The sequence below is a fragment of the Gymnoscopelus microlampas genome (assembly GCF_963454915.1).
Source record: "Gymnoscopelus microlampas genome assembly, chromosome: 24".
Classification (NCBI taxonomy): Eukaryota; Metazoa; Chordata; class Actinopteri; order Myctophiformes; family Myctophidae; genus Gymnoscopelus; species Gymnoscopelus microlampas.
Window position 1 is genome coordinate 33,165,294 of NC_139961.1, and position 72,089 is coordinate 33,237,382.

General features: G+C 42.3%; 1 protein-coding gene across 1 annotated transcript; it reads left to right on the forward strand.

The window, feature by feature from the left end:
• Window positions 1-6,233: 6,233 nt before the first annotated feature.
• LOC311040656 (NALCN channel auxiliary factor 1-like) lies at window positions 6,234-47,820 on the forward strand (the record flags this gene model as incomplete). The annotated part of the gene is made up of 3 exons (XM_084050985.1): window positions 6,234-6,953; window positions 44,336-44,507; window positions 47,483-47,820. The coding sequence occupies 3 exons, from the start codon at window positions 6,234-6,236 to the stop codon at window positions 47,818-47,820; spliced, it is 1,230 nt and encodes a 409-aa protein (XP_083907111.1).
• Window positions 47,821-72,089: the final 24,269 nt, after the last annotated feature.

The following is a 72,089-nucleotide window of genomic DNA, read 5'->3' on the forward strand; positions in this document are numbered from 1 at the left end:
CAACAAAAATATTGCACAACAGGAGTCTTCAGCAGCATATATATAGGAGAAAGGTTAGGGGATATTGCACTTGCACAGGACAATTTAACGTTTTAGAGAAACAAACTCTTGCAAAATCTAGTTGTTTTGCTCCTGATGCTGTGGTACCTTTTGCCACAACAGAGTGAACAGTCCATGATGTGGGTGCAGGGTCAGTCATGATGTTATTGGCCCTATAGTCAGACAGTGGTTGTGAGCAATGTCCTTGATGGAGGGCAGTGAAGTCCCGATGATCTTCTCCGCTGTCCTCACCACTGTCTACACAGATTTCCTTTCCAGTCTGATGCATTGCAGCTTCCAGACAGAGATGCAGTTGGTCAGGATGCTCTCTATAGTGCCCCTGTAGAATGTAGTGAGGATGGGAGGGGGGAGTTGGGCTCTTCTCATCCGGCGTAGAAAGAATAGACGTTTCTGTGCTCTCTTTACAAGAGAGGCCGTATTTGAGAACCATGTCAGACTGTCCGTGACCTGTCCGCTACTCACTACCTCCACTGCAGTGTCATTTATGAGGAGTGGCTGTGCTGGTTCTGTCTGAAGTCAACAATGATCACCTTTGTCTTATTGACATTCAGGACCAGATTGTGTGTGTTGCACCAGCCAGCTGTCTAATGTTGGCGTTCTCGTTGTCGTCCCTGATGAGGCCCATGACTGTCGTGTCGTCCGCGTATTTCTCCATGCGGTTGGTATTGAACCTAGCACAGCAGTCATGGGTCACCAGGGTGAACAGCAGTGGACTCAGAACACAGCCCTGGGGAGATCCAGTGCTCAGGGAGATGACGTTGGGAGTTATTGTGTCCGACCCGCACAGATTGCGTGCGTGCGTGCGTGCGTGCGTGCGTGCGTGTTAATAAAATAAGAAAACATGCACCATGTACAACATGCAATGTACAGGTCAAACATGTTAGTGAAAATATTATCCAAACACAAAATCATGCAAAAGTATTACAATGAGCTTGTCATTTAATTGTATGCACAGCCGCTGTGCATGCAATTAAATGACAAGCTCATTTTAATACTCAATGTTTCCAAAAAATAGCAGATCTACAAGTAATTTTCGCGTGTCGAAAGTTATTTTCGACGCGCAACACCGGCACACAACCAAGTATAATTCAGGCTTTAATGAGTGCATACTAAACTAGTGAACTTGTAAAGCGCGGCGGCAGGGTGCACACGACGCACATGATGTGTTTTGTTGCTGTCACCGTGGCCCCTGAAAAGGAATCCACAGCTGAGCACTTAAAAGAGCAGATAATGAGTCATAAGAATCTAGCGACAGCTTTGCTAATAGTCATTGAAAGCTAGCATTGCAGAAATGCCATTTCCTAATGGGATAAATGCCCTAATTAGACTGGTCTGGGTCAGTGGAGGGACTAGACCGTTGCAGAGGCACACACAACAGACAGAAACAAATGGTTTGGGAACAGACAGTGGCCAGTAGTCAGTGGTAGAAAAAGTACTTATTTCTTTTACTTATTTAAAAGTATCATTACTGCAATGTAGTAATACTCTGGAAGTCTGGAATTCAAAATTTCTAAATTTACTTGAGTAAAAGTACAACAATATTGGTATGAAAATGTACTTAAAGTACCAAAAGTATAAAGTACTCATTATGCAGTATGTCCCATTTCACAAGTTTTCAAATGTATAAAAAACGTTTGAAAATAGCAGATCTACAAGCTCACAGTGCGTCACATCACGATGCATCACGTCGCATCACAATGCATTGTTGCACTATTTTTAAATGGCCGAAATATATATATATAGGGCTGATGTATGGGTAATGTTTTGTAATAATAATCTAAATCTACAAAGCAACTAGTAACTAAAGTTTTCATATAGTTGTAGTGGAGTAAAGGTACAATATTTTCCTCTGAGATGTAGTGGAGTAGAAGTAAAAGTACAGAAAATTGGAAATACTCCAGTAAAGTAAAAATACCTCAAAATTGTACTTCAGGAGGCAAGTAAAGGCAATGCTCGTGGACAGTACAGTGCAGTGCATAGAGGAGATCTTTGTGAATCTGCTGCCTTCTCCTGTTCAATGACTTCTTTGGTGGGCAAGACGTTTTTCTTTTGCGGCTCAGTCTTCTTCAACTGGGCCTTGTCAAATCCAGAGATCTCCTTCATGTCTGGTTTATCAGCCATGTTTGCAGGTTATGAGTGGGTGGTCGGCATGTATAAAGTCTTGATGTTGCAGATGCACAGAGATTCTCACAGTACTTGAATACATGTACTTAGTTACTGCCAGTAGTGGACAAAGTACCAAACCCAAGTGTTTGAGTCAAAGTATAAACCAGATCAGAAATGTTGAAATGTTTGTAAACAAATGGATATTAAGCAGGTAGAATGTATATGGATGTTTTCACATCATAAAATACAATGTCCAGAACATTACCTTTGTCTAGTTGGTCAACCTGTGGATATTTATAACAAAATAATATATTTATAATAGTCAGTATTATAGCATCAGTGTCGTGTTCTTCCAGAAATAAAGTTAATCAAATAATACTGCTCCAATGTAATGCTACCAGCGTTACCTACCCGGAAATACATTTCTGGGTGTGGTGATGTCATGATGATCGGTCTATAGAATCAAAACTATATATAGATACCCCTCCTGATCAATTATTACTCAACTGCAGGTGAAAGTTGTTGACTTATTTGTACTTGAGTTAAAGTACTGGAATATTCAAAAGTACATTTTTTTTAATACCAATGCAGCATAGCTGTATTGACATTTTGAGGTTTTCCAGATTAAACAAAATCGTGAAAATAGCAGATCTTTATAGGGCTTAAGTGGTTAATTCATAATATCCCTTTCCCTTCCTAGAAATGTAGTGGAGTCAAAAGTACTATATTGGTCTTTGAAATGTAGTGGAGTGAAAGTCAAGTAGTCCAAAAATACCAACACTCAAGTGAAATAAACGAAAAGCCCCAGTTTTAGAACTGCAGGATCTATTCATTAGGGAGCAAATTAGCACAACCAAACCTCGATGAATGAATGGAATCAGAATCAACCATATATCTAATCCAGTGGTTCTCAAAGTGGGGTCTAGGAACTGTCTGGGTTCCTTGAGGGCGTTCCAAATGGACCCTTTACAGGTCTGTAACTCTGAGAGTTATGGGGGTCCTTGAAATTGAAAAGTTTGAGAACCTGTGATGTAATCCTCTTCAGCACCACTCCGACCTGGTCTGACTCTGCAGCTTATAAAACCCTAGTCCTTGTGGCTCAGCATTGGCTTGAAATGGGTACTATTAGTTAAAGGCACAGTAAGCAATTTTATTTTGTTAAAATAAGTGTTAAATAGCTCTATATTATGATAATAATCAATAATTATTGCTATAGAGTGTTTGTTCAGAAACAGGGGTCTCCCCGTCTCTCCAGCTCTTAAGTAAACAGAAAACGCATGAAAAGGTCAGGATACCAATTTCAACCAATTTCTGTCTTTCAAACCAAGAGAGAACTCATACAGTATACGGGATGAACAAGTGAAATTGGAAGTGATGACGCAAAGAAATAAGCACACAACATTTGAACTGGAACACTATATAAACAATGAAGCTGATAAATAGGTACTCCCTCCCGATTGGACGAAACTGGTAACCCACCTGAAGAATTATTTTCTGTATAGAGACCTGGAGAGTGGAGACCCCAGTTACTGAACGTTAACAAACACTCTATAGCGATGATTACTATCAGAATATGGAGCTTTCACCTTTTCACCCAAAAAAATAAAAAATCACTTTCACTACCTTTAATTTCTGGTAAATAATGGTCGTACACTATAATAGGTTCTGAATGATGTCAATTGATCCCATTTTACTGTTATTCTGTTTTTTTTTTTTTTCGTGTCATTGCTTTTCATTGCCCAGTACCCTGTACTCCTGGTTTGAAAGTTGCATATTTTATAAATAAAGATTTACCTCTACCTTACCTTCATTCAGTTTTTTCCTATAATAAAAACACATTACAAATTAAATTGGCTGCTGGTGACCTTTTGAATCTATCAAGCCACCGTGTGCCAGTTGATAAGAAAAGTTACGTTTATGACCTGGTCACAGCTAATAGATTACATTTTACAGCACTTTTTTTTATGTGCGCGAGCACGCACGCACGCACGCACGCACGCACAGGTTTGCATTACTATACTTGTCGGGGCATATACATTTTAGGAAGCCATTGGAAAATAGCAACATCAACATGATGTACAGCTTGTTGATCGGCTATTTTTTGTTGTAAGACATTATAAAATAGGGATAACTGTACTCCTAACATTAACTACATCTAAAAAGTAGCCTATTAATTTTGTGAGGACCAGGAAAATGGTCCTCACATGTTCTGTTTCGCACGCACGCACGCACGCACACACACACACACACACACACACACACACACACACACACACACACACACACACACACACACACACACACACACACACACACACACACACACACACACACACACACACACACACACACACACACACACACAATGAGGTAGTATTGGTATTTTACTTTCAGCACCATGGACAGCTCAGATCGACTCACTCAATTCTGCGTCAACAAGACGGAAGATTAAATATTTGAAATAAGCTGTCTGACCAACCATGAACCATTGAGGACTGATTATTTTGAATAATAATAATATATTTTTTTTTACAGAATCAGAAAATATAATTAGCCTACATCGGAATAGCAGCAGATTATGGACTTACAACAGAAAATACAGGAATAGGGCCTACAGCTTATTTTACTTTCGTCTGCTTCTGATAATTTCCATAGACGAAATCAGGTGTGTGTGTGTGTGTGTGTGTGTGTGTGTGTGTGTGTGTGTGTGTGTGTGTGTGTGTGTGTGTGTGTGTGTGTGTGTGTGTGTGTGTGCACGCGCGCACGCGCGTGTGCATGAGGCTGACGCGCACAGTGTGTGAGCCGGAATACCAAAACGCTCGCCCCAAAACACAGTCACCCCGGGGCAAATCCGGCGATCTCGGAACGATCGCATGCACCTGCTATTCCTAAACGTAACCTCAGTAAACTATATGCCTAAAACCTAACCTTATTCCTAAACGTAACCTCAGTAAACTATATGCCTAAAACCTAACCTTATTCCTAAACGTAACCTCAAACTATATGCATAAAACCTACCTTATTCCTAAATGTAACCTCAGTAAACTATATGCCTAAAACTTAACCTTATTCCTAAACGTAACCTCAGTAAACTATATGCCTAAAACCTAACCTTATTCCTAAATGTAACCTCAGTAAACTATATGCCTAAAACCTAACCTTATTCCTAAATGTAACCTCAGTAAACTATATGCCTGAACCTAACTTTATTCCTAAAGGTAACCTCAGTAAAACGGTGCCAAAACCTAACCTTAGCTTATTCCTTAACTTAACCTCAGTAAAACTATGCCTCTCCCTAAACCTATTTCTAACCTTATCCTCAGTAAAACAAATACAAGAATACAAGAACCGCTGGGGGCGAGCGTGTTTTGGGGCGAGACTTCCGGTTACCGTCACGGCGATACAGCTGACGCTGCGCGGCGCGCACGGCGCAACAAGCTCCTGCACAGACCCGCGCGTCTCCGGGCGACGAACATGGCGTCGGCAGCAACTTGATCCGGGAGCAGCCAGGATGATGATGACAGTGTGGGCATAAAAAAAAAAAAAAAAAAACACACACACACACACACACACACCACATCCCAGGCCATCTGCCGTGCGAAACCTCAGCCATGTTGAAGAAACACGTCCGGGCCCAGATCATCGTCCCACCACCAGCGCGACCGGAGCCGGGGAAAATGTAAATGCACAGTGTGGTGGAGTGTGTGTGCGAAATATACGCAGAGGAGCAGCTGCACGGGGCTGAAGAAGAGAGAGGAGGCTATAGAGGAGGTGCTGCTACAAGGAGGCGAGACTATGTTGCTAAAGAATAGCATCTTCAGCACCGGAGGAGAGCCATGGAGGAGGATGCGGCCCGTGATGGTTTGCGGCATATGATGATTTCTCCACCGGCACATTAATTTAATGGGAATCGCCGATCGTCGCGGAGGTACGCCAGGACAACCCCCAGCCCGGTGTTTAAGAGGAGAACAACGCAAAGTGGACCTCCTCACGTCAATGACCGTTGTGGCATCAGGAGAGGAGCCCCCGCGGTGGAGTCGGCCGGCGAAGCCCCTTCCCCCCAAAATATGACCAGGGCTGTTTGGACGTGTTGGCAACAGCAAGACGACGGCGGCTTCCAGATCTGGCTCGAACCCCGCGAGAACGAGAAGCCATTCACCGACTCGGAGAGGACCCAGAGATGGCGACTGTCCTTGGCGTCGCTCCTGTTCCTCACCATCCTCCTCTCTGATCACCTGTGGTTCTGCGCCGAGGCCAAGCACCACCGCGACAAGTTCTCATCCTCCTCCAGCGACACCATGGGCATCCATCCAGCATCACCCCCCCAAACCCGTTCAGCACACAGCAGCCTCAGAGGAAATGATATTTTTATAGGAAATTCTACCAAACATTTATGGCGACTTGAAACTTGTCATCACCACGATAGTTTATCTAAAGACTGCTTTACTTTTGGAGACGCCGACACTTTGTGCAAGGGCCTTTCCAGAGACAGAGACGAGGGGCCGCGGACCACTGTAAATATGAGTGATTTGTACCTTTCCTTTTGTAACTCCTACTCGCTACTGGATTTGTTTAACGGCTCGACGAGTCCGGACAATCTGAACTGCAGCCTGGACGTGCTGGTCGGCGGCGACACGGGCGACGACATGAGCCGGTGCAGCCTGTGCGTGCAGGCGTACCAGCGGTACGACACGCACGCCCAGGAGAAATATGAGGACTTTGAGCTCATGACTCTGAAATACGAGACGGACGCGTATTCGGTGAGGACGTGCATGGAGCAGTGCAAGGTAAGAATAAAATGGCTTTTTTTCTTTTTTTCTTCTTTTTTTTTAAAGCCGGGGGATCTTCTCTCCATCTGTTGATTTGGGCCAGAATAGATGCTCTTCCTCCTCCTGTCGCCATGGAGACGGGATGACAGATTCAAGGAGACTCCAGGCTCCAGGCAGAGAGGCCTCATGTTCATTCATCTCCACATTGTGCTTATAGGCCCCTGCAGGAGCCTATTCTAATGAATACCAAAACGCTCGCCCCAAAACACAGTCGCCCCGGGGCAAATCCAGCAACCTCTGAACGGTCGCCACCTGGTATTCCTAAACGTAACCTCAGTAAACTATACCTAAACCTAACCGTATTTCTAAATGTAACCTCAGTAAACTATACCTAAACCTAACCGTATTCCTAAATGTAACCTCAGTAAACTATACCTAACTAAACCTAACCTTGTTCCTAAACGTTACCTCAGTAAAACTATGCCTAAACCTAAACTTATTCCTAATCTTACCTTCAGTAAAACTATGCCTAAACCTAACCTTATTCTTAATCTTACCTTCAGTAAAACTATGCCTAACCCTAAACTTATTTCTAACCTTATCCTTAGTAAATACAAAGAATACAAGAACCGCTGGGGGCGAGCGGTCCGTGGAAAAAATGGGGGCGAGCGTGTTTTGGGGCGAGCCTTCTGGCAACCATTCTGATGTGGACATGGAAGCGACAGCTATTGGCTTTCAAAGCCCTCGACTGTGTAGCCTATAGGTGACGGGGCGTCCCGTATATCCTTTGACATTGACAGGCCTATAGCTATATGAAAATGTATAGGCCCCTAGGTCCACTCTGCATAGCTATCGATAACCCAATTACACCCAGAACGCATAAGAATCCTAATGATGCCCACGGTGTAGGAGGAGGAACAATAAGCAGCACCAGGCTGTTATCAGTAATTGCATACAACTTTCGAGCCACGTTCATACGTCAGCGTGCCTTGTCGCAGGTGTTCGACATGGCCGCAGCACTTCACGTCGAGTGCATTTCATTAAAGTGGAGAGGTGCTTTCCCTGCCTAATGTGCTGGAAAGCTCTTTTTCCCCCCATGTGTTTGCTCATTACAGCCTGTGTGTAGGCCTTCCACAGCCATGCCTCGTTGTTGTCCAGATGCTTACAGCAGTATTGGGCTATACTTCAGACAAAGAATTAAAGTGCAGGCACAGCCGTTCTTTTTCTATCATGCTACCATACAGGTCTTGTAATGCGTACCCACTTCAACCCCAGCATCCTTATTGTGGGGAAGGCTTTTGTTGAAAATAGCAGATCGACAAGCTCGTTGTGAGCTTGTCGATCTTCTGTTTTCAACGACAGCTTTGCCAACAATAACGGAAAATACACTAGTATAGAGCCCTGAGGGACTCTGGTCAACCGTGTCATTATAGAACATTCCCAAATGTTTTCAAAAATAGCAGATCTACAAGATCACAGTCAGTAGCACTGCGACACGTTGTGAACTTGTAGATTGGCTATATTGAACATTTCTGAATTGGGCTTAAGGGGTTAACTGACAACCTACAATAGCCTTGTGATTTAATAATCGTGGCATGATCTCAGTTTGTTTCCAAATTGTGTTATAAACATGGGGCATATTAATGGATTCTTACACTAAAGAACGTTCTATTGTCTAGTTTATTTCGTTAGTGAGAACGTCTTTATGGAAGCGTTTAGACCTAGAGCTGTCCGTGGTGCTGAAATCAAGCTCCATTCACAGATGCCTTGGCCAATCCCAGATGGGGACCATTCACCAACCAGTTACAGGGAAGAACAGTCATACATGGAGGTGTCAGAACATGAATCGAAATAGGCCATCTGCGTTCTTATACAGAATAGAACATAATGACACGCACAGAAGGCACAGAGACCATTTGCCATGTCTATATCCTTCGTTTCGACATGCAGAAAGGCTTTCGCTTTTGACCGTTTACCTCAAACGGCTATACTTTCTTCTTTCATTGCTGTGGCTTGGCCCTGACAAAGGCCTGGGCCTTTAAAATATTCATCCTTTGGCTGCAGAAGTCACATCACCATTAACACGCGTGCGCGCGCACACACACACACACACACACACACACACACACACACACACACACACACACACACACACACACACACACACACACACACACACACACACACACACACACACACACACACACACACACACACATACTGTACACACACACACACACACACACACACACACACACACACACACACACACACACACACACACACACACACACACACACACACACACACACACACACACACACACACACACACACACACGCACACTCGTTGCTAGTATACTGACATGGAATTATAGTTGTTGTATGGCTGTGATAATTGTTTGCCGGGATAATTATACAGTCCAGTCATAAATTCTTGTGTGGGCAACATGCATAATTTTGCAGTCTGTATGAGCATACTTTGCATATGCAACATTCCAAAGCAATTACAATGTATGACGTTGCCAAATAATTACTGCATGAGGAGCAGTATTTTAACATGGTACTATCTTTCTCTGCTGTTTGCATTATATCTTGTTTGTCAAATCTTCTCGTCCATGCAAAAGAAAAGATTGCTTATGTTCATTATGTTACATAGATAGAAGATGGTGATATGAGAGTGAATGAAAGCCAGTGAAAAAGAGACAATGATCCAAGTCTGACTACAGTCACAGAATGATTATGATTTAGAGTCAGCATTGAGGAATTCACCATCTGAAGTAAATTGAATGTGCTACATTGTCTGCATCGCTTCATTTCACAACATATTTAAGCTTAATTTATATTCCATCAACACAAAGGAGTATAGCTGCTGCTCCTGATACTGAAATGTATTGTGTATCATCTGTAGCACCATTTGCAACACAAAGCAAACATAAACAAAACAATATACATACATCTAACATATCACATAATACACAATAAGCCCCTTCAACATACACTTGGTGTGTAATGATTTCGCTTTACTCATCAAAAATCTAATCTGCACACTCATATTCTGGCTTCACGATGACACATTTTGTTTGTGTGTGTGTATGTTTTATCCTGAGCTAGCTTCACAACGCGTCGCCTTGCTCGTCTATCTTTACAAAGTGTTCAGTCCAGAATACGGCTGCTTGGGTTCATATGGTTAAACACAGTCACAAACACAAACAGGTCAAGACATGCATATGTTCGTAGGCTGCCTCTTGGCATTTGGAGCGAAAACAGTCATTTAGTCAAGCAGCTAATTTCCCCCACAACGACCCTTCTACAGCATATCACCTTCTCGATTATAGGTTTGGACAAGTCCTGTATGGTGCTCTAGCGGCACTACAGAGATAACGGAAGCGAAACGATAACGTTGACTCCCTGTTGAGATAATGGCTACCTGCCTTTTGAAAGCCTGGAAAAGTTGGAATGTGTGTGTGTGTGTGTGTGTGTGTGTGTGTGTGTGTGTGTGTGTGTGTGTGTGTGTGTGTGTGTGTGTGTGTGTGTGTGTGTGTGTGTGTGCATGTGCGTGCGTGCGTGCGTGCGTGTGTTTGTTTGTGTGTGTGTGTGTGTGTGTAGCGTGTGCGTGTGCGTGTACTGTACATGTGCATGCATGTGTTTTGGCCCCAGCTTAAGTAGTTATCTGTAAATAATTTATGGCTAGTCTACAGTACACACAAAACCAACAAGTCACAGAACAAAGATGTCAACAATAAAAATAAAGTTGGTCTCTAAAACAAGGAGGTACACTGGCAGCTGACCGGACAGCACATCTACACCTATAATCACAATGTCCACGATATCAATTCCTAGGCTATATGTGTGCTGCCCCAGAGAGTGATAGAAAGGTCTTTGACATTTTCGCGCTCAAGGTTTGACATGGAGGGTAGCCTTTGTTGTGCGGGAGAGACCTTTGTGGTCCCCAGGTGGTGCTTTGATCTCCCTATAGCCTGAGGTGAAACAGCACGCGTTCAACATGGACATTATTGCTGTTTCTCCATACCGGGGCCCAGGCCAGCCATCCCTCTGGCGCTCTGTGAACTCAGCCTGCCTCACACATGATCGCTGGCCCCGGGCCAGGACAAGTGAACCCAGGTCACCAGTGGTGGACAGTAACGAAGTACTTTGTACATTTACTTGGATACTGTACTTAAGTACATTTTTCTGAGTATCTGGAAAATGTGTAAATGTGAATACAGCAATGCATTAATATTAAAAAAGAAAATGCACTTTGTAATGGGTACTTTTTAATACTTACCTGAGTTCTGGAGTACTTACTTTTAAAAGCAAGTACTCCCGAACTCAAGTACAAATTTGACTGAGCAATATTCGACCAGGAGTATCTATTGACTCAAGACAAGAAATTCTAGTCATCTTTAACACTTAAACCCTCTATACTTAGTAAACCTGACCCGAGTTGGCTCTATACTTGTTCTGCTCTTTTTTCCCTCTACACCAGTGGTCCTCAAACCTAATTTCAAGGACCCCCATAACTCTAAGAGTTCGGACCTGTTAAAGGTCCATTTGGAGGGTCCCTGGACCCCACTTTGAGAACCACGGCTCTACACCAAATCTATTAGCCCCAAAATAGCATAGATTTATGTGTTTTGGCAAATGTTCCCCTCCAGAATAAGGATGATAGGGTTTAAGTGGTTAAGGATAATTGGTTGACTAAATGGTTTCTATATATAGTATAGGACATTAGCTTTATTTGCTTTATATTGGACAGGAGAATTTCCTGTTCTCCTGTCCAATATAAATGTTGACTGGCAGGAAACAGAGAATGATGTGACACACGTCATGAGCCAGATGTGACCGCTACCCAACCCCAATGGCACTGATAGATGTGCATACATATGAAAAGCTATTTACCAGTAGCAAAGGTTTCAAAATCAAAACTGAGCCAAGGCATCATGAATGTAGCTTTCTCAAAAGCATCTTAGTGATTATATTTAGTGGTCTACTTATATTACACTCTGAGTCACAGAGGAGTAAACATGACGTCCTAAACCAGTCCTCAAACAGTTTCAAGGACCCACTTTTGAAATATTGAAAATGAACAAAAAATTAAATAGAGACTAACCCAGCAAGACCTGAGGCCGATACTACAAATGCATTCTAAATCAGTAGTTCTTTAACTTTTTCGTAATTCAAAATTATTCAAAAACTTTCAAGATTTTTCAAAAATGTTCAAAAATAGAATAGCTCGCAGCGCGGCACTAAGTGACACGCTGTGAGCTTGTATATCTGCTATTTTTGAATAGCCAACGCAAAAATCTAAAATGACACAGATCCTTTCCCTGTTTTAATTTGGGGGTGGAACGATACGAGTAACTCACGATACGATACAGTGAAGATATTTGGCCCTCCACAACAATGATATCACAATACACAATATCTGCGATGATCGATATATTGCAGGAAATGTCTTATCTGTTTAACTGAAGAAGAACAAATACCCCTAAAAAGGTAGAAAGCAGGATTTTGTATTTATTCACAGAATTGACATGAAACCGTATCAGATTCTTCATTGGGCATCACAAACTGGCCAATCATACATGAAAAAATGTAAAACAAATTGCATAGTGCCGGAATGTTAATGGTTAACCGCTAAACTAGTAACCGTTAAGAAATGTGTAGCTGGTTATAACTACGCTTAAGCAGTTTAAGCAATGTATTATTATCAAGGTACTTTTTTGACACCTGCAGTGAAACCAAGAGGCAGCCACCACATTACAAAGCTGCAAGCTTTATGATTGCTGCCCATGGTGCAGCCTAACAAAAGTAAAAACGGGGAAGAACAGACAGAGTTGGACTTGGTGCTTGGTGCGACAATATCACAGTATCATGTTCCATTTATCATGATCTTAGATCACAATCCAAATCATAATGGAGCGCAGAGCAACATTATGGTGAGCACGCATAATTATTACAAGAACGGAGATGCAAGGAAATGGAAAGGAGGCCGCAAGGATTGTAATTAATCCATGCCAGTCTGTCGGTTCCCCATCTTTTTCTGCTGTGTTTATCTTATTAAAATAGTGCAGGATGTTTGCAACTACCTGACTGAAAGAAGGGTCAGTAGCTGTGTGCTGCTCTCATGCAGTGTTCTTGTGTCGCGAGTCCAGGCATATCCATAACATAGAACAACTGTGTGTTGTAATATTAATACTTGGTTGCGATTGGTCTACTTTTGTGGTGACTGTGATTGGTGTATAGCAGCATCAGCTGAAATGTTTAGTTAGATTGGTCTACCTTTGTTGGGATATACAGATGGTCTACTGAGAGGTAGGGCTGTCACAATCATGACATTTTACTTGACACACAAATAATTGTGATTAACGACGTAACTACCTATTGGGGATAATATTTGTAATAATATTATAACATTTGAAAAAAGTAAAGAGCATTGAGTAATACATTACTTTCTTGAGTAACTGTACAGCACAGCGACTTAATCAAACTCTGCTTTTAGTGCTGTAGTGTATAATATGTATACATTACACACTGAAAAGGCTCTGCCCATACTGTAGTTTACTATTGCTGCTACCCATGCCAATTGAATCCCTAATCTTAGCTAATGTTGATCCTTGTCAACCGCACACATCTGCATTGATCTCTGCTCCTCTCGCCCTGAAACATGGGTGGCAGTGATACCAGGATCCCTATTGATTTGTAGCAAGACCTCCTTGTTCACATGTCCTTCGTTTGATAGTGGGCAGCTTCTGAACAATGCAGGTGAATGCACTGCTCAGTACAGTGATGACAACACGCTGGCATTATTATTTGGACCTCCTGTGATGATGATGATTATGATTATGTGAGAGATGTCATAAGTGTGAACATGGTGATTTGAGGGAGGCTATGCGATAAGCACCCTGCTACCAAATAGCCAAATACAATGCTCCTGTCCATCTCGCTTATGGGATGTCACGGGGCTAGCCAATTGCAGAAGTTGAAGTTCGCTGGCCTGGTGCAAGCTGACATGATATCATCACCAATTAGTTTATAAACATGAACCCCCCCGCCAAAAAAAGAAAGAAAAAAAGAGTCTCAATGTCCTTGCACAGTGTGAGACAAGACAAGTTTAAAATTGTATCTACTGTATCATTGTAGTTATTATCACTATGAGGAAAAGTACAGTAGTAGTCTAAACACAACAGACTCGACTGTTGATATAGGAACCATGTCTTCCACAACATAATTGAAATCAGGCTATTTAGTTCTGCCTGGCTCATAGACTGGAGCAGACAGTGGTAGAAAGCTCATGCTTGAACTTGCGATTGTGTGTGTGTTTCCCCTGAATCAAAAAGCTTTTCAGTAGCAAAGCTCTTTAATTGAGGTGTGTGGTAGTGTCTGCACAGGCTAAGCGCAGCGGAGCTTTCTGCTGTGTTGTGAAATGAAACCGCTATAGGTCCTTACACACCGGGGGCGATTTTTTCATGCGAATAATACGTTTTTTTAAACCTTATAAAGTCAATGCAAGCTTCCACATCAGTTTCGCGGAGCGAAAAAGCGTCTTTTATTTATTCGGACCGAGTCCGAATTTTGCGTATATTCGCATAATCGCCGGTGTGTAATGACCTTAAGGGTCAGAAAGTGATGCCACCGCTATGGACCTGTACTGTATGTGTAGTGGACAGAAGCACATCAGTATGACGGTGACTGTACCAGTCCTTGGGCTTGCCAAATTGTTTTGGAGTTGTGAGAGCAGAGAGCAAAGCTTATTGTTTGATAAACATTTGAACTGAATATGGCTGACTATTTGTCTGTTTGAGATTGAAATTGACTTGGAATTAAGTGGTTCAATGTTGGACAAAAATAGTGTAGATGTAGTAAACTATGTTTCTGTAGCTTAGCTTGCTGCATTTATCTGGAGGGTAATTTCGGGTAGCTTAGCTCACTACATTACCCCAACTGGTAGAGACCAAGTATAACTGGTAATCTCATGCTGCGCTACTCTTTCAGAGTCTTAACCACATGAACCCTAGCGTCCCTATTCTGGGCATGTTATAAAAGGCAAACATTCGGTAATTCGCCAGGATCTAGATCGGCTATTTCTGTGAAGAGATGTGGTGTAGAGGGGAAAAAAGGAGGGTAGAACCAAGTATAGACCCCTGAGGTTAGTGTCTGCACACATTCAACTCAGTCTGAGCTGTCTGAAGTCAGAGAGAGGTATTAGGGCAAAAGGCCTGGAGATTTGAACTCTATTCAATGCACCATTAGTATAAGCACATCTCCATTGTCAAGAGTAGCAGTAGCTGCCAGTAGATGCCCCTGCGAAAACAAATATGTAACGAATATTTCAAATAGATACAGTATACTTTATTAGCCAGCTCTTCACACAGTCGAAGAATGAATAAGACTGAATATTTTGCTCCCAGGTTCCACTCCCCTGACGATCATGTTGCTGCGTACGGTACAGAGTAATTTTGTGCTATATCTAGGGCACCCTGCTGGGTCAGCCAGCTACACATAATGTAATCTCAATGTCTTGGGTTTTAGTCCGACTCATGATCTGTGCCACATTTCAACCTGACCCTTCACTGTCTCTGTCCAGAGCACAGTGTCTACTGTAATGAAACCAGAAATGCCTTACAATATCTTTTCCCAGTTGAACCCCGCCATCCATAATTCTGGGGGGAACATAGCCCAAAATAGCTATCTACAAGCTCACAACGCTAGAGAGATTTGGTGTAGACGGAGAGCAAAGTACAGTGCCACTGCCAACTCAGGTGCAGCTTACTAAGTCGAGAGGATTTAAGAGCTTAAGTCATACATACCGTATCATCACAACAACAAACACCTTCCCAAATAGTTTGAACTCAGATGAAGGGTTCTATGGCCTAATTGGTTTCTGTTTGTAGGTCCTAGGAGTGGAAAAGTTCAGGAAACTGAAGCACAGCCCACATAGAAATATATGAACACGGACGCTTCATGCTACTACTGAAGATCGATTTCACACGTTCTGGAATCCGTCACTGGAAAATCGCAATGCAATGCAGGCACGACATGACAGAATGAAGCCGTCTCCTTTGACTTGTGCTCTCTTCTGCTTTCTCTTTCATAATATAGAAGGCTACAGTTTCAAATGTAACTCTAAGCGGGTTTATTAACTCCACCGGCGCATGTATGTTCTGCATGTTCACTGGGGACACACGCTTGTGCCCGGCCGCGCAAGGCGTTCGCGTACTTGTGAAGTGAAGGTATCCCCATAATCCCTCTCGCTAAGTCTAAAGAAATGATGCAGTATGTTATTAGATGTCTGGGACATTGTAAACTGCCACTTGGGCACACTCTTATTATTTTTTCATTTACTATTGCCTGCCCAAGATGAAATTGAACATGCTTTATTTATGCACAAGTTCATTTTGCAGTGCACCTTTCCAGTGAGCAATCTATCTAGGATGCATCTGTTTATACAGTATATCATTATACATACATTTTCGCTTTGTGGTTATTTCAAAAATATTTGTTATGGTCTGTTGACAATGTATATGATTATGTTTTTGTCTATACCCTGAGGCAAAATACAAAATCGAGTATTCAGATGTGGTTCTGTACTGTGCAAGCAAGGCGTGTACCCTTTTTGTAATGGAGGGCTCGCAACACTTATTGAATGCAACACATTTGTTCAGCACATTCAATAAGAGTTTAGAGCCCTCCGTTAAATTGAACTTATTTGTATGCTACAGTTTGGCTCCGCAGCACCAAACAAAGGGGATCTGCTATACGCTAACTCTAAATGTACACAGTATACCATATATTTGCTGCTTGGCTCCGTCTTTCTACACCTATACAGTACTTTTATAAGTTCCAATTTTGTAAATGATTCAGATTTGGAATGGGTTTTTGGCAACAGCTCTAGTGCTGCCGGCAGTTATTCTAGTCACCACCTCTGTAATGATGTAGTGGAATTGGCTGCCATACTGGTATTGTGCTAGGTTGGATTCATTCCCTCTTCCTCTCTTTTGCCTTTTATTTGCAACTCACATTAGAGCGGTGTGTGAGTGTGTGCGCCGTCTCACTGGGCATCCGTGTTATTAGCGAACCACAGATCTCTGCAGCACGTCGTGCATCGCCAGGGATACGTGGACGTGTGGATTGTACACGTAAGAATTGGTGCAACGGTAGGGCTGTTACCAATATGGAACTTTCACTTGACGATTAATTGTGACTCAAATAATTGCGATTAACGATTTTATTGTGTTTCTGGCATTGAACACTGGCGTTTTAGCCTTCGTAAACAAAGGTTGCACAGGGCAGATATGACAAATAACACATACTTTAATTACTTTAGGCCTATACTTAAAAATAAACATTAATAGTGCATTTTAGTTTTAGCTTAATGTTTTTGTCTTTGCTCAATTCTTAGCCATTTAAATATTTCTCTCCTATTAAAGTTGTTTCTTTTGATTTGTTTTGTAAAGCGACTTTGGTACTATGAAAAGCGCTATATAAGTTTGATGTTTTATTATTTTTTAATTATTCAATAGTGAAAATAATAAATAATGACGATTATGCAAAAGATATTGCGATTATCCCAAATAATTGCGATTAGGCATTTATGTCATAATTGTGACAGGCCTATGCAAAAGTTAATCAAACTAATCAATTATACAAAATAATACTATAAAATAATAAAGGGGGGGGGGTTGGAAAATAAAATTCAAACATATGAAATTAAGGCTTAATTGCTTTAAGATTTTTTTTATTAAAAGATAATCGATAGAATAATCGCTAATAAAATCATCAATAGTTGCAGCCCTACACGTGAGCCGTACATCGTGAATGGAAACGGGCTCACGCGCACATAATCCTGCCTTGGGGTGTTTGTGCAGTGCACGTGGAGGCTGACCTTGGAGAGGGAAGCCTAGCCCACTCCAGGACGACAGCCTTTTATGAATGGACAGTGGTCTATTAGGCATACTAGGATAGGATAGGATAGAGCAGTGGGGTCCAGGGACCCTCAGGGTTCCTCGAGGGGGTTGCAAATGGACCCACGCAGGTCTGTAACTCTGTAAAGAGTTATGGGGGTCCTTGAAATTAAAACGTTGGAGAAGCACTAACAGACTTGATTATCTCGAGGGGAAATTTGTTATGGGCACATACAGTATCTGCTGCTAAAAGCACAATGACATAGTACATACATATACAGTAGGCTACGTACAGATAACATGCAGTACAACAGAGTGCAAACAAATTGCACACAGCCCAATGAAAGACACTTTCTACAATATTAAACGTGGACATAAACACTGTGTGAGTGCACTCCATGGCGCTAATTATACATGGAAACCAAAACAACCAGAGATTTCCTTCGTATACAATCATGAGCCAACCACAACATCATAATCAAAAAGCTAATTACGGCAAAAATATTCATCGCTTGGGATTCCTAAACAGAGGGAAGGGGTTTGTTTTCTGTCTCACACAAAGCTCAGACAAATACAGCACTCTGAAAACTGACATCATGTTGGTGCAATACGGCAACAATTCCCTGTAGGAATGTGTATGTTTTTTTTTATAGCACAAAAGTAAAATGGTTAATTTAACCATTTATAACTCAGTGAGTGTGCAAATGTAGTTAAATGTGCTGTAAGAGAAATGTTTTTTTGCTGTTGTTGTTCAAATAAGTGCTATATTCCCATAGCAATCGTTGCTATAGTGTTTGTTCAGTAACAGGGGTCTCCCCATATCTCTCCAGCTCTTTAGTAAACAGAAAATACATTTTCAGAAACAAAACAAATGAGCCGAAAAATTGGAACTGGAACACAAGCTGATAAATGAGCTTTGTTGGGTTTTCTCTCCTGATTGGAGGAAATTGGTGAGCCGCCTGTTTTTTTTCCTATTTACTAAAGACCTGGGCAGACACCATGCATGTTTGTTATTGTTACTGAACAAACATGCATGCATTCAAATATGAATAGAGCTTTCACTTTTAACAATAAACATTTTGTTTTAACCATAAAATACCACTTACAGCTGCTTTTAAATTAACAGCAGATGCTACCACGGTGATATGCATTGTGTACAACTTCGTACGACAACACTGCATTAGCATGTAGCTAACGTTGGCCTGTCCTCTCGGGACAGTACACATCTACATTTTGTACATTTTGCAACTTGACAGTACAGGTCACTGCTGACACCTGAGATCCTATACGAACAACCCTTCAACTCCCAGAGCAATGGGACATCAACCTCCCCCCTTGCTGATGAAGGGGATTCACCGTCCCTCCGGGCATACCTGACACTGTTTGAGGCTTCTCATACCGGGAGAGACACTGCACCGTGTTGGATCCACAGGGTAGCACTGTGCTCCTCATGTGAATAGATGCGTTTCTACGCGTCACAAAAAAGTTCAACACAATTCAAATCTTGACGTGGGCGTGTGTGTATGAGACGAGCACGAATGTGACAATTTCATGGGATTGCGCCCCCTTGTCGCTACGCCTGTCAGATTGCCCAATGTCACCCTACCTGAGTACTCGCCTCTCATTGGAATATTTATTTCTAGCGCCAGTCGCTTCCCCTGTGAAAAATCCCTTTATGTTGTTTAGCTGACTCCATTGTTCTTAAAGAAACGTGTCAGCTATTTTCAACCATATCTTCATATAATTGGTCTTGACTAATGCTATTATGAGATGGTACCGTTTCTGTCTACTTGCTCTGTGTGTCAGAGGTGGGCAGTGGATAGTTCAGACATTTGCCTGCTAATGACAACATTGCTGGGTATTCCAAGCCAATGGAAACTAGAGTCTTTCTCTTCTTGGAAGGTTAGCACAAAAATCATTAGTGTTGCATGAAAAACTTGGAAATCTTGTTTGAAATTACTACAGTTGTCATCGGTTGGCAATTTTGGAACTCCACAATCCACCTCTGAAACAGAGAGGGGAATGTCCAATGTTGAGCGTTACTGAGGACAAATATATGGAAATTATGTTGAAAAAAGGTGCGATTTTCCTTTATGTAATGTATATTTTCTTGCGATGTCACCCAGCTCTTTAAAACCCTTACCACAGCAGGTGGACATACGTACAATACATACATGTGGACTAATAGATAACAGGTTATGCTGGAGTAGGTTCCGTGTTAAGCCTCACGCCCCCCCCATTAGGATGATTGAGGAGGGTGTCTCTCCCTGTATAATGAAATGTCAGTCAGCAGACCTGAGTATTGTCTGTGCAAACATAGAGAGTGATCTGATGCTATGTCCAACAAGCCCATTTGTTCAAAGGGCTATTCTATGTGCAGCTTCTGTCATCGGGTCACTGAGAGGCGTGATGTATCCTGGTGCAGTGAACCCAAGCTGATCAGTACCCCTCTTCACCACACCCCTGTGTTGTGCATATTAATTGACTAGAAGCGTGCAATCCTTATTTTTACTTTTTTTGTATTTCTCATAGGCTATTAGAAGTGTCTTGCACACCTGTAACAAATCTCTGTGAAGTGCGTTGGTGGAGTAGACACATAATACTTTGAGGAGAGATACACTGTCTTCACTTGCTCAACAGAGATTTAATAGAGAACATTAGGCATATATGTATTTTAAATATTTATTTATTGTGAAACTGCAAACACTCGAAGTACTGTATGAATAAATAGTCGATGCACCCTGATGAAAGTGTTGGTGCATATTTTTTTTACTTTGATCCATTCTGTCACTGTGTGGCTTTGTACTGGAAACATATTTTGGGTGTGTCTACTGCTGCCACAGTGAGTTTAATGCGGGATTTATGCTTGGTTACGCATCATGTTGCGCACCGGCACACAAGCTTAGCGCACAAGCTTAGCTTGTTTAGATATTGAAAAAGCAGTCATGGTTTGAATCTGGACATTCCTCATGGCCCAGGCAGCAATATTAACGCTTCAACAATGTCCTCCTCACACATTCCTGACGGAATGAAATGCAAATCAAAATGGAAAGAGGCCAAATTATTAATACAAAAGAGCAGGAAGTAGAGGAGAAAAGGCATTCTGTGACTAGGCCTCAATCTGTCCACAAAGAGTAATTTAATGTAACCTGCTATGGTGATTTGGTTTTTGCTCATCTTTGATGGCTATTACCTTTATTTGGCACAACAGACTAAGAATTGAAACTGACTCATGCCCAGGCCTCAAAGTGCAAAGTAAAACACTCTCCTGAGACTGAGAAAGTAATGCTCCATTAAAGCTCCATCCCTATTTTAGTCTTTCTTAAGCCTTAATGCATACTACGCCAGAAGAGGCAAAATTTGTTCCGTTTGGCTGGGTACAGACCACAATATGACGTCATTCAGAGGTTCAGGTGGCCGATCTCAGAACTGATTTCGGGTGTTTCGGTGCCTCACAGATGTTGTGACTCACCGAACTAGTTCGGCTATACTGTGATCGGTGTGACGTTGGTCAGACGTTCCGCATTGTTTCTGCATTCAGCCCAGCATCAAGTTCATTCTGTCAGCAGTGAAGCAAGTGAAAAGCAGCGATAGTTTAGAAGAGACACGAGCGAACTTCCGGGCGGGAGGGGGGGGGGGGGCACAGCCGTAATTCCTGTACTGTTACTGTACTATTAGTGTCTCCAGAAGCCGGCACTCGAAGCTGCATGTATTCCTGTATAGTATATTCTTTTGTTCCTGTAGAAGTGGGTCTAGAAATTGCCGTGCTATTGCTAAAAGGACAGAAGTTACGTTTGATAGAGAATTTGTGTAGATAAGGGTAGATAAAAGCACAGAGATCTTAATTTTAGATTATACACTGTTTATTTAAGATATTTCTCAGCATAAAAAAACATATCTTGTTACTTTTTAATTGGAATCATAACAGATTCCCCTTGAATTCCAACTCCCGAGTACTAGGCGTTTGTGAATACCCACTGCCTGGGGGAGACGAGTGGAAAAGTAATCTCTTTGTAACGTTCAAATCCAGACCAAAATCAGATGCCAAATCTCATGATAAAACAAATGTTGTTCCTTTCTTCATGAACTCAATATTGAGCTTCATTTCACAATTTTGAGGGTGGATGCGGGCGACATATTCAGAAGGTTGACAGGTGACAGCAGCTAAACGAAGGGCACTAACACTAATTAGTGTATAAAGTACAATATGTCACTTCACACTGCAGGGGGCCATTTAATAGAACAAACATACTTGAAATACGTCTTCTAGAAATACAAGAAATAAATGTTTAAAAAGCCAGGGGCTGACAGGCAGCAGATGTCATGAAATGGAGTACAAGTCATGACACCATAGCAAGGTCTATGCTTTTGTGCAACATATGCTAACTCCCAATACAAATATATAGTGTTTCATGTATGTTTTGCAAGAATTGCAAAGAAGAACAATTTCAAAATGTGCTAAACTTGGCCAAGTGATATATATTTGAAAATATATTTTGGACTATTGATTGGGAAAATGGGTAGGCTTGACATATAGTTTTGAAGTAGAATTTTCTAAATCATTATGTTGTGAAAAAATAATGCCTTAGTTTGATCTCCAAAGCTGTCACAACAGAGGTTGGACTTGGCCTAGCTATGGTAATAGGGTAATATGAGGACATGTCAATTATTCTGTGGTTTGGATAATGAAAGACCACCCACGTCTCCAGTGACACGAGGTGACAGGGTAAAACAAGACATGCAGTCAAATAATGGCATGGCCTCCCTGCCTAGTCTTCATCTATTTATAGTTACTCCGTGTGACTGTATGTGTGCATTTACAGCCTGTACAAAGTCACACTATACTATACTATTATTGTGCTTGTCGACTGTGGTGAGTGGTGGTGGTTTAGGCCAATTGGAAATAGCAATATTTATATACTTCACCAATAATAACAAAAAGTGAACAATGTTGGTGTAAGAGATTCGCAGAGAAATGACATGCGTAGATTTTCAACGACGACCAACGCTCTACATGAGTTTTACTTTCACTTCTACTTCATCAGGCACTTCTGGCTTTCATGGCCAAGGGTAGTTCTGTTTTGTGATGTCATGACCATGGCAGCATGAGTTGTGATTGGTCTACTTTTGAGGATACCTATACATACGGTACATACGTACATACGTACATAGACGGACATACAGTCATACAAAAGTGATGGATTTAGCTCGTCTGGCTTATCAGATCACACATTACTGGAGTGCACTTGGTGGTGTGCAGATCACGGAAATTCTTACAATAAAGTAGCGGCGTAGCGCATGGCTTAGCGTGGTCCAATTTGGTTTAACTCCACAGTGTCACAGTATCAAAACCCCCACATGGCATTTTGCTGCATTCGAGTTTCAGTAGCGACATCTCATGGGGTTTTTAGCGGTGCCAACCGCTCTATACGTGGCTTTTGACTTTTGTATGTCCGTCCGTCCGTCCGTCCGGCCGGCCGGCGGTTTCAGCACGGGATGAGCACGGCAAAGAAGCAAACAGCTATAACTTCAGTTTGCAGCATGCCACCAAGTCCAAATTTGGTATGTGGACTTAGACCACCAATAGGGACGAGCATGAATTGATGACGTTATCAAAAAGGGGTCCAGGGACCCCCAGCGCCCGTATGAGCACGGGATGAGCACGGGATTTTAAACAGCTATAACTCCAGTTTGCAGCATGCCACCAAATCCACATTTGGTATGTGGACTTAGACCACCAATAGGCACGAGCATGAATTGATGAAGTTATCAAAGAGGGGTCCAGGGACCCCCCGCGCCCGTATGAGCACGGGATGAGCACGGGATTTTAAACAGCTATAACTCCAGTTTGCAGCATGCCACCAAGTCCACATTTGGTATGTGGACTTAGACCACCAATAGGCACGAGCATGAATTGATGAAGTTATCAAAGAGGGGTCCAGGGACCCCCCGCGCCCGTATGAGCACGGGATGAGCACGGGATTTTAAACAGCTATAACTCCAGTTTGCAGCATGCCACCAAGTCCACATTTGGTATGTGGACTTAGACCACCAATAGGGCCCAGCATGAATTGCTGAAGCCCCGCCCCCTCTGTCTTCCCATTGGCTGGCCTTCAAACAGCCATAACTCAAGTTCGCAGCATGCTATGGAGTACAAATTTTGTACATGGACTAAAGCCAGCAATAGGGACTAACTGTCATTACTTAAGCCCCGCCCCCTCTGTCTGCCCATTGGCTGGGCTTTAAACAGCCATCATTCCAGTTTGCAGCATGCTCCCAAGTACAAATTTGGTAAGTGGACTCAGACCACCAATAGGGACGCATTGAAATGAGTTAAGGCCCGCCCCAAAGGCACCGCTTCCTTCACACAGGGTGTGATTTTTAGTCTATATGTCCTGGTCTTAGGTCAGGCCCCTGCAGTCAGTGGGTATTAAGCCATTAAGCCCGGGAATGCATCTGTGTCATTTTAGATTTCTTTGGGCTTTTCAAAAATAGCAGATATACTTAGCGCGGCACTGATCTGCAATTTTTTGAGGTATCGTGAAATTTGTGCAAATATATATATATAATATATTTTAAAGAGAACATTTTTGGTAACTCAATTTTTTCCTTCTGGGGGGGTCCCTGGAACAAAATATTTTGAGATGGGGGGTCCGCGACCAAATACATCTTTGACATGAAAACGTTTGAGCACCGCCGATATAGCAACATACGTTTTTCAGAAAACTGTTAGGATTTAGAAGACATTTGTAGATGCGTTCCCGGATTGAAGGGGTTAAGACACAGTGGGAAACAGCGAGCCACACTGGCCTATGTAGCAGCTCTCCTTCACTTGTAAATGAATTCCCCTGAACCAGGAAAAGAGGCCTGCAGAGCTGACTCTTGTCCAGTAGCACACAGCTTTTCAAAGTGGAGGCTGCATGTGCAGTTGCGTGGGCATGTCATTATTTTCCCAAAATCTTTTGAAAATAGCAACAGTATCATATCTGGAAGCTCACAACACACCGCAGTGTGACACATTTAGCTTTTCCAGTTTTTTTCTTCTTCTTAAAAGCCCTTTCACAATAGTGGGGGCTGCTGAACGAGGCTATGGGCTATTGGGGGTCCTTGGAATGGAACTGGGAAAAAAATTGGGAACCACTGCAGTAAGAAAACTGAGCTCATAGCGTGGCTCATTCTGTGTGTTATCGAAGCGGGGGCTCGGAAATACCTTCATATTTCCATATTTCAAATCTTTGTTCCTGCCATTTGCATGGCTGCTCACAACAGTGAAACAGGTAATCTAATAAGCCTGTTTTGTAAATCCAACACATTCAGAAGCTGACAACAAACCCTGGCAAACACATCCATGACCATGTTTTCAGGAAACTGTTCAACAGTTTTGCTACTTGTCTGCAACAATGTCGTACGACAAAGTGCAGTATAGTATAGGGTATTCATTTATGAAAAGAAAAGAAAGGAGAAAATGTCCAAAAAAAAGTTAGGTGGGCCACGACAAGCCTGGGATCCAGCCTGTTTGCTACGTTCGCCGTTTTTTTTTCACTCACTTCGCTTCACAGTCTGGAAAGCCTCCTATCTCCGTGCCCTAACGGGAGAAAACAGCCCGTGGCTTCTGATTGGTCTGTAGGGGGGGGGGGGGGGGGGGGGACCAGTGTCCAATGTAAAAATCGAGTCACTTCCTGACTTGCCTACGTAATGGAAATACAAGTCAAATAGGACCCTGGCCAGACTGAGTAGCGAAGTGAGAAAAAGATGAACGTAGCGAATCAGGCTGGATTCCAGGCTAGGCCGCGATGGCGATACAAGGTTTCTGCCATTCTGATAATAGTACATGCACTGGGTAACGCGTAGCATCCGTTCTTCCATCCATCCATCGGCAACCGCTTGTCTGGAGCCGGGTCGCAGGCAAAGAGCTCCAGACTTCCCTGCCTTTCCCGGGCAACATTAGCCACTTCATCCTGGGGGATCCTGAGGCGTTCCAAGGCCAGCGGGGAGATGCCCCCCCATCTGGTCCTTGGTCTGCCAGGGGTCCTCCTCCCAGTGGGACGTGCAGCGAGGACCAAAGGGAGACGCTCGGGACACATCTTCCACATGAAGGAGCAGCGGCCCTACTCTGAGTCTCTCCCGGGTGACTGAACTTCTTACTCTTTCCCTAAGGCAGGGGTCTTCAACGTTTTCAGGCCAAGGACCCCCTAGCTGAGAGAGAGATGAAGCAGGGACCCCCTCTATATTGTATAAAATTGTGTTTCAGGTCAAATTTTTCTGCTCTTTTTTCCCTCTACACCTATAACTCTTTGCCAAAAATAGACGATCTACAAGCTCACAACGCCGCAAGGCGCGAGGCGTTGTGAGCTTGTAGATCTGCTATTTTTGGCTAAAGTTCTCCTCAGAAAAGGGATGCTAGGGTTCAAGTGGTTCATGTAAAAAAAAAATCCTATCACACAAAGATTTGGCGGACCCCCTGTAGTAACTCTGAGGACCCCCTAGGGGTCCCGGACCCCCTGTTGAAGACCCCTGCCCTAAGGGATATGGTCATGACCCACACTTCATGACCATAGCTACCTCTCCTGCAATAGAGCACCGAAGTCTGACGTCACTGCCGCTAGAGGGCGCTATCCCCCTGGGTCGCGGCGTTATTCTTTTATGTCGAAATCCCCATAGGGGAATCTTAGATCACGTCATACAAGAACTGTGTTCCAAAAATATACAAATCATCTGGGCGTTTCTGTCAGGGGGGTGGCTCTGCATCGTTTATACAAATATTCATATTTGATACAGACTGTTTATGGATAAAAATGTATTGATTCTGCCTTAAAAGTCTTGAAACTACACTTCCGGGTCTGAAATCAGCGAATCACTGTCCCTACAGCAGCCGCGTTCATGGGAAATGTAGTCTTTGGGTCGTTTGACTCGTTTCTAGCGATTATTGTGTGTTATTCTTTGGGTAAATTTGTACATTTCCACCTTCAGTCGATGCTTCATATAAATATGAGTAAAATCGCCGGGGTGGTTTGTTTATTTTTCGAACACAGGGGTTAGGGTCAGGATTAGACATTAGAGATGAGGTTTAAGGGTTGGAGTTACAGTTATGCGTGATTTATACTGAGGTGTCACACACCAAAAATAGCTGATCTACAAGCTTGATGCGTGCAGGTCTGCTATTTAGGGTTAAAAATGGCACATTTCGTTTACAAATGGCATTCATAAAATTGCCGTTTTGATGTCCTCACAAGTATAGTAATACAAGCATGCGGTGTGTGTGTGTGTGTGTGTGTGTGTGTGTGTGTGTGTGTGTGTGTGTGTGTGTGTGTGTGTGTGTGCGCGCGCGCGTGCGTACGTGCACATCACTCAGTGGACCGAATGCAGAAAGGCTGCATTGATGTAAAATAGCCTGATGGGGTGAATCCAGGTAAAGGCTATGATGTCTCATTGATCCCACCAATTACTGTAAATGCACTTCAGTCATTTGTGAGGAGATGGGGATCAAAGAGTAGGGAGAGGTCAAAGAGGAATCATTAAAGCAGTGGTTCCCAACCTGCGGGCCGGGGCCCCACTGGTGGGCCATGAGGATATTGCAAGTGGGCCCCCAAATAAATTGGCAAAACATGAAGATTGTAATGATAACACAACATTAATTAAAATACATTATAATAATACAAAAGAAAAGGTCATGGTACTTTTCTTTAAAACCTTGAAAAGTTTATTTTCATTGTGATAAATAGGAACATACTATGTTAGTTCCAGCCGTATCAAATAACCATTAAGACTGGGGACGCATCTGTGTCTCATTTTAAGATTTATTTGGGCTATTCAAAAATAGCAGATCTACAAGCTCGTAGCGCGGCACCGAGTGCCGCGCTACGAGCTTGTAGATCTGCTATTTTTTTTAAATCTTGAAAAAAAAAAATCCAGATTTTTTTCAAAAAACTGTTGATTTAGATTTTTTTTAAGAATGGCCTCAGGTCTTAATGGGTTATGTGGTCAGATGGGTGGGCCATTCTACATGTCTCCTAAATCTCAACAGTATTCTGAAAAACGTATGTTTCCATATCAGTGGTGCTCAATCTTTTTCATGTCAAGGACCCCCAAAACTATATGTATTTGGCCGCGGACCCCCATCAAAATATTTTGTTCCAGGGCCCCCCATAAGCAAAGATTTGAGTTAAAAATGTTTGCTTTAAAAATATAAGTATTCAAAGATTTGCACACATTTTCACGATTTTTCAAAAATAGCAGATCTACAAGCTCATAGTGCCGCGCTATGACCTTGTATATCTGCTATTTTTGAATAGCCAAAGTGTAAAATAATGCTTTTTAGCTCAAATCTAAAAATGACACAGTTCCAGGTCAGGTTAAGTGGGTTCACTTTGACCAGGGGTCTACATCGATCAACAAGCTCACGATGCCTCGCATTGCGACATGTTATGAGCTTGTAGATCTGCCATTTCCCCTGATTGTTCGCTTCAGAATAAGGACGCTAGGATTCACGTTCTTAAAATATTTACACAAAAGGCGTTTTGTCAATGTGATGGATCACAAAAGTAATCTTTATGTTTGGCTACAGTAGCATTGCAGTGACCAAAAAAAAGACCATCACCTCTCGCTAAAAATGGATCTAAAGCACGTTTGAAAATAGCTGAGGTAGTGTGAGCCATGGTTTGTGTGAGCGCTGATGATCCGTGCCACTCACTTTCTATCTGGGATCACACGCTGTCGCTGACTCATAGGCTTTTTATAGTCATGTCATTGCACTTCACAGCCACGCTTGCTTTATCACTGTTCCGTCAGTAAGAGATACGGTATTTTAAGGGTTTAAGTAGGAGTTGAAAGTTGGCACATACCCACCCGTAGATTGTACTGTACGTACAGTATGCATCAGGATAGGATGGTCATTTATTCATTAATAAATAAACTGGACTACAGTTTATGGCTCTTCTTTTTTTTACGACATGCTGTTGCTGGTATGAGAATGAGAATTATGATAATAAAAACTTTAGGAAAGTAATGTAGGACAAGACAATTAATCACCACGATAAATGTGCTTAATATGGAAACTGCATTTTATGTTGAATTATGAACTTGAGATAACACTGAGGGGGATATACTGTAAGCTGCAGCATTTGGAGGAATATATTTTTTCACACAGAAAGGGCAGAGAGGGACAACTTGTTTCAAGTGTCTTGATGACAACTAAACACCTCTTGACGTCCAGCCCAAAGAGACAGGAGCGTGGCTACATATCCCGGGCCCCCCTGACACCTATAGGCTCCCGCCCCATGATAATATTAGTTATAACCACTTAAACTCTATTATACTTTCTTGACCGAGTATGAGTGCCTTGTTTTTGGGGACTCGCCAGTACCGAATACGAGCATACGCAATAATTAAGTTTGCAGTTGTTTTTGCAGTTTTTTTTAAATGTTAGCTTAAATGTATACTCAGCAGGATTTGATGATTGATCCCTTGAACTAGCAGTAACAAATCCTAAAATTATACTCAATCATTACTGATGGCCTAGCAGCTAGGCCATCAGTAATGATTGAGTATAATTTTAGAATTTGTAGCAGTTGTTTAACAACCAAATAGACAATTACAATTCACCCGTCCCCCTGGGTTATGGGATCTAAACAGCCGCCGCATCCCTCCTCATTAGTGGATTGATGTCACTTTATAGAAACACGCAGCTGTCCCTTCCGGTTATGGGAATGATGTCACTTGAAAACACAACTCTTTGCATGTTGTTTTTTACTGACTACAAGCAGCAAAATGCTACACAGTGCATCTTTTAAAACAATTTAGGCTCTAATGTAGCCTGACATCGCATCGTGGGTTCGAGTCCCGTTCCCAACGATCTTTGCTGCATGTCTCTCCCCGTTTCCTGTCCATCTCCACTATACACTATAAAATAAAGGCAGAAAAGCCCCAAAAAAAGAATCTTAATAATAATTCAAACCAGCGGTTCTCACACTATTTAATTTCAAGGACCTCCATAATTCTGAGGGTCCATTTGGTTCCCCCCGAGGAACCCTGAGGGTCCCTGGGCCTGGACTGGACCCCATTTTGAGGACCACTGATTTAAACATTTGGAACACAAAGAACTGGATGAAGGCACACATTCAAGTAACAAAAAGGGGTTATTTCCATTGACAAATACAGACGTCAACATTTCAGCGGGTTGTCTCTGGCATGTTCCAGGGCCCCTGTCTATGTCTCGGTCCTTTGAATCATTAAGGGGTTTCCCCACTTACGGTGCCCCTATTAAGGGGGCTGCTGTCTGGGGGCACCGATGGTGCATACCACATAAGGGGCCATATTTTCGCCGGTGCCTTACCCATTATCCCTAAACTTCTTTGCCATTTTTTACTATTTTTAAAAACATCTTCAAATAGTTCAACTAGCCTATCTACATTGACACATTGTGAGCTTGCTATTTGAACTATTTCAAAATGTTTTTAAAAATTGCAAAAAAATGGCAAAGAAGTTTAGGGATAATGTGTAAGGCACCGGCAAAAATAGGCTCTAATGTAGCTGGACAGCGAGTCGCGGCCGTGGGTTTGATTCCCGAACCGGACGGCCTTTGCTGCATGTCCTTCACTGTCTCGCTTTCCCTGTTTCCTGTCACACTCTACTGTACTATCTGAATAAAGCCTCCCCATGCTGTCTATGGTAATGTGTGCAAGGAGTGCAGGAGGCCAAAAATATTGTCTGACCAAAAGAGATAAATCCCAGGCTCCTGTCCCCCTGCATTTTGTTAAATCACATACAAGCCAAAATGTTTTACCTTGTTGACTACTTAAGCAGGCGTGAGAGGAAAACAAGGCATCCAAAAGGCAAACAAAGCAGTGTTACTGTAGGTGACGTTTGGCCTGTGGTTCAGGGCTTCCTTCGTGGTTCTGCAGACCAGTTCATGCGTAGAAGTAACACCAGCGTCGTGGTTCCATTTCTGTCCCTGCTCTTCTTCTATTGATGGCCGTTATGATTAGTCATTGGGATTAAAAGCAATTTGTGTAAAGAATACTTTTGCAATTTCAATCTTTAGCTACTGATGGTAAGTTGCTATATGTGCAGTTTGTGAAAGGAGTGGATCCCCACAAATTCACAATGCAGTGTTCAGTGGTGAAGCCGCACCATACAGACTGGCTGCTTGTGTTATGTCCTAGTGTGTAGATGGTCTGTCTCTTTTAACCAAATAGAAGTGATAACCTTTATAAATACTTCACATATATTTACAAAAGTGCCTCAAAAGAACAATTGTTTTGTTTTTCTTTCATAAAATGATCCAACTACGACCACAATTTCACACTCTTGATGAGTTTCACTTTCATTTCACCAGGCATTTGTTGTGGTTCCTGACATCATGCATGTAACAGCATGATGTGATGAGCGGTCAGACAAACACATACAGACATACATACTGTACAGACACCCCAGTTCTAGTCAGTTTGCTCTTAGGCCACACCGTAAAAACTGATTTAAAAACACAGATTTGTTAAAATTATAGTTGATACACTCAAATATATTTGTTTAGTCCTTTATCATTGGTACGTTCCAACTATTTTTAAATTGGACTCAGTGTTCCCAGATGTATGATAATGAACGTTTTTGTACGATAATTTCATCCTCTGTACGATGTACGATCAATAATGTACGATATTTTCGCCATGTCAGAAAAAGGTGCATGAATTTACTAAGTTCCCTGGCTGCCGATTCAGGATACGGCTTGGCTTTTCACAATAAGTCAGTAAATCAGTAAATCTGACCCTAGATCTGTACTGGGAGGCATTAAAAACACTGGTTGTGTCTTTCTAGTCTTGTTCCAGGCTTTTAATTGAGTAAGGTCCAGGGCGGTGCCTGCTTCCACACATCATATATGGTGTGTTTTTCTCAAATTGGCGTTTCATACAAGGTCATTTCTTACAATAAATACGCCAATTTTGTGAAATTACATATTTACACCTGTGATTTAACCTTTTTTAGCTGTGTACGGTAGTTTTCCTTACAAATACGACAATTAAACATTTCCCATCTGGCAACACTGATAGGACTTCAGCAGAAGGACTGGGGAGGTTCCACTGAGGTTCTCTGTAGCACGGTGTGTCCTCCAAGACTGCTGTCACGCTTCCCACACTCCTTTATGTCTGATGTGACAGGTGTGGGAAAAAGAATGGAGGAGAGCTTGTACGGGTGCCAGAGTAAAGCTGAAGGAGGAGGGGGGTGGCTTTGAACCATTACTTGGTTGTGGGATGTGAGGGAGGAATGACCACCGTGCACCAATATGTTATGTATTATACGCTATTGTGAACTGGTCTCAGCGGTAATCGCACTTTGTGTGACTTTGTCCTTCATCTAACTGGACTCAAGTTTATTCAATTTATTTTAGATAGATAGATAGATAGACCGATCGGCGATTGTTTGATTAATTGACTTTTGAATAAGCTGTTGGCAGCTACATTTATTTTGGAGATGCTAAGTTGCTAACGCTTTCACAACACAAAATGTTTTCACTTTTGTGTTGTCTGTAGACTTGGACTTACTGTGAATATTTCCAGTTTAATGTTGGTGACTTTACACTAAGCTGACTGGAACAAGACTAGGGAGAAAAGATTCAAGGCAAGAGCTTAAGAAACACAAATGCAGAAAATAAATACATAATGTGTATTTATTTTTGTTCCAAAACCGTCATCCTTTATTTTAAATTATAAAATAAATGATGACGGTTTTGGAACAAAATAAATAGATTTTAAATGGCTCACTGTGTTAGCATGAAATCTGTGTGCAAGAAGCTTTTATACCGTAAGAGAGCAGAAAATCTGAAAGGATAATTTGTTATGTATAATGGCGACACAGGAAAAATCTGTCAATCACTCAAAGATTGACAGCTCAAAGAGAATGGACATTTGAAGGACAGTGTTAACTTCTACACAGATGAGACATGGAAAAGGGTCTCCAATCAATATTTAGGCGGATGTACCAAATGTTTTGCACACTTTAGCAATACATTTACGTTCGGCTTCCCTTGTGGAGTCAAAGCTCCGCTATTATGTCTGTGTACACATTTAATCCTCAGTGTATACTTGGTTGACCAGGATACTCCAGGGCTCACTGAAAAATCACATGCACTGAAAATAGCACAAGTCCTCATGTCCTTACATCCTCATGTCCCTATGTCACTACATCCTCCTGTCCCTATGTCACTACATCCTCCTGTCCCTATGTCACTACATCCTCATGTCCCCATGCCTCATGCCAATGTTTGAAGCAGATCAAGCGGTACGGTGATTGAAGGTTCCCCATTCACACTGATCACACAGACTGATCAAATCAAACTGCAGGCCTGCTTCCTGGCTAACTCAATTTGCTCTTAAACGCTTCCCTTCTCACACTGAACACACGCACGCACGCACGCACGCACGCACGCACGCACGCACGCACGCACGCACGCACGCACGCACGCACGCACGCACGCACGCACGCACACACACACACACACACACACACACACACACACACACACACACACACACACACACACACACACACACACACACACAGAGTTGGATAATATTCACTACACTCACCCACTTGCATGCATGCACAGATAGAGAAAGCTAGAGGAGATCGGGGCACTACCCATTGAGCTCTAATGAAAGGCAGAAAAAAGCTGTTACCTTGGCAACTGCCTGCACACATTTTCAGGAGGACCCAGATTTCCTGTCAGTGACTGGGATGCTTTTATTTTGGTGCCCTTTTGATAACAACGGCATCCCTAGTAGGCCGGTCACAATTATTACATAATCGCCTAATCGCAATGTTTGGAGATAACCGTAATTATCTTTGCATAATCAGCATAATTGTTTATAGGGGAAATTGCGGATCCACAAGCATAGAATGCATCGCAAAATGTTTGCAATTTTTATTTTGTAAAAACAAATATATATATATATATTTTTTGTAGGAAAGGTTAACGGAATATTGACCGCCCCTAGCACCACCCCTATGTAAAATGACAAACAGTATTGTATTTGACCTCTTTGGAACCCCCTTGCACCACCCCAAGGGGGGTAAAATGACAGCAATTCTGAAGCCACAGTGTGCTACACCATAGCTGCCAAATTCCAGACTCTGTATTTTGCACAAGGCTTAAAATTTGTCACACAATTTTGGTGCAGTTGGTACATTAGCAACTCAAAGGCTCCCCACGCTGCTCTAATAGCACATGATAATAGGCTGGTTACATCACAGCCTGTGTGGAATGATGAAGGGGTTTTGTGAGTGGTGGTGAATGCTGTAAGTTGTGTTAAAGGTAAACATTATAGGGGTTTTCTACGCTGTAATTACATGGTTGGCGCTAATAGTCTGTCATGGCAGTGACAAGTGGCTGGGGACTGATTGTTATGTCCCTATAGTTATGCATCCATTAAAAGGCAAAACTACAGTATCATTATGTTCAACGTTACATAGCGTATCTCCATATTTCAACTTTTTATGTTTTTAGCCGCATGCTGAAAGCTGGCGGCTCTACAGACACACTGAGTACTAGTCCGACACCCAAGCGACACCTGAGTGACACCTAAGTGTCATTGGCTGTCCTGGCTGTCCTTCACTCCCTTAAGCCAATGGCGACACGAATGGGGAGACGGCCTGCCCCCCGCAGTAATCCTGCTCCGGTGCCTCCCCTCATCACAGACAGTGCAACTTTTACTGCACCCTCAGGAGGAGGGTTAGCCTAAATGCTAGCGTGCTTCATTAGACCTAGTTTGGCTATTAAGTTATTATTTGGCCATGTTCACACTGACTTCAATCTTAGCTATTGTTGGGAAGACCCGTGTGGTGTCACAAAATGTTGCCACCACTTATATAAAAAACATTACAGCGTTTAGAGTCGCAGATTCTGTGACGCTGTTGCCAGGTTTGGCGAGAGAAACAAGCGATCCAAAAAACAAGTAATCAGGTCTATGAAAAGATTGGGGCAAAAAAAGCCTGCCGCATGCGGCTTTATTATGACTTTGGTCATTTCTTGTTTTGTGAATTGATGATTCATTGTACTTCATTGTACAAGAGTGTCACGCAAAAAAAGCAACAATAGCAGTGTGTTGTGAGCTTGCAGATCTGCTATTTTTGCAATTCTTTTAAACTTTTGAAAGTGATAATGAACGTGGTTAAAGGTGTCTGTGGATTTTATAAATATAAGACAGAGAATTGTCAGCACTCCAAAGTCCTTCTGGTACATTTTAATTCATGAAAAAGGCACGGGAGAAACACGGGCGTGCTTCGACGTCGAGCCTTCTTCAGCGTGAATGGCAATGTAGACCAGCTGTGTCGATTATAAAGGGCGGACCTGGGTGAAACACATGAATCGGTCCGTCTAGACACAAAATGGCTCACTATTAGGCTCATTTTTAGATTTGAGCTAAAAAGCATTATTTTACACTTTGGGCTATTCAAAAATAGCAGATATACAAGCTCGTAGCGCGGCACCGAGTGCCGCGCTACAAGCTTGTAGATCTGCTATTTTTGAAAATTTGTGAAAATGTGTGCAAATCTTTTGAATATATATATTTTTAAAGCGAACATTTTTAACTCAAATCTTTGCTTCTGGGGGGGTCCCTGGAACAAAATATTTTGATGGGGGTCCGCGGCCAAATACATATCATTTTGGGGGTCCTTGACATGAAAAAGATTGAGCACCACTGATATAGAAACATACGTTTTTTTAGAATACTGTTGAGATTTAGGAGACATTTAGAATCGGCTTCAGGTCTCAATGGGTTAACAATACCTTTGCCAAGACCAATGCCTTTGTGCCTGTCGGGAGTGAGCATGCTTCTGAGCGTGCTCACTTAACTTGTATATACTACCACAATATAAAAATATTCTTTTACAAGTAAAAGTCCTGTATTCAAAATGTTACTTTTACTAACTTTTAGGAAAATAGTGTTCTGAGCAGCTTGTAGATTTCCTATTTTTGAATATACTAAGTATAAAATAGTGATTAATTGGTTAATGTATGTTGCAATAATAATCTCTATCTAGTATCTACAAAGTAACGTGTAACTATATTTTAAAATTATTGTTATGGTCTAAAAAGTACAATATTTCCCTCAGGGTATTGAATGTAAATACTCGAAATACTACCTTAAAAATGTGCTTAAGTACTGTACTTGAGTAAATGTACTTAGTTACTTTCCGCCACGGGTTCTAAGTAAGGTCTAGCTTTGTGTCAGAGGTAGCCTATTCTTTCTGAGTGGATGTGGAAATGTGTAAAGGCCCTGACAGGTACAAAGCGTGACTGACGTGAGTGTCACAGACGCGCGTCGATGACGCGTTGTATCTGTCAGGGCCTTAAGTTCTCTCCTCGCTGTGATGTCAGTGATGAGAGCACTGTTTCTCAACCAGTGGTTTGGACCACTAGTGGTCCATGGCATAATTACAGGTGGTCCATGGGAAAATGTGTAGAAAATGTTTCAAAAAGATATATAGTATCTTTGTTAAATTGATAAAGAAGTATGTTTAAATAATATTTCAGAAGTCTGTCAAATGTATGACAAAATGTGAACTTATAGGCGTAGTGTGGGGAAAGGCTTGAAATTAAATATTGACTAATAAGGGCTTGATATATTTAGCTGCGTGCGCTGTCTACAAGCTCAAAACGTGTTATAACGCAACACGTTGTTAGCTTATAGATGTGCTATTTTCGGCATGCAATTAACCATAAATTCGGCTTTAAGGTCATTAATGTTAATTGTTAATTAGAAAAATACAATAAAATAGAAATACCTTTGTGTGTGTGTGTATATACATATACATGTATATGTGGGGCGGTCCAGAGCAAAAAAAAAAGGTTGAGAACCACAGGATTAGAAGACAACTCCTCAGCCATGCTGTGTCTAAATGCATTAACACAGTGTGTCTCACATTACATTAAATACTAACTTATACTGAGCCAGAGAGGTTCTCAAACATTTTCATGTCAAGGGCCCACAAATTAATATGTATTTGGCCGCAGACCCCTATCTGAAAATATTTTGTGCCAGGCAGGGACCCCCAAACAAGATTTGTGTCCTTAAAAATAGATCTTTTGAAAATAAGAGATCTACAAGCTCAGAACATGTCGCATCGCAACACATTGTGAGTCTGTAGATGTGGGGTGATTGTTTTCTGTTTGGCTCACAATTTACAATGTAGGCATTTAGCAGATATGCTCTTATCCAGAGCGACTTACAATAAGCAAGGTAATCACATACATAGCATGCAGAGAGACAGTGTTGTACCTCAAGAAACTAGGATCCCAGGAAAACCAAGAACCTGTCCTAACAATAGACAGTACTATCGCAATAACAGTCTGTACATTGAAACTATAGGATACCAGGTAAACAATGAACCAAGTACTTATGCTTATGAGCTACATTATAACATATCTCTCCGCTTCTGAGCTACATTGTAAACAGTGCTGGAAAGTAACAACATATATTTATTATGTTACTGTACTTAAAGCTGAACTATGTAACTTTTCTGTTCTACCCTGGATTTAAACCCGGATCTCCTGCGCAAGTGCTGATTTTATTTTTATTTTTTTACCACTGAGCTAATAGTGAAAGTATTCTCATTACTCTAATTTAGTACAATCAGTAAATCTGCTTTCACTGGTGAAGTATTGTACTCCACTACATTTGGGAAGGCAATAATTACAGCTCAGTTTACGCGGTTATATCAGGACAATATTCCATTGAAGTTTGCTTTGAAAGGTTTTTCCTTTGTAATCTTTGAGAAAGCTTTTCTTATAAAGATTACAATGAAGAAGGCTGTGTGGCCAACTGCGTTCGTTGTTCTGTGTGCTGCCCATGCCAACTCAATAAAAAGTGCCTGAAGGACATTGGCGCTGGAAATCTTTCTGAATGTAAGGAACTTGCATCCTCTCTGTCACTGTTATGCTGCCCAAAACAGGAGAATATTCCATTTAAGTTTGCTTAGACTTTCTTATAAAGATTACGATTACGATAAATGTGCGATTAAAACAGCAGATCTGTAAGCTCACAATCGCTATTCTGTACACCACCATTGTACAACGAAGTATAGTGGTTAATCAGACTAATCAATTTAGTCGATTATAAAAAATCTAAATTGAATAGTTTTTCCTGTTGATTCCTTAAGATACGAAATATAGAAAAACACCTGCTTCTTGATTATTTGATTAACCTACATGAGCAAGATTATGTCGGTTATTGGTTCTAAATATCGGTTTTGATATATTTTTGGTTAATTGTCCAGCCCTAGTTTCCTACTGAAAGGGTTAGGGTCAAGATGCCACATTGGCCCTTTACTGGTGACCATACAGTATCTAACTCAGTTGTTCTCAAACATTTTCATGCCAAGGACCCCCAAATTGATACGTGTTAAACCACACACCACCATCTGAAAAGATGTTGTGCCAGAAACCCCCATAAGAGAAGATTTGTCATTTTTTCCCAAAATGTTTTTTAAAAAAATAGCCGATCTACAAGCTCACAAGCTACACTATTTTCAAATATATTTTCATTCTAAATCAGCAGCGTAAAATGTTGTATAAGCTAAAACGAGTAAGTGGGTTCACCCTCCCCGGAAGGAACGGTTCACCTCCTCTGCTAAAGCCTAAAATGCATTATGGTGTCGTTCGGGCTTAGTGGTACCGACGCTTAGAGCAGAGGCTCCGTATTGATCACTGCTGGGTGTTGTTATTGAAGATCTGTGTGTGAATAATATGAACGCTACTGTGTCTGTATCAAGCGCTCAATGATGCAAAGTAACTAAGTAGCCTACATTTACTCAAGTACTGTATACAGTTGTGAGGTACTTTAAGTTTAATGAGTATCATTGTTTTTAATACTTTCTACTTCACCACATCTCAGAGGCAAGCATTGTACTTTTTACTCCACTACAGTTATGCTACAGTTACTACCCCTTACTAGTTAGGCTACTTTGCAGATTTAGATTACTAGAGGTTCCTATATATGGATATATTGGTTGGATCGGCAGTTCTGCACAACAATGCGCGCGCCGAGTTTGAAGTCGGTCGGTCCCAAACATGCACATGCACTTATCACCTTCTGTTCTGTTGACTTCATGACTCGTACTGATATTTCTTTGTGGTTTGGGTTTTCTTTTTTTTACTTACGTGGCATTTTTCTGGCATTTGAATTTGTGCTTTTGGCAAAAGGTTTGACATTTTAAACTCCGATCCGTGTCTGGCGGGAATGTCATTTTAAGTTTGGGATTCAGCTGTAATCAGGACATTATTTTCCTACTCACTGTTCACACTATCTATGATCTGTGGCTCTGGACAACTGGATCTACATACAGTAAATGCCTATATATGGGTGTATCGTGTTTGTATATGATTATGTCTGAGTACTTTGGTACTGTATGTGTTTGTTGGTGCCAATACCTTTGCCTTTTTACTCAAGCAACATTTTGAATACAGGACTTTTACTTCTTACAGAGTATTTCTACGTTGTGATATTGCTACTTTTACTTAAGTAAAAAAAAAAAACGGAATACTTCTTACACCACTGGCTGTATCAAGCGCCCCTGGAGCCTGCCCGCTCTGTGCTGAATGGACCATTCAACCTCCTACTTCAAGTCTAATAAGGGAGCAAATGATCTCGTTGCTATCCTTTGGTTATATAGCTCCAGAATGATTGATGAGGCAGCGCCGCGGACCCCCGCTTCGCCTCATCTCTCCGGGGGAGAACCTGGGATGACCTTGAACACGGCATGTGTAGCACTCTAGCACTCTAGACCAGTGGTTCTCAACCTGTGGAGTGGGACCCCAGGGGGGGTCCCCACATGATTTTGGGGGGTCACCAGATCACAGTGAAGTGACAATTTAAGAACTTTTAAGACCTTTTTAATACTAAGAAAGAATAAGAAAGAAAATAAATAAGAAATAAGAAATAAGAAAGAAAAGAAAAAAAACATTACTGCATCAAAAGTAATCAACAAACTATATTGGCCAAACATTGGCCAAATTGTCAAATAATATAAGAAAGAGATAAACATTTTTTAGCCAATCTACAAGCTCACAATGCCTCGCAAGGCGAGGCATTGTGAGCTTGCCTATACATTCCATATTTTGGGGTTGCGGAAATGTTTTACTATTATTATTTCAAAAGATGAAAAAAAAATCAAACATTTCTCCAAATCATTTCAGAATGTTTCAATAAAAAGAAATACAATTTAAAATAAGTGAAAATCGCTGATCTACAAGCTCACAATTGGTTTCATTGCGGCATTACACAGAATCAATTAAATTAACAACATTATGTCAGAGAAAAGGACTGCACTCTGGTGATCAGCATTCAGTGGTTCAAAATCAGAAAAACTATCTTTTTTAAGCAAATGTCTTTGGATAGGTAAAAATAACCCTGATTATTATTCCAATCCTGTAGTGGTTTTTAGTTACATATCTGCGGTCCTTCTGTTATCTTGGCTCTCTTCAGATAGTGAATATTTAGTTTTAAAATTAAAGTCATTGAGTTTTCTTGGCAGTGGGGGATTGTCCTTTGTCTGACTATGTTGAAGACAGTTTCAGATCTCCTTTGTTACAAATTGACAATTGCCACAGAGACACCCGTCTCCCAATGGCACCAAGCAGGTACTTATTGAACTTGGTCTGTGAGGTGTTTCCGTTGTGCTCTAAAGCAGTGTTTCTCAAATGGGGGTACATGTACTCCTAGGGGTACTCGGAGGTACTACAGGGGATGAGAGAAAGTGGGAAATGGAAAAACCTTTACTGTTGTATTAAATGATAAAACATCAAGAAACTTTGTGTGAACCTGCTGATCTGTAAAGTTTCAAACCAAATAAAATCAACAACTTGACTAGTACAACTATTACCGAGTATAAAGTAATACTTATTTGCCCTTATTATTGACTTAAATGTTTGATTTTTCATGTCAATATTTTTGATGTAAAATGCAGTAGTCGGATAAAGGGGGTACTTGGATTCAGAAAGAAGGGAAAAGAGATACAGAAGTTAAAAAAATCACACCCTGTGTGAAGGTAGCGGCGCCTTTGATACATTTTGTCATCGATATGTGTTTATAATGTGTTTATAGTCACGTGTCACGTGAAGCTTGACCAATCACTTTGTTGACGTACGCACCTGACCAATCAGAACGTTGACGTACGCACACGGACAAAGTCAGGTATAGAGCGGCTAGCGCCGCTAAAAATCACACCCTGTGTGAAGTGAATGGTGCCTTGCTTAGCTTGGCTAACATGTTCAATCAGCCAAGCTAACATGTCCAATGTTAGCTTGGCTGATGGCACTGATGTCACTTCGAAACATTTAAACAATGTTTCAAAGTGACACACCTATTTATAGGGCTCTATTTCGTCATGCGTCTCGCTAGCCAATCAAAGCACACCCTTTCAACATATTGTCACGTGTCACGTGATGCTTGACCAATGTTAGCTTGGTGGACGTACGGACACACAGACAAAGCCACGTATAGGAGTGGTTGCCTTCGGCACCACTCAAAAATCGTACTGAAATATTTTGGGAAATTATGGTCCAGCCCAGTCCAGACATACTGCAACTGCACATTTCTCAAATTCTACACAGGACCACAGGGAAGAAAATCACTCACAGATGCATAGGCCCATCATCCAGCAAATATTGTATCTGTTTTATAGAGGTATAAATTAATATACGGTAAAATAGGCCTACCAGGCAGCTCAAATGCCTGCTCTTAAAAAATGATAAATGGTGCATTTCTATAGTGCCTTTATCCAAAGCGCTTTACAATGTGAATTTTATTCACCCATTCACACACAAATGGTGGAGGCAACCATGCAAGGCACCAACCTGAAAGTGACTAACCCAGGTCAAGCCAGGGATCGAATCGGGAACCTTCTGATTCCCAAGCGGCCGCTCTACCTCCAGAGCCACTGCCGCCCCTGCTCTTGACTTGAAACCTAATGTCAGTTGAATTTGACAACAGTTCAACAATCCTCCCTAAATGAAGGCGGCTGGCCTTGTTGAAATGAACAACAATTCAGCCTGATGACAACAATCCATAATCATGTGTTGAGGAAACAGAAAAAGTGTGTGTGTGTGTGTGTGTGTGTGTGTGTGTGTGTGTGTGTGTGTGTGTGTGTGTGTGTGTGTGTGTGTGTGTGTGTGTGTGTGTGTGTGTGTGTGCGTGTGTGAAGGCTTTTGCTAAATGTATTCAAACTAGAGGTGCGGGTCGCTTCGCGACCCTTCCGTCTAGTCACTGGCGCGAGGCTCTCGTCAAGTGGGCTGTAGATGTTTTGGACACGCAAACCAAAAGCGAGAGCAACAGTGTTTCCAGACGCAAACCGAAAACGAAAGCAAACTGAGAGACGGACACATTTCACCCGTTCATCTATCTATGTATTCACACAGGCTCTTGCAGGAGCAGAATGTGCGGCACAGAGTGATGAAGCAGCACGCTCAGCCCAGCGAGACGGCGCGCGCTGCGTTCAACCCTCCCAAAGAGTCAGACAGACAGTATTTGGATGGGGGGCGGGGTTGGCGGGGTTGCCATGTCCAGGAGTTGTAAGCGTGAAGTGGCGTGTAATTGGTTGGGGAAAGTGCGTCGACGCATGCGCAGTGCGCAGGGCGGTGTTTTTGCATCAAGCTGGTTGCTTGTAACCTGACCCTGCCAGAGGTGGCGGTATTGAGTAACCAGGTTCTGTGAAACAATGTGTGGAGCAAGCTGTTTGGATCTGGTAGCGTCAGGTTAGGTTGCTTGTTGCTCGCGCGCAATCTGGCAACAGTGATGCAACTTACACACACGCACGCAAACATTCGACACTGGATTCAAATTGTAAGGTAGATGTATTCATAATTCAGTATCAGCATTTATGAAACAACACATGGGCAAATATTTAATATGTTGTTGTTGATATGTAATGTATTGTCTGTCATGATGATGAATTGAGTACAAGGGACCACAATGGAAACAAGCCCTGGGCTTTTTCTGTCATCCTTTTAGCATAGTTTTTATACTGTGCAGTTTCAAACTAGTGTTCAATTAAATTAAATAAAACACACGCAGAAAAACTGCCTGAAACTATTCATAAAAATAGGCCTGAAGGCCAGTCTACACCAATGCAACTTTGGGGATAATGGTTGAAAGTGGTTGCAAGTTGTTGCATCTCTCCGGGCTTATGGGCAGTGGTGGAAAGAGTACATGTACTCAAGTACTTTTACTCTTACTCCACTACAATTATTTGAAAACATTTAGTTACTAGTTACTTTGTAGATTTTGATTATTATTACAAAACATAACCACTTCAGCCCTATTTAAACTTTGTCCATTTGAAAATAGGCAATCTACACGTGAGTTTGTAGATCTGCTATTTTCAAAAGATGTTTTATACATTTTAGACATATGATAACTGCATTCTGCATTATGAGTACTTTTACTTTTGGTACTTTAAGTATATTTTGATGCCAAATTCTTGCCAATACTTTTGTACTTTTACTCAAGTACATTTTGATTACCGGACTTTTACTTGTAACCGAGTTCCCTCTAGAGGGAAGTACAGAACCAAGTGGCCATTTTACTAAGTATAGAGCAGTGGTTCTCAAACTTTTCAGGCCGCGACCCCCAAAGTAATCATTTTTGAATTGGGGACCCCCCAGATAAATATTGTGAAAATAGCAGATCTACAAGCTCACAACGCCTCGCACTGCTATTTTCAGGGATTTTTTTTTTGGCTAAAGCTAAAATACATATCACACAAATATTTGGCGGCCCCCCTGTAGTAACTCTGAGGACCCCCTAGGGGTCCCGGACCCCCTGTTGAAGACCCCTGGTATAGAAGGTATAAGTGGCTAAAGTAATTTTAAATGTGACTGAAAATAAATAAATAATACTAATAAAGAGTATGCCACGGACAACCAGTTGCCGTTTACATGCGTGTTTGTCCAGGCTCATATACTGTAGTATTTCTAGTGAAGAATGTGTTTTGAGGTCACAAGCAGTGACATCTCACAAGCCATTTTAGGGAGCCAGTGTTCCACTGTTCATTGTAATACCAGAGGGCTTTATAGGGACTTCAGTTCATTCTGCACAACTGCAAGATTACAAGATATGCTGCACAAAGCTTGGCCACCCCGATGAAGCTGCACTGTGTTATCTAAGTCAGTGGTTCTCAAGCTTTTCAATTTCGAGTATGTCTACAATGCAGTATTGATACTTTTACATAAGTAAAGTACTTTTTCCACCACTGCTTACAGGCTACACATTAACATATCTCTGGGCTTATGAGCTACATTATTACATCTCTCTGGGCTTATGAGCTACATTATAACATCTCTCTGGGCTTGTTAGCTACAGTATGGCATCTCTCTGGACTTATGAGCTACATTATAACATCTCTCTGGCCTTGTGAGCTACAGCTACATTATAACATCTCTCTGGGCTTGTTAGCTACAGTATGACATCTCTCTCTCCACTCTTCTCCCCCTATCCCTTCCTCTCAGATGGCCTACAAACCCTGGCTGTGTGCTCAGTATTTCCCCACCAGCCAAACGTCCTGTCAGAAGAAGGTGCCGTGTCACCAGTACTGTCTGGCGGTCCAGCAGAGCTGTCCTTACATCCTGCCTGACAACGATGACCTGATCCAGGGAGGCAGTCCCAGCTTCATCTGTACGGGTCAGTATGGGGAGAGAGAGAGGCGGAGGTGATAGTTGTTGTGAATTTGGTTCATTCTGTGATGGTTTGACCCATTAATACCTGAGGCCCGATTCTGCAAATGTCTTCTAAATGTCTTCTAAGATCCAAATCTTCTAAAAACAGTTTTCTGAAAAACGTATGTTGCTATATCAGTGGTTCCCAAACTTTTCATGTCAAGGACCACCCAAAATTATATGAATTTGGCCATCGGCCGCCATCTCAAAATATATTGTTCCAGGGACCCCCAGAAGCAAAGATTTTAGTTGAATATGTTCACTTTAAAATATATATCTATTCAAAGATTTGCACACATTTTCAAGATTTTTCAAAAATAGCAGATCTACAAGTTCATAGCGCGGGACAAAGTGACGCGCTATGAGCTTGTATATCTGCTACTTTTGAATAGCCAAAGTATAAAATAATGGTTTCAATCTAAAATTACACCGATGCTTTCCCGGTTTTAATGGGTTAACATGTGGATACCTAACCAGTGCAAAGCTTGGTAGGTAAAGCTATATACGGTATATAATTTAGTTTAATGCATTTAGGTGAAGGTGAAACACTGGAAAGAAAGTGTATTTCCTGGATCACCAACATGACAACATGCAACCAACATTAACCACTTCAACTCTGCACATGCAAACTTGTCCATTACTTTTTATGAAATGGAAAAAAATAACCTGCGTTCCAATGGATCCAATGTAGTTATTGCTTAGTCTCAAGCTCTTGCTAATACTTTTCAGACTTCACATTGCGACATGTTGTGAGCTTGTAGATCAGCTACTTTTGCTACTTTTGTGAGTCATTCTTGAACGACAAAGTAGGGGCATTCATTTAACCCATTCAATCCGGGAACGCATCTCTGTCATTTTAGATCTCTTTGGCTATTCAAAAATAGCAGATCTACAAGCTCATAGTGCGGCACCGAGTGCCGCGCAATGAGCTTGTAGATCTACTATTTTTTGAATAATATTGGAAAATTTGAACTTTTGTAAAATATTTTGTTCCTGGGACCTCCAGAAGCATAGATTTTAGTTACAAATGTTCGCTTTAAAAATATGTATATTGAAAGATTTGCACACATTTTCACGATAAAAAATCTAAAATGACAGAGATGCGGATTGAATGGGTTAAAAAAGAAAAAAACATAAACAGTTGAAATAATGGTGTTAGAAGGCTTCTACCCGACAGCGCGACGACACAATATGAATGTATAAAGTGACAAAGCTTGCACAAAGGTTCCCCCGTTTTATTTGTGTGCTTTCTGATGACTTGTGCTACTACTGTAGGTATAGTGGGTCCTGGTGAGGGATGCTTGGGTTTACACGAGGACACATTCTGAGAACACTGTGACAACAGTGGATAGATTGTGTCCCATGTCTCATTTATAATGATGTGGTTTTTTAAACGAATCAACAAAGCAACATCAGTCATAAGGGCCTGCCCACGGTTTCCTGTGCTATGGAGGCAGATGGGATCACAGTTCTTTCTTTCCCTCGCTCTACACCTGCCTTACATTACATCCGCTCCACTCAGAGTATCTCTTTCTTTAGGTAGACGCTTTATTGATCCCCCGGGAAGGGAAATTGCATGCAGCAGCACAGAGAGAAGAAAAGATAGCCTATATACAGTATATGAAAGACAGGACAACCCATACCGTACACAACAAGAAAACGTTGGCGCCTCTACTCCAGTCCTTAACCACTTGAACCTATTCTGTGGGGGGGGGTTCTCAACCTTTTCAGGCCGCAACCCCCAAAGTAATTATTTTTGAATTGGGGAACCCCCAGATAAATATTGTGAAAATAGCAGACCTACAAGCCCTACAAAATAAATAAATAACACTAATAAAGAGTATGCCATGGACAACCAGTTGCCGTTTACATGCGTGTTTGTCCAGGCTCATATACTGTAGTATTTCTAGTGAAGAATGTGTTTTGAGGTCACAAGCAGTGACACCTCACAAGCCATTTTAGGGAGCCAGTGTTCCACTGTTCATTGTAATACCAGAGGGCTTTATAGGGACTTCAGTTCATTCTGCACAAATGCAAGATTACAAGATATGCTGCACAAAGCTTGGCCACCCCGATGAAGCTGCACTGTGTTATCTAAGTCAGTGGTTCTCAAGCTTTTCAATTTCAAAGACCCCCCATAAGAGTTACAGACCCGTAAGAGTCCATCATTTGGAACCCCCTCAAGGAACCCTGAGAACCAATGATCGAAGTAATATAAAATAAAAAGTGCCCCTTCTAAATAAATAAATACAAAAAGAAAAAAACGTATAGAGCAGCTATTTATTTATTATTTTTGTTTTTAGGAGCCATGAAGTGGTGAAGTAATGGCTCAGTCTTTATGGGTGGTTGTGTTGTGACCATCTCACTGCAGGACATTATCAGGGCCAAACGTGATGACATAAACATGTCAGCATGTTAAGATCACATAAAGGGCATTTTAGGGCATTTCTACTTTATGGGAAAGGACAGAGTCGGGACAGAGAGCAGAGTCTGAACCACATGAACCCATAGCATCTCTGTTCTGAGACGTTTACCTTTATACCTCAGCGGTTCTCATGTGGTCAACCCCCAGGGGTCCTTGAGGGGGTCCCCAGCAAAATGAGGAACTAACCACTTGAAAGTATTTTATGGAATAACATACTTAACCTAGTTAATCAATTTTATACTTAGGCTACTTAAAGCCGATCTACAGGCTCACAATGGGTGTGCCATTGTGTCAAATGTGACAAATTGTGAGTTTGTAGATTGGCTATTTTTGAAACATTTTGAAAAATCTTGAAAAGTTATTAAAAATCATTTTAACAAAAATGTCCTCTTATGGGGGCCCTGGCACAAAATCCTTTCAAACGAGGGTCCACGGCGAAATACATATCAATTTGGGGGTCCCTTCCTCGTTTGAGTCCTCAAACTGCACCTTATTATTCCCGTTCTCCTCACCAGGGCTCTTGGGCGATCGGCAGCCGGAGAGCGAGGCGGAGTGCTGTGACATCAGATGGGACGCCGCCAGAGTGGACCAGCCTTCAGGCGGGACACACAAAAGGACTCCTCCTCCCCCTGCTCCGTGCCAACCCACGGAGGGGGCCACGGTCACCTCCGCCGCCACGGCCACGCCCCGATTATGTGGCGGGCGACTGAAGATCTGCCTGCTCGCCCTCGTCCTCCTACACACTGTCATCGTCATACACACGGCCTCCCATAATTCCACAGGGGTGGCGGGGGAGTCGCCGGCCCTCGCCGTTTTCTCGCCGGAGGAGAGTGCCGCCTCTAACGAAGAGTGAACCTCGGGGTGGGGGGGGGGGGGGGGGGTTGGGTGGGGAGGGGGAGGGTTCAAATCAAAGATTTTACAAAGCTTGTAAAGAATGATGTCTTTCAAGAGGAATAATGTTTCCTTTATGGCTGTTACAGTGTCGCATGGCTGCCAGGGACACGTCTGGCGGCGAGACATTCTGGACACGCCTCCGCAATCTGCCGCCAATGAAACCATCCAACCACAGGAAGTGGGAGGGGATATATAGTATCCAGAAGCTAGGGATGCTGGGATTGGACATTGGACCAAAACTGAGATGTCTGGCGCCGGATTTATAGTTTGTCGTGCGGCGGAGTCGCGCGCCCTTAATTAACCGATTATACAAGCTCGCGGATGTGACACGCTTTGAGCTTGTTGGAGCTGCTATTTTCGGGCGCTGCGACTCCGCCGGACGATGAAGTACATGTCGGGCTTTAGGAATCACACTTCCCCACCCCCATCCCCCTCAGAAGCACTGACCTCTCGCCACTTGAAACCCGCTCATCGTTTCTATTTCACCCATAATGTTTTATATCACACTGTCTCCCACCCTCTCTCTCCCACCCTCTCTCCTGTTGGGGAATACGTATGCATAGATTGTAAGGCACCGATTCTCAAAGTGGGGTCCGGGCACCCCCTAGGGGTCCTTAACAGGGTTCCAGGGGGGTCGGCAATTAAATGAGTTAGGAGCCAAATGGATCCTTACGGGTTTGTAACTCTGAGAGTGCACAAATGGAACCAAATGGACCCTTACGGTTCCATGTGTACACTCTCAGAGTTGAATTATCATTGAGGACTTTACAGTTTAAGATTGTGGTTCCCAGAGATAAGACAGGTAGGAAATGGGGGTCCGTGACCGAATGCATATCAAACTGGGGGTTCTTGAAATTTTAAAGGTTGAGAATCCACTGGTACATGTTGATAGGGAGGGGTTGGGGGTGTTGCATAGATGACGTGTATGCCCTCTCACTCCTTGTTAAGAGTTTTTTTTCCTGTTGCATCGCGTTCCAGTCACAGGAACATTTTGACATGTCAGTGATACTGCAGTCTGTTCTCATCCAGCACCCTGGAATACAGAAGCGTCTTAGTACCTTAAAAGTGATAATTGTTCTCGCCGCTTGAAGGCCTATCTCGATTAGCCAGAATTTACCCATGATTCAGTCCTGTTTCCCTAGACAAAAAAAAGAAAACCCTAAAAAAAATGTATGTGATTCTTCTGTGGTCTAGTGTTCAGCTTGTACTTATCCCATTCTGCACTTAATTTCAGTCCATACATACATACATATATATCCATACATACATACATACATATGTGTGTGTGTGTGTGTGTATATATGTGTGTGTGTGTGTGTGTGTGTGTGTGTGTGTGTGTGTGTGTGTGTGTGTGTGTGTGTGTGTGTGTGTGTGTGTGTGTGTGTGTGTGTGTGTGTGTGTGTGTGTGTGTGTGTGTGTGTGTGTGTGTGTGTGTGTGTGTGCACCGCTGCATCATGTTTGAACCTAAAGTGCTCTAAGTCTGGCATACTTACAGCACTCTTGCCTAATGTTGTTCCATTAAGCAAGGCAGGTGTTGGTGGTGACAGAGAAAGAAATTCATCGCAAATCCTTGGTCCGAGCTAGGCTTACGCACCCGTCCTTGTCAAGAGGGACAGGCTGTATAACTGACACACCCTCTGAGTACACGTGTTGAGGCACAGTCTGTCTCACAGAAGCCCACTGCGCATTCGTGGTGGCTCGCGATCTGTGTAGCTGTGTAGATCTATATAGCGAGAGGTCAGAACTGCTTCGTGGGAGTGGCGCCTAATTATGCTCCGACATGTGTGATGTGTGACATGTTGCTCCTCAAAAATGACATATTTTAGAATACAGAAATCAGCCATCAGTGGAAAACAATAGGATGTTTGTACTGACACAGTGCAAGATCCATATAAAAGAAATGCAAGCAGCACTGGATTTTTTCTTACTTATTATTTACATTTACAAAGAGCAGAGACGTGGTGTTTGTCTCTGCTGTTTTATACTGTATATATAAATGTATGTATATACATATATATATATATATATATATATATATATATATATATATATATATATATATATATATATATATATATATATATATATATATATAAATATATAAAACATAAATATATAAAACAATAAAGCATCCCATTTTATTTGATAAAAAAAAGTTATTTTTGTCAAGCAACATAGCAGCATAAATTAGGCACTGCTCAGCCAGACATAGTCTTCTTTTCTCCTTCCTCTCCTCCTGTTCTTTACTACGTGTAAAAAGGCTGCACAGAAAGTGATGTCAGCTCAACAATCAGCCCCTGAGCATCGGCGAGGAGAAAAGACCAGGTAGTGATCTTGGCTGAGGAACACCCACTAAATAGTCAAACCTAAATCACCCGCGTCATGTTGTCATGTTGCCATACGGATATACTGCCTTGGTTTCAATGGAAGGGGATTGGAGCATCTTCGATGCAAGCAGCTTGCCAATCGATCAATCAATCAATCAATCAATCAATCAATCAATCAACCATCGTACTTCTGTTGGCTTGGGGTTATTTTAGATAATCTTTTCATATTCCTATGTAACCCACAAGTAGTGATTTAACCTCAAGCTTTCACAGACTATCAAAGGGCTGTGTTAGTGTCAGCGTTAGCGTTTTTTCAAGGGCTGATTCGTCATATTTTCTTCATTTTCTTTGTGTGACTGCTGCTGCTGCTACTAGTGGGCAATGACATCTGGATAGATCACACAGTGGTCGAGGAAAGAATTCCCACTGGCCTGTGAGGGGGACATACAGTACGATACAGATACATATACTGATGTCACATACTGGCCCGATTCCCAAGCTAGAACAGGAAAGATTATCAGTATATCATATCATATTTCTGCATCACTGAAATCCAATTAAGGGCCACATGCTATAACGCATTAAAAAAGTACAGCATCATAGTATGCTGTACTTTCCTGGGGGAAAATATCTTATATCTCTATCATGTTTGTCCAATCACCCCCCAAACTAACTAATGCAGTCTAAATACTGTACATTGATGGGTCAAATTCATGTATGGGTCCAATTGTCTTGACCAATTATTAGTACAGAGAATGGGAACAAAGGTAGATAAAGCGATGCCAGTGTGAACAGGCTAGATGTATAACACGTTCGATTATAATGACCAAAATAGGGATTGATTATTACAGGTGAACCACAACATTTATCTTTCTCCACAAGCCTTTAAGCCCAGTTGCTCTTCATACAACAGTGGTTCTCAAAGTGGGGTCCGGAGAGCCCCAGGGGTCCTTGAAGGGGTCCCAGGGGTTCCCCGAGCAAAATGTGTTAATATAGCATTACAGCTTTACCATTTTAACCTTATAATACATCGTCTATTTTGAAAATAGCAAATCTACAAGCTCACAACACAATTTAAAAAACAAACAAATTTGGAATATTTTTGAAACATTTTAGCAACCCAAATCTCGTATGGGGGTCCGCGGCCAAATACATATTAATTTGGGGGGTCCTTGACATGGAAAACGTTTGAGAACCACTGTCATAGTGTCTATGCTAGCCTCGGGATTCTCAAGATACAGCTTGCAGGCCTGTACGGGTGTCTCCTCATTCCCAATACTTTCCTCTCTGACACCCCCCCCCCCCCCACCTGTGCCCCCTTACCCCTCCCTTTTTTTCTCTTTTTGATTTGCTCAAAGCTTATTGTGCGATGTCCTTTTCTTCTTCAAATGACGGCGTTGAGGAGAACAGAACTGCGTATACATTCCATCTGAAGACAGCTGTGGATGTATTGCCATGCACCATAATACGAATGCTCATGTATGCCCCCCCCCCCCCCCCCCTCCCCTCCCCTCCTACCAGTGTCCAGCTGTTCACGATCTGATTCCTGTGGATCTATGCAGATGAACCCCCACCAAGTCACCTTGTCCTTTCTGTTGTAAATATGTCCTGCGGAAGAAGTGGGCTTTCAAAATTAACTCCCCGACCCCCCACTTTAGCCCCAACACTTTTACTCTCCCCCCCCCCACGCTCCCTCCCTGTTGAAATCTCACTGTGTTTTATGTTTGCCTCCTCGTTTTTTTTGTCTGGTTCTTTGGAGATTTTTGCTGCATTTTTCTGTTGTCTAAAAGCAGTGGTGTGAGTTCATGGGTAGGACTTTAAGCTGGGTGTTAAAGAAGACGAGACGAAAGGGGTTGTGAGATGATGTTGAAGAGAAGAAAAAAAAACGAAAGAAAAAACTGATGCTTGAGATGAGAAAAGGGTTCAAATATAGAGAAAAAATTATGATACTGTTGTCATATTGTCATACTAGAGATGCTTTAGTTTGCTAATTTACTTTCTTTTTTCTACAAAAAGACTTGGATGAAATTATTTATAAAACGCGTCCCACAAGTCATGATCTTTTTTGGACGTAAAAACAAATACACATTTATTAAAATTTTGTTCAAAAGAAAATAAATATAAATTATGTTAAACATGATTTGTGTTTGTCTTTTTTTTGTCTTGGAGTCAATCCATTTTATGTTGGAATGAACAATTACTTAATGGTTTATCTCATTTCTTTATGTTCCTTACATTTCTTTTTTTCTTTTCTTTTTTTTTTTACACACAATAGACCTTATGGATTAGACACATGAAGAGGAATTTGAACCAAAACACATGAACAGAACCCCCCCTCCCAAAACCTCTGTTAATTTTCACGAGATTATCACTGTAGGTTTTATTTTGAATGAACTGTAATAGTCACTCTAGAAGTTACTGCAAGAATGGTTAACTTAGTTAACCATTCTTGCAGTAACTTCTAGAGTGACTATTACGTAGTAATATTAAGTTAAGCAGCACTATGTAACTTTCCTCTTCTACCCTGGATTTGAACTCGGTTTCCTGCACAAGTGCTGACATTTTTACCTTTGAGCTAATAGAGCCGACCTGCTTGCTCGGGGGATAAATTTAATCTTGACCATCAGGTCAAATTTTTGTCAGATCCAGTGTCTAGGTGAGACATGGCCTTTGACACGATCTAAATGTCTCAATAGAAGAGCAGGGAGACAAAATAAATTGTATTGAATTAACATAATCTACCATACAGATGTATCTATTTTAATAAACTGCTCATGTCAGGTACAGTTCTGCCAGCAGGTGAGTTTATTTGTGGGTGTACGCTTGGTTTTATATTTGTCATAATAAACACATGTATTTTTACATTCCATTCCCTCAGTAATTAACAGAGAAAATAGGCATATTTTGGGAATATTTACTAACACTTTAACACACACACACACACACACACACACACACACACACACACACACACACACACACACACACACACACACACACACACACACACACACACACACACACACACACACACACAAAATATAAGGTACTGTGGCAGCTACTGATAAATGCTGATGTATATAATATTCTGCACATTTCGCACCTTTTTTCCCCTTTTTAAAAAAGATGTTAGTAGTAGTAGTAGTAAGTCGTACCATTCAAAAAACTACAAAATGTTATTGCAGTGGTTGGTCAGCAGGGGGAGCTAAAATACAGAGAATGTTTCAGAAACAGGACTTAGAAGTACTGAAACATTGAAGTTTCACATATAATCACACCTCTACCTTAAAGCACTAATACCTCATCTCTGCTCCTACCTTAAAGCACTCATACCTCATCTGTAATCCTACCTTAAAGCACTCATAGGCTGCCTAATATCAATAACCCCTCCCGCTCTCTCCAAGCTAAAATAATTGCATACATGCAGTACAAATTCCTTAAGTTATCATTCACGTTGTCTGTAAAAAAAAAAATTAGAATCTCATTCACCTTTGTCATAAGGTACAGTAATGCAGAAAATGGGAGAAGACCTCAAGAGGAAGCTGTTTGTACAGCTACAGTGGAGTCAGTACTGCTGTATGGGGCCAAAACTTGGACCCTCACAAGAAAGGGCCCTGGATGGAGTCAGCACAAGAATGCTACAAAAGGCACTAGGCAGACCACTTCAGAAATGTGGACCTTTACACAGGTCACAGACAAGGTCAGAGAGAGAGAAGGATGAGGCTGGCAGGGCACTACGTCAGGCACCCGGAACTAGTGGCAACCCAGGGCCCAATGTTTACTCGTTGGGGTTCTAACGAGTAAACATTGACCTTAATATCAGTTCTCTTCTCATATCACACACAAATAATATTATTATATCTTATAATTTTCGCTTGCAGAACCACTGATGGGCACAAACTGTTTAACACATGAGACATAAAGCATTCCATGTTTTGACCACAGGGTGGCAGTCAATAACCATTTAAGACAGATCCCCTCTGTGTGTGTGTGTGTGTGTGTGTGTGTGTGTGTGTGTGTGTGTGTGTGTGTGTGTGTGTGAGTGTGAGAGTAAGAGAGAGACAGAGAGAGACAGAGACAGAGAGAGAGAGAGAGAGAGAGAGAGAGAGAGAGAGAGAGAGAGATAGAGAGAGACAGAGACAGGGAGAGAGAGAGAGAGAGAGAGAGAGAGAGAGAGAGAGAGAGAGAGAATCGTCCCACTGACATCTCTGTCAGACCACAGTCAGCACCCAATCATGAAAGCCAAACAAACTTCACACTACAAAAGTAGCTGCAAATAGATGGAAAGTAGTAGAAACAGACAAAAAAAATCCAATCACGTTAAGACCAGTCTCTGGGGGGGGGGGAAGAAAGTATGGCCATACATGGGGAATAGGCCTACATAGAGAGGTGTTGCCACCACACCAATCATATGAACTAACACGTCCACCCTGTCACAATTTACAACCTAGTATATGTATACTGTCCCCTTTCACAACTCACCACCTTGTATACGTATACTGCACCCTGTCACATCTCACAACTTCAACAATGACACACAGCCCAGTATATGTATACTGTGTACACAACTCACTACCTTCAACACCAGCAACAACAACACAGCACAGCCTAGTATACACATACCGTACCGTCACAACTCACTACCTTGAACAACAGACACAACACTACAGACACACTGTATAGTAGACAGCCTTCGATTCCATTATTAGAAAATGTTTCATTGGCATTGCCACCCAGTCATTGAGTCATAAAATGACAACCAACATGTTTGTCATAATATGAATAACATTAGTTCACAACTCAATATGACAACAATAGAACAACAGCTTGAATCACCTACACAACTTTCAACACAATCAACAGCAACAGCAATAGCAATGAAAAGGGAAGAAAAAAAACCTGTTCCTACCCTGAGATGTCTTCTTCTTGGCTCCATCAGTTGTGTAAGTGATGGCCGGGGTCAAACTTTGGATCTTATGGACTAAAGTCATTGTAGACCCCCGCTCTTTAGATAATCCACGGACGAGCCCTCCAGTGGCGTCTCCAGTCATCTCCATCCTTCTTACATCTGGCTAGCTCGCCAGTAGCATCTTTCTTTAGTACGTCCATGTAGGTACAGTATATGGGACGCCCCCGTGGGATGCCCTCGTGATCAATGCCCATGTGTTGGGTCCCATAGCACAAGTTTGCTGGCTGGGCTCTCACCGGTGTCGATGGCAGTGGCGACCAGCCTCATTCTCCTGAGTCCTGGCTGCTATCTTTTTAGTGCTGCACATAGCATTCTGGTGTAACTTAAATCCAGGGACTTCTATATAGGCTATAGGGTCCAGCATTCACAGCCGTGAAGGAGAACAGTACAGTCGCTGAGAAGTTGAGCTTGATATGGTGGGGGGACGTTGGATGTATGATTGTACGTATGCTGTCCATGCCCTTCTGAGCCCTTCATGCAAGTGATTTCCTCATTTTGAGGTCTTACCCTGTTGTGTAGACCCATGAGCCCAGGTATTTAAAGTAAATTACTTTACTTTCAGTGTTATAAGTGATAACCTCGGTTTCATTGGCATTTATCACAAGACCAACCTTGGCACACTCCGTCTCCACTCTGGTCAGGAGCACCTGTGCCTGCTCCACATGGTCAGATAGCTTAGTCTTTGGTCTGATAGAGTAAAGCAGGGATTCGTCTACACCTCCTAGGACCTACTGTAGGTGCACTGGTGAAGCTTCATACTCCCCTCTGATGGCCTTCCTATGTGCTTAATCCAGGACTTTAATCAAGAGGATTCTGTGGATTCTGTCCATCAGTGGGGAACTCCTCACTGATGCCGCCTGGGGTCATCACCATGGCTCTTGTACCTGTGTACATGGTTCCTATGGTCCAGAGTAGGTTGGGAGGGACTCAGGGACACCATAAGCCTTGAGTATCAGAAAGAAAGGAGGAAAGAAAAAGAAAGGAAGAAAGAGATTAAATAGAAATTAGCTGTGTTAATCAGGTTGTAAGACTTGCTCTGGAGGACCCCGGTCAACTGTGTAGGGTTCAATTGGTTAATGAGAGCTTGGTCTGTTGAGCTACTGGACTTTCCACTAGATGGCAGCAGAGTCTTTTTTTATGACAGGTTTTACAGCAGAAACCTTTTATCAGTCAGTGGTTAAACTCCTCTACTACTTCGTGGGAAAATACGAAGCCTACCAGAATGGGGGTCCTTGACACGAAAATGTTTGAGAACCCCTGCTCTACTTTATCACTTTGTTGAGAGCAGAGAGCTGATGCTCTTTATTCATATATGTACAGGTTCATACAAAGATATTTGGCGCAGTGACACTGACAATCCAACATTGTTAGCAGCATAGACTACTATTTAGAAGTAGACCAGAGCACCTTACTGGCCTGATAATTTCAATTTCAAAATAATCAATCAGTCAGATATAACCACAACTGAAACACGCGTCAGTGCACGCGCGCGTGCACTGACACACACACACACACACACACACACACACACACACACACACACACACACACACACACACACACGCACACACGCACGCACACACAGAAATGTTAATGCTAAACAGCTGTTTAGCTAACTCACCTGAAAATCCCTTTGGAAAGAAAATGACCCAATGCACTTCACTGTGAAGACAACTTCTCTTTCAACTGTCCCAGATGTACTTTACGGTATTAGTTTTAACTTTTGGACAACACTGACAAACGCTTATGTACTTGCATGTTGTGTAACGTTACATTATAAGTTGTTTAATTGAAAATATGAAGGCGTTTGTTTCAAACACCTGTGTGTCAAGTGCACGTGGTAGGGGTGGGAAAACCTGAGGATTTAAAGAGCCCGCCTGAAGCAGCTGCGTATCCACCAATAACCTGCTGCATTCATGGAGTGTCTGCTTCTAGCTAGGGAGTATCTGATATTAACGCCGTAATATTTTGTGTCTTAATTTGTTGTTTTTATATTTTTGTTTTGAAATGCAGGCAGGGTGTTAAGTAGCCGAAGAAGTCACATGCAAAGAGAAATACTTTGTCTTAATTGGACTAAGTGTGTTCAATTATAATACATTCTAAAGATTATATATATATATATATATATATATATATATATATATATATATATATATATATATATATATATATATATATATATATATATATATATATATATATTATATTATATACACACACACACACACACACACACACACACACACACACACACACACACACACACACACACAGTCATTTAAATGTCGTATATTTTGAAACAGTAGACTGTGGGTTACCAGGCCTAACTGCTTAAAAGAAGTGTAGAAGACGTCCGGACCCAGGTTCAGAATCATTATTAGGTTTATTCAGCATTCAGCAACAAGTACAACAGCATGAGAACCATGGAGCCCTCTCCTTGCAGCCCTTCGGCTTTTCAGTTAAATTCTTATACTGTAGGTAGCTTCACATTAGAATAGTGTGGGTTCCATGTGGGTGGGGGTCGCCCCGGAAGGTGACTAGATCAACTCCTTTGATAATGTCATCCTGCTGTCCAGGTGTGACTAGGGAGAGGCCACTCTCTGACCACATTGTCTCCAAGTTATCAATAGAATGGTAATTTACAGTTCACAGCTAGCAGCCAGCCTCTCCTCTCCATCCAGGCTAGGGCCAACAGCCTCTGAATGAACAACAAATTGTCTCTCCTGTCTGTATGCAAAAGTGGGCTCCAGTAAAGTAACTTCAATATTTCTATATGGTTTTAGACTTGCATAATGTTCATAATATATAAGCAGCTTGGGGTCCATAATATACGATATAACCCTGCCAGACCTGTCATGCTCCATAACAAAGCCATCACCAAATGAGACTCTAGAGAAATGCCCCGTCATCTAGCTGGTTCTGGGACTATCTTCTGGTTTACAAACACAAGCAGAGTCACCAGACAGAAACCCCACTTGACTAAACAAAATGATAAGAAAACAAAACAGAAACTAATCTGACACATTGGAAATAATAAACCAAAAATCATGCAAAGCAAATTGGAATGCTATTTGGCCCCTAACCAGAGAATACAGAGTGGCACTTCTTATAGTGCATATTGTGTGACCAGTTGCATGCTGTCGATTCTCTTTGTAGCAGTAAACTAAATGGTCTTTCCCTTAGAAGTTACTGCAAAGAAATACCCATATTAAATGTACTTTGTCTCTGGACAGAATGAAGAGGCTAGATTAAGCCACCAAGTTTAGACAGTGACAGCAAACAAGTGGAAGTGTGTTTAGACTGTAATTTAACAACCACTTCACAAATGTCAAAATGTTTATACCCTGTCCAGTAAACCACATGAACCCTACTAGCGCCCCTATATCATAATAGGCTCAAAACATGTTGCATTGCAACGCATTATGATCTTGCAGATTTTCGGCTGTTTTTGGTGAAGAGATTTGGTGTAGAGGGAAAAAGGAAGGGGCCAAGTAATAGCCTGGGGACTCCGTTCAACAAGTGGGTTTGAGTGGTTAACCAACACACATGAAAAGTATTCTCTCTCTCTCTCTCTCTCTCTCTCTCTCTCTCTCTCTCTCTCTCTCTCTCTCTCTCTCTCTCCCCTTCTATCCTCATGTTGATGGATCTGCTCTGTCTCTCCCCCACATCAATAATGTAGCTCCATGGGCACAATGAGTAATTTCTCACTTATTAACTCCAGTTATCTTGAGGGGGTGATACAGCAGCTTGGGTCTCCCTCTTGTCCTTTTGACCCGAGTCCCACAAGATTGTTCAAGCGTGTCTTTCACTGCCTATGTGATGTATTGAATGAATACTCTATTGTTAATGGTTCCCTACAGTCTTGTGTTTTCCAATTTATCTGAAGTGTAGCTACTATTATCACACCTTTACTGAAGAAGAGTAACCTCAAGCCATTTGTGACCGGTAACGATGAGCTGACATATAAAGGCAAGCTTAAGACCTTGTCATTCTCTCAGATGACTCTCTACTGTAAGAGAGAGAGAGAGAGAGAGAGCGAGAGAGAGAGATCAAGCAGCACGGTTGCCGTGTGGTTACAGTTGTCCCCGACCCCCGTCACGGTATGAATGGGAGGAGGGTGTGCAGAATTACACCCAACGAGGGCTGACGTTCTCAATGGTGTAATCATAGACATATAAACTTAGATACCTCATTGGCCGGTAGATTTTGACCCAAGTCCCAGAAAAGACGCGCTGTGATTGGCCAGGAGTCAGGAAGCGTGCCCCCTCTAATATGGCGGTCGCGATACAGGTCGCTCCAATGAACTGCAGCGGCCAATGAGGTATCGAGGTTACTATATCTATGGGTGTAACTATACACCCGGCAAAGCAGCAGTTGTGTCACCGGCCCTGAAATTACAGACGGCCGTGTTAACCTACTGTTTAATAATACTGCAATTCAAAGAGACAAGAGCAGAGAGACGGACAGTAAACCTACCACGTTTGCAAAGGCAGAGCGCACAGTCGCAATGCCCGCAGCACTTGACGGGGTAGTAGAAGTGAACGGTCAAGTTTCAGGTCAAGTTCATGACCACAATATAATGCAGGCGATTGCTTAAACAGCAAGATAGAGACATACCTGCACTGATGCGTGACGGAACACAAACTGAAGCCCAACAGGCCAGCTTTGTGTTTGCAGGACACAAGTTAGTGTGGACACGCACCCGCCGAGGAAGAGCGTGGCGACGTGCACCCACAATGCCACAAACGAGACAGAGACAGACAACGCGGGCAGGAGGTGCCTTAATACTGGTACCAATCAACCCACTGATGAGTGGGCAGAGGATGCGCCGTGGGTAGCGTGGGAACCAATGCCCATCCTGCTACACATTGCTTTTAACTCTCCTCGTAGCAGTAAACAATACATACCCATATTAAATGTGTCTCGGCCAGCAGAGGCTAAAATAAAGACACCAAGTTTAGGGCAGTGACATAACAAAGAAGAGGAAGTGTGTTTAGACTGTAATTTAACAGCCCCTTTCAAAACTGTCAAACACCAGAACACCAGAGAATGAACATGTTTATAACCTGTCCATTAAACCACATGAACCCTAGTGTCCCTATTCTGGGTATGTCATAATAGGCTCAAATTTGACACTGCTTGCTTACGTCAACTGGCCGTGACATTCTTTCATGACCTAATTGTATGAGGAAATTCACCTTGATATAACCCAGATTTGCCATGTGTTTTACTCATAATTAAGTATGATAGGTGCAATCTCTGTTAATTAGTGTGTGAATAATCGTGATCATAATAATAATAATACACCTGGGCCCATGCCCACTGAAATGTCTGAGGCAGCTCTCTGCCTGAGCTACTACTGCCCTGTCACACTTACCTCAGTCACTATGAAGTGCTTCCAAGCACATAATCTCCTCACCAATGCACTAGACCAGTGGTTTTAAAAATCTGGGGAAGTTAAAATCGTAAGGCACACTTGTATTCAAAGGGAAAATATCAGATCTACAAGCTCACAACGCAATTTCACATACAATGAAATTTGCCCAAAATAGGGCAAATGGTGGTTAAAATATGTAATTTATTTTATGGTATAGAATTTGCCTCTGTATTGGGATATGTGTGCGCACAAATGTCTGTCTGTCTGTCTGTCTGTCTGTCTGTCTGTCTGTCTGTCTGTCTGTCTGCCCATATATGGAGTCCAAATTACTTGTTGTTAAATTAGATAATGTATTGTGTAGGAGCCATTTCATTTGATTTCATATTTTTTGACTGAATGGCGCCCCCACTGGTCGCCTCGAAAAATGGCACCATGATTCCCTATTAATCAGGCCGCAGCTGTGTGTAGCAGGACGCCAGAGGAGAAACAGATTTTCAACCGCTCGCTCGCACCATACACACACAGCGCAGATCATGAATGAAAGACATTGAACCGAATTATTTTGAGTTTATTTTGAACCTTTATGCTGCGCCTGTTTGTTTTGAAAGCTTTTAGTTTAAGTCTGGAGCCTGTTATTGTTTTCGTTGTTTGCCCCCGCCCCCCATATTATTTGAAACGTTTACAAACTCCTTCCATACATCAACCTGTCCTGTTCAAATCAACCTGTTCGATCCAACAAGATGCAACTATCAACAAACAACAAACAGTGAGTAACAACAACAGCCCAAGTCAAAGCATAGTGAGCGCGTTTAAGACGTATCCTGGCGTGGATAGGCATATTGGCCCTACAATCAAGTTGAAAATCTCTCTGATACGGACACAATGAATGGAATTGGATGGATCTAAAGGATCTAATGGATGTGTCACGCTATTGAAGTTAATGGAATGTGCGACGTCACATGGATAAATGAACGCGAAAATCGCGCATTTAAGGAGGATTTGGATGAATATATGTCGCCATTAAATAAACCCTGTGCATTGTTATAAGTTTGGATTTGGAAAATAAATGCTGCTTAACGATGTCTGAGACTGCACATGATAAGGAGGAATTAGGCCAACCTGAAACTGTTATTGAAGTGCCTGAAGTTACCACCGTTCACACTTCTGATAAAACTGATCAATTGCCTGTGGTTGAAGGGAAAAGACAAGTGAGGCCCACTCAAAGGGCACTTGAAGCTAATTATGCAAAGCAATGTAATGCAAGAAAAGCTAAACTTGGACAACTCACAAGCAAAAGAAATGTGTTACAAGCACTTATGGTTGATTACAGAAATGTTGAAATTGTTAAACAAGAATACAATGAATTTAATTCTAAAACAAATGACTTCAAATTACTTCACAAATCAGTACAGCAGCTATTATCAGAAGAGGAAGCTTCAGAAGACCAAGATCAGTGGTACAGGCCTAAGTTCAAAAGCATATGTGAATTTCATGACAAAGTTATAGAATGGATAAATAATGCCCCTGCAGCCATGGCTCAAAAGCCAGCAGAAGTGGCACCAGAAGTGACACAAGTGACACAAGCACTTAGTGTCAAATCATTTGGCAATGTTTCAGTTGGAATGATAAGTAGAAAGCAAATGAAAACCACTGCAAGCACCTCAGCATTAAGGCAGGCAGAGGCCGAAAGGGCAGCCCTACTTGCACGTGCTGCTGCTCTTAAACAAAGGCAAGCATTTGAATTAGAGGAGGCACAGCTCAAAGCAAAAAAAGAAGCATTTGAATTGGAAGTAGAAATTGCAGCTGCTGATGCCAAGTTAAAAGTATTAGATGTCACTAAACATGTAGACATTAAGTCTGATATTAACCCCTTAATCCACATCAATGAGTATTTTGCATCAATGCAATCCTTACCAGTGGACAGCCAGCAGGTTGATAATTATGGATTGGATGATGAAGAGGAGGATGATGAATATTTACAGGATGATGATGACGAGGATGATGATGATGACGACGGAGAGGAAGATGATGAAGTTGAAGGAGCAGCTTCACAGCCACCACTGAGGCAAAGGTCTCAGCATGCCCCTAGTGGCCAATCACGGCAGCCACATAGACAAATAAGGTCACGGTCACGGATGCCTGTTGCTCACCAACAACCCCAACAGCCTAACCCAAACCTTAGCTTGCAAGATGGTGCTCAGGTTAATGTTCAATCAGGCGGAGCCATGATGGACATTTTGAGAAAACAAAATGAAATCACAGAAATGTTAATTCAAGAACAGAGGTTCTCGCTCTTGCCTTCTAGAGAGATTCCTGTTTTTAAAGGTGATCCATTAAGTTATGTCTCTTTCATTAGTACATTTGAACATTGTGTAGAAAGCAAGACAAGTGACAGCAGAGATCGACTGCTCTTTCTAGAACAGTTTACAGATGGACAACCAAAGACACTTGTGAGAAGCTGCCTTCACATGGATTCCCAAAAAGGCTATGTGAAAGCAAAACGGCTGCTACGCAAACATTTTGGAAATGAGGTTCTCATTGCTGCTACCTATCAGGAAAAAATTCTGAATTGGGATTTAATCCGATCAGAAGATGGCAAAGCCCTACATAAATACGCACTCTTCTTGAGAACATGCTGCAATGCCATGAGCAATAATGAAATTCTGCAAGACATGAACAATCCTACACACTTAAAATCTGTCTTATCAAAACTGCCTTTCAAGCACAGAGAGAGGTGGAGGACTGTATCTTATGATTACTATGAGCGTACACACAGAAGAGCCAAGTTCCCACAACTTGTAAATTTCATTGAAAGGCAAGCAAACATTGCCGTTGATCCCCTCTTTGGAGAAATACAAGACGCAAAACCGAAGGACAAGAGGACATTCCCTTCTCCCCGAAATAGTAATTTGAAATCAGCACCAGTTTCATCATACACTAAAAGCAACTATAAAAGCAGTTTTGCCACAGTAACAGAATCCTCAGTACCAAAGTCACAGTCGGGCACAAACAGCTCTGCAGCGGTGCAACAGAAAACATGTTTCCTTTGCAAAGAGAATCACAGCACAGATTTGTGCAAGGAATTGGATAAGAAAATGCACAAAGACAAAGTTGAGTTCTTTAAAGTAAATGGTTTATGTTTCGGTTGTGTGACTCAGGGTCACATGAGTAAGGACTGTAAAAGACGTATGACTTGTAAAATATGTACAAAGAAGCATCCTACTGTGTTGCACATTGAATTTAAAGATGCAAGTCAAACGAGTCCAAACACCGATAGCGTGTCAGTGGGCAGTGCATTAGTCACCATGAAAAGGCCTATCCATACTGGGGCCGGTGACCAACAAAAACTGTCAATTGTTCCTGTGCAAGTTAAGTTGTCAAATTCCAATCAAGTACTTCAAACGTACGCTTTCCTTGATCCAGGGAGCACTGGAACCTTCTGTACTGAAGATATAAGGAAGCAACTGAATGCCAAAGCGACACCAACTCGAATCCTACTTCGTACTCTTGGACAAGAAAAGGTCATAAGTATTAACAGAATCAATGGGCTGGAAGTGTCAAGTCTTGAAGGAGATAATTTCCTAAAACTGCCACCACTCTATACCCAAACAGAAATTCCTGTAACCAAAGAGCAAATTCCCACTCAGGTTGATGTGCAAGAATGGAACTACCTAAAAGAGGTTAAGTTGCCATATATTGATGCAGATATTGGACTCCTGATTGGTAATGATGCAGCTAAGTTTATGGAACCTTGGGCAGTAATTAATAGCAAGGGTAAAGGGCCCTACGCTGTAAAGACAAGACTTGGATGGGTGGTTAATGGGCTTCTACACGAACCCACAATAAGCCATAAGCAGCCAACCCATATTTTCAGCAATCGCATTGATTGATTGAATATTTTATTAGGCAAAAAATGTAAAACAACACATTTACATTTAAAATACTTTGTCTAACAGGTCCGTTCATAAAAGTCCTTGCGGACTTGTTTCCAATGAGGGCCTTGGTATTCAATTCATAGACATATATAGTGGCATCACAGTTCGAATATCATTACACAAAGAAAATAAAAAAAACAGCAAGAATATATATATATCTATATATATATCTATACACATATATATATATATATATATATATATATATATACATACATATATACATACATATAATACTATGTACAACAAAAGAAAATAAAAAAATAAAAAAAGGGGGGGGGGGGATATGTACAAGAACAGGGGGGGGGGGGTCGGCTATCTAATAGGAAAATGGTACTACCTCCTCTTTTGGCCTCCTGAAAGGTGATTTTTTAAGGCTCTTTTAAATGAGCCCAGCGAACTGCATTTTTTGAGGGATGGGGTTAGCCCATTCCAATCCTGGGTGGCAGTGCTGTAGAAGGAGAATTTGCCCATGTTTGTTTTATGGGTGGGTGGTACCAAATTGTTGTTAACGCTCCCTCTGGTATTGTGACTGTGGGTGTCACTAACCTTTTGGAGGTATTTACTCAGATATGCGGGAATAGGGGGCATATCGGGCAAATTTTCGTTTACAATTTTGAAGGCCAGTCCCATTTTTAGTTGTTTAACCCTGTCTTCCACCCTGAGCCAGCCTAGGCTGGCAAAATGGGCGGGAGAAAGGTGGGTCATGGGCCCCAATCCGAGGAGTAGCCGAATCAGTTTGTTTTGGGAGGTTTGAAGCTTAGTCTTCAGTGACACTGAGGTGTTGGAGTACCAGGAGGTGCTAGCATAGTCAAAATGTGGTTGAATCAGGGCCCCTGAGAGGGTCCTGAGGGCCTGTGGGTTGACAAAAGAGGAAACTCTGCCCATAAATTTGGTTCTCTGGTTTACTATTTTGACCACCTTTGTCCCCATGCTTTCACCCGACAGGTATTTGTCGAGAATACAACCCAAATAGGTAATCTCTTCTTTGCTAGCGATAATTGTGTCATCGACTTTGACCTTGAAATCATTTACCTCCATCTGTCTGAGGGAATGTTTGGTCCCAAAGAGAATGGATTCAGTTTTCCCAAGGTGTAGTGACAGTTTGTTATCGGTAAGCCAAGTACGGATTTTTGAGAGTTCAGAGCTGAGCGCCTCCTCAACTTGCAACTTGTCCTCTCCCGAGATCAGGAGTGCCGAGTCATCAGCGAACAGGAACAATTTGCAGTTACAGGCAGCATTCATGTCGTTAATGTATAAAAGGAACAGTAACGGCCCAAGAATGCTGCCCTGAGGAACCCCACAGCTCACCGGGAGGGAAGAGGACATGGTTCCGTTGATGTCAACCACTTGCTCTCTACCCTCCAAGTAGGATCTCATCCAGTTTAATGATGTGCAGTCAAAACCAATCGCCCTCAGCTTATCAAGTAAAATTGAATGGTTTACAGTGTCAAACGCTTTTTGGAGGTCCAACATGACCATGCCGCAGTATTTGCCCGCGTCTACCTCACGTTTGATGTAGTCGGTCAAATACATCAGGCATGTGTCAGTGGAATGGGAGGTTCTGAAGCCCGATTGGAATTCAAACAACAGTTTATGCTCGCTGAGGTAGCTGTTGATTTGTTCTTGAATTAATCGCTCTACAACCTTTGAGATGGAACAAAGGATGGAAACAGGCCTATAGTTGCCAGGTTCTAATTTGCTTCCTTTTTTATGTAGAGGGATTACTCTTGCCAATTTGAAATCCTGTGGGACGTGACACTGGCTGATGGATAGGTTTGTGATTTGGGCTACTATGGGGGCAATAGCAGTAGCTGCGTCTCTGAGGAATCTGGTGGGGATATTGTCAAGGCCGGTGGCCTTGTTCGGCTGGAGGGCTAAAAGTTTTCTCTGCACATCATCAGCATTTACTGGTTTGAATGAGAAAGAGTCTTTTTTAGCCTCTAGTTTGTCATAGTAAGCATGGATGTGGTCAGAGCCGTACAAACCTGAATGCTGAGGAAGTTTGCTTACCAACTGGGTTGCAATGGTGGTAAAAAAGCTGTTAAAACAGTTCGCAACCGCTTGCTTGTCGGTAATGAGCACGCCACTTGAAATAATGCAGATGTTTGTAGTTTTGGTTTGAATTTTGTTGTTGCAGCCCAATTTCTGTAGCGCTTCCCACAGCTTTTGTGGGTGGCTTTTGTTTGCCTCAATGCTTTCATTTAAGAAATTCTTTTTGGCAGTTTTGACCATTTTGTTTACTACATTTCGTTGATTTCTGCATCTTTCAAGTAGTTGCAAATTTTTGCATTTCCTAAACTCAGAGTACAATTTGTTTCTGAGTTTGATGGCATTTAGGATGTCTTCCTTCATCCAGGGTTGTGTACGGGCTCTGACTCTCACCACCTTCTTGGGCGCTAGGCTATCAATAACAGACACAAAGGCAGTTTTGAAACCAGACCAAGACTCCTCAGCCGAGGAGCCATCGAGTACATTTGACCAATCCATTTTCTCAAGAGCTGTTGTGAGAGCTTCTGAAGAGTAAGTTTTCATAGCCCTGCAGCTGACCGTGCTATGACTGTCAACTACAGATCTGTGAATCTTACGCGTGCAGAAAATGATGTTATGGTCGCTTAGACTGCACTCGATGACCCCACTTAAAGGAATCCTCGACTGGTCTGATGTCAAAATGAGGTCAATGATGGTCTGAGAAGTGGGGCCTACCCTCGTGATATTTTTTATCATTTGGGTGAGGCTATGCATGTCACAGAATTTTCTGAAAGATTTAAATATGGCGGCGTCTTTCCTGAGAACATCAGTATTGTAGTCGCCAATTAGAATCAATTCCGAATTTCCAATGATTGCCATGTGCTCCTCTATTAAATCATAAAACTCATTTTGATCTGGGGGCCTGTAGATTGCGCCAATTATCAGGGGTTTAGCGTGAGGATAGATGATTTCTATCCAGACCGATTCTGTGGGGTTGTTCTCCAATTTTGGGTACACATTGAAAATGATGTCAGATCTCACATAAATGCAAACCCCCCCTCCACAAAGAGTTCTGTCTTTCCTAATGACATTGTAGCCTATTATCTCAATTTCAGAGTCGTCTACTGAGTCATCCAGTTTAGTCTCTGAAAAAGAGAGAATCCCTACCTTGCCATTTCCAAACATGGATCTTAGTTCAGACATCTTTGAGGAGTTTTTGAGGCTATTCACATTTAGGTGAACGATGTGTAGACCTTTTTTGGAGAAAATCGTGTCCATCTGTTCAGTCTGGAAAAAATCAGGTTCCTTGAGTTGTTTTTTCCTAGTTTCAAAGGTGGGTGGGGGAGGAGAGGGTGGGTGGGGGGGGTCTGGAGTCGCTGATGGGCGGGGGGTTTGGGTTAAAACCTGATCAGCTGGTTTCGTGGTCTCTGCCAGATCTTCCTCCGTCCTGCTGTGGGGGGAGGGGGGGAGGGGGGGTGGAGGTGTGATCGGGGGAGGGGGGTGGGGTCTTTGTGGTTGCAGCAGGGCAGTGGGGGGTGGGGGAGGGGTGAGGCAGAAGTTCTGTGTTGGCGCCATGGTGTGATAAACAGGGGGAAAAGATTCTCTGTTTACAAGCCTTCCCCACAAAGGGAAACCGTGTAAATGACGCCCTGGGTCCATTGACAAAACAGGGAAAAGAACTCCGTTTCCCAGCATTCCTCTCGGTGGGACACGCTGTGGTTGTACGTCTCTGAATTCAAGCCTTCCCCACAAAGGAAAACTTTGAAGACGTCGTGCTGTATCCATTGAGAAAGCAGGGAAAATAACTCCGTTTCCCATCTGTCCTGGTATCGGCTGGTGGTGGTGGAGGAGGAGGGGTGGGGGAGGGGAGAGGCCTTTGTCCCGCGTCGACTCCAAGCAGTGGTCCCAGGGGATAGAGAATACCGGGGGGAAAACACAATTTTCATGCGTTTCCCTCTGGGAGATGCCTTGCCGTTGTCTTGGGCCCATGTGACCTATGTGGCGCATGGGGAAATCCTCTTGATGACGTTGTTGTTGGGAAAGCCCTTGTCTCGTCATCAACGGACACATTCCTTCAGGCGGTGGTCTGCTCGTCAACGCATGTCTTGGATCAAACACGGACGCTAACCGGGACAAATAATCCATTCTTGTTTCTCCAGCTCTTTGCTGGGGTTCATTCTTATCAGGTGAGGTGGTCCGTTGCCAAACAAAGTTATCTGTCTGCATGTTGTGAACCGGGCTTTGTCGGGTGCCTCCGTCGCGTGTGAAAACAGCTGTTTTGTTGTTTTGGCCATTGTAGCAGTGATCATAGCTGGTCTCCGTGGTGTCCACGGTCGGTGGTCCGGGGTTAGGATGAACGTTTCCCGACAACAGTAGACTCAACCATATGATCTTTCTTACTGTAAGGCCGTCAAGCTGGCTTGGGGTTCTCCTCCGTGTTTGTACCGATTTACGCGCGTCGAAAACTTTAAAAAGTAACGTCGCTGCGTCTTGTGGTATATCTCCGTTTCCACTCGCTCTCCGTTGAAGCTGCACATTGTGGGATTCGATGAAAATTAATCCTTGCAATATAGCGGCGTAGCACAATACCAGGTAGTTGCTGGCTGTGATAATCCTCTTTAGGCGAAGATGTTGTTTTCGCCGCCGAAGAATGGAGCGCGGGGTGGAATGCAGGAGCGGAGAAGAGGTGCGACTGTCCTCTCTGAAGGCCATTCTCAACTCTCATATCGATAATAAATTTGAATGACCTCATGATCCAACAATTCAATTATGATTTCCCAGAAAAGGGTTATGAAGAGAAGGCAGAAATGTCTATGGAAGATAAGAGATTCATGCAAATCATGTCTGACTCTACTAAAATTAAAGATGGTCACTACCAAATAAACCTTCCATTCAAGCAGACTGATATAGCGATGCCTAACAACCGCCATCTGGCAGAGCAGCGTGTAATGTCACTAAAAAGGAAATTCAAGAAGGATCCGGAGTTTCACAAAGAGTACACTGACTTTCTTGAAAGTGTCATTCAAAAGGGACACGCTGAAGCTGTACCACGAGAGCAGTTAAATCCAGAGGAAGGAAGGACCTGGTACTTACCTCACCATGGAGTACGCCACCCAAAGAAACGCAAACTGCGTGTAGTCTTTGACTGTTCTGCATCATTCCAAGGAACTTCATTAAATGATGAGCTTATTCAAGGCCCAAACTTAACTAACACACTGCTGGGCGTCTTGATCCGGTTTAGACAAGAACCAGTAGCAATGATGGCAGACGTAGAAGGCATGTTCCATCAAGTGAAAGTCACACCAGCTGACAAAAACTTTCTTAGATTCTTATGGTGGCCAAATGGTGACATCAGTCACAGCCTAGTAGAGTACAGAATGACAGTGCATTTATTTGGAGCAACATCTTCATCCAGTGTTGCTAGTTATGCCGTGCGAAGGACTGCTGAAGATAATAAGGATAAGTTCTCAGCAGTGGCAGTTAACACTGTTAAAGAAAACTTCTATGTCGATGATTGTCTTAAGTCTGTGCCAAGTGAGAAGGACTGCATAGCACTATCTAAAGAATTAAGAACCCTGTGTGCTCAAGGAGGTTTCCGCCTAACCAAATGGGTAAGCAACAGCCGCACAGTGCTGGCCTCTATTCCAGAGGAAGAGCGAGCCACAGAGGTAAAAGATATTGACTTGGATCAGAAGCACCTACCGGTAGAACGGGCCCTTGGAGTGCAGTGGAATGTGGAGGAAGATACATTTAGAATCCAAGTAAACATGAAAAATCAACCTTACACAAGAAGAGGAATCCTATCCACTGTAAGTTCAGTGTACGACCCTCTGGGGTTCTTAGCTCCGTTCATATTCTCTGCAAAGCACATCTTGCAACAGTTATGTCAGCTGAATTATGGATGGGACGACAGGATTCCAGAGGCTTTCTGTCAATCATGGCATAAATGGCTCACTGGACTACAGCAAATGGAAAACTTCAACATTCCAAGATGTATTAGATCTAAAGAATTTGGCAAAATCAAGTCAGCCCAACTTCATCACTTCTGTGATGCAAGTGAGACAAGATATGGTACTGTGACCTACCTTAAAATGACCAACACTGAAAACCAAATTCACACATCTTTAATCATGGCAAAAGCAAGAGTCGCCCCCTTGAAACAGGTTACGATACCTAGAATGGAACTTACAGCTGCAGTACTAGCAGTGAAAGTAAACCGGATGCTGGAGACTGAACTACACCTTCCACTCAGAAAAGCGGTGTTTTGGACAGACAGTACATCAGTCTTGAAATACATCAGAAACAACACCAAGCGCTTTCAGACTTTCGTGGCTAACAGAGTCAGCACTATCAGAGAACACTCTTCCGTTGAGCAGTGGAGATACTTGAACACCAAGATCAACCCTGCAGACCATGTGTCCCGAGGTCTTACAGCAGATGCATTTTTAAAGTGTGAAAACTGGAAGAAGGGACCGGACTTCCTACAGGAAAAGGAAGAGACATGGCCTAACTTACCTGCTGATCTCACCCCCATAACAGCCGACGATCCTGAAGTCAAAAAAGAGAAAGTTACAGTCAATACCATCCAGATGACAGATCAAGATCCTACTAGCACACTCATACACCACTACTCAAGTTTCTACAGATTGAAAAGAGCTGTGGCATGGATGCTGTATTTGAGAACTCACCTTTTACAGTTGAGTAGAAAAAGGAAAGATCTGATGCGAATTCAAGAACCAGACGCAGACAAACAAAAACAGTCAATTGAAGTAGAGATGACAAAATTCAAAAACACTGTAAAGGTACACAACCTCTCTCTGGATGAACTGGACATAGCAGAGATAGCCGTTGTACAATTCTGTCAAAAACAAGGATTTCAAGAGGAAGTTGAAACATTACAGAAAGGAAGTTTGAACGTGCAGAAACACAGTTCAATCTACAAACTTGATCCCAAACTTGAAAACGAGGTATTAAGAGTGGGCGGGAGATTAAGCAGAGCAGCCATGCCGGAAGATGCAAAGCACCCTGCCATTCTCCCAAAAGACCATCATGTGTCTAAACTCATTCTTAGAAAGATCCATCAGGAAGTAGGACACAGTGGGAGAAACCACATGCTCTCCTTACTGAGACAAAAGTATTGGATTCCATGTGCCAACTCATTGGCAAGAAAGATTCTTTCTGAATGTGTGACATGTCGACGTCTCAATGTATCTGTTGGAGAACAGAAGATGGCAGACCTGCCAAGAGATAGAATAACACCTGACCTACCACCTTTCACACAAGTAGGAGTAGACTATTTCGGACCTATTGAGGTGAAAAGAGGCCGTACCACAGTCAAAAGATATGGAGTCATTTTCACCTGCTTAATCAGTAGAGCAGTACACCTAGAAGTGGCCCATTCGTTAGATACAGACTCGTGCATTAATGCGCTCAGGCGTTTTATTGCTCGAAGAGGCCAAGTGATGGAAATACGGTCAGACAATGGGACTAACTTCATATCTACGGAAAGGGAACTGAAAGAATCTTTGAAGGAATGGAATTTGGACAAAATAGAAAGAACTCTACAGCAGAAAGGAGTCAAATGGATATTCAATCCACCCGCTGGTGCCCATCATGGTGGAGTATGGGAACGATTAATCCGTTTGCTCA